The 72,089-nt window shown below is 39.4% G+C and overlaps 3 protein-coding genes across 3 annotated transcripts; 1 reads left to right on the forward strand and 2 right to left on the reverse strand.

Moving 5' to 3' along the window:
- Positions 1-9,138: 9,138 nt before the first annotated feature.
- Positions 9,139-35,258, reverse strand: LOC145765590 (sodium/myo-inositol cotransporter-like). Its single transcript, XM_082577425.1, has 16 exons — positions 35,125-35,258; positions 34,602-34,673; positions 34,033-34,197; positions 32,322-32,426; positions 27,494-27,599; positions 26,301-26,381; positions 22,887-23,041; positions 22,608-22,691; positions 21,692-21,827; positions 20,507-20,614; positions 18,830-18,980; positions 15,927-16,095; positions 14,640-14,855; positions 14,321-14,412; positions 13,641-13,699; positions 9,139-13,534 (listed from the first exon to the last, which is right to left on the reverse strand). The coding sequence occupies exons 1-16, from the start codon at positions 35,215-35,217 to the stop codon at positions 13,335-13,337; spliced, it is 1,992 nt and encodes a 663-aa protein (XP_082433551.1). The 5' UTR covers positions 35,218-35,258; the 3' UTR covers positions 9,139-13,334.
- A 7,569-nt stretch (positions 35,259-42,827) lies between these two features.
- LOC145787170 (protein GVQW3-like) lies at positions 42,828-43,359 on the forward strand. The gene is made up of 2 exons (XM_082598900.1): positions 42,828-43,215; positions 43,280-43,359. The coding sequence occupies exons 1-2, from the start codon at positions 42,828-42,830 to the stop codon at positions 43,357-43,359; spliced, it is 468 nt and encodes a 155-aa protein (XP_082455026.1).
- Positions 43,360-46,380: 3,021 nt separating this feature from the next.
- LOC145765261 (signal recognition particle receptor subunit beta-like) lies at positions 46,381-50,418 on the reverse strand. The gene is made up of 8 exons (XM_082577057.1): positions 50,286-50,418; positions 49,332-49,426; positions 48,669-48,746; positions 48,226-48,311; positions 48,011-48,147; positions 47,724-47,778; positions 47,054-47,174; positions 46,381-46,875 (listed from the first exon to the last, which is right to left on the reverse strand). Exons 1-8 carry the CDS (start codon positions 50,416-50,418, stop codon positions 46,783-46,785), a joined length of 798 nt encoding a protein of 265 aa, XP_082433183.1. The 3' UTR covers positions 46,381-46,782.
- Between the last annotated feature and the right edge of the window lie 21,671 nt (positions 50,419-72,089).

The following is a 72,089-nucleotide window of genomic DNA, read 5'->3' on the forward strand; positions in this document are numbered from 1 at the left end:
ACAAAACTTAACTTTAAAAAGTCTGTAGAATTATTCGGTTAGGGGGGGGGGGCTGTTTTCCATGCAGCCCCAACAGATTCAAAAATTGCTGTTATGTATTCTGTAAAATACCAAAAGAGGTGGAGCCAGGGTTGCCAGATTGATAAAACAAAAAAGGCCAAATGCATCCCCAAAAAAGGCCAAATTATAGAAAAAAAGGCCAAACCTGAGGTTCTGTTCTCTTTGTTGAAATCAGTGGTGTTTTTGCACTTATTTTCAACAACAAATTAGAAAATATGTACCCAGTTTCTATTGTTCTACATGTTATCTGTTAAAGAAGAATATTGCTTAGTAAAATTCCTGAAAAAATGCAATCCATAAAATACAAACAGATAGTTGTGGAAACAATTACAATACAACTGAAATATGTATATAACCAGAGATATACGCCGCAAATTCTACGCTGCATACTTGCGGCGTATACTTTTTGTTTGCGCTAGCGCTTACGGCCACATTTTTTTGGATAGTTTGCGCTTGAGGCTACGCCGTAAAGTTTTTGCGGTTTTTGGGCGCATAGCATCAACGCATACTTTTTAATGTCTTTTTTTCGCTACAACACGCCAATACCTTCCAGCGCTGCAGTTGAAAGAATGTTTTCAATGGGCAAAGACGTATTGGAACCAAAACACAGCAAAATGTCAGATGAACACTTTCAGATGCTTGTGTTTCTATGTGGAAATTCAAAATAAAACTTGTTTGTTTCGAGTGGTTTATACCGTGTGAATGTTTGGCACCTAGCAAACAAAATGAGTTTACGCTAGTGTATGCGTTCAACCGAACACCGCCAACTTTTTTTACAAGTTACGTTGACGCATACAGCGTATGATTTTTCGAATGTTTGCGTTTACGCTGACGGCGTCAATATTTTTTGTATACGCGTACATCACTGTATATAACATTAAGCTAAGCATCATCCTGTTGCACTTATGTCCAACATCCTTCCACAATGAACACTCCTTATTCTAGGAATGCTAACGCCTCTGCCATTTCATTAGGCTACTGCTAGTTTTACCATAAACGATATCAGATGTGAAACGCCTTATCATTATGGCACTGGCATCAAAGTTTGTGCAACATGTTCCATTTAGCAGCATGTCCGTTCGTATTCGCAAAATCGCTTCCAAAAGCTCAGTCTGCATTTTGTTTCGTGGTTTTGTTTTCACTGCAGTAAGTAATGAAAAAATCCTCTCTAGGCCTACTACTGCACTACTGACAGGGATGCAGAGACATGTTAAAGCATAGCTAGCAAGGTCTTTGAAATGGGCATGATGTAAAACGCTACACCAAAACTTTTCACTGTTGCTAGGAATAACCAAAAGAACTATAAAAGCCAAAAATAAAAAGGCCAAACAAATGCCAATCGGGAAACTAAAAAAGGCCAAAAAAAGGCCAAGCGGCCAAACAAAAATTGTCCGGCCAAACACTTTTCAAAAAGGCCAAATTTCTGAAATTTGGCCGTAAAAAGGCCAATCTGGCAACCCTGGGTGGAGCTTCAAGGATATTTTTTAGCCAATCAGAGCACTTGAAATCCAAAATCTGGGGCTGCAAAGAATGTTGTCCCAAAGCCATGTTTCCAAACAAATTTTTAAATATTTTAATTTTCAATCCGCAATCCATAAGTGAAAAAAGTAATCGGGTCGGACAAACACAGAGGAAAGCATATCTTCCCTTTTTTCTCTTTCTTTCAGGGGGGGCTGCAGCCCTGCAGCCCCATGGCACGAGCCGCCACTGGTAAACTGTCAATCAAGCTATTGAATATCAGCAAATATCTTGCATTTCATAACTGGCTGTGACAAAAGGCTTATTGTGAACTTCACAATTATCCGATACCAACATAATCGGGATTAAAATTTGGGGCAAGAAAAAAAAGTAAAAGTCAAGAAATCTCAGGTTTTTAGCGTCACTGCTTCTATGTGAAATTGCTGAATTAGCAGAGGGCGAAACCATAAGGTCTACGCCAGTAACAGATACGGTTAAAAGAAATACCCATCTATCAATTTATAGCTAGGATACCCTACTACAGGGGTCACCAACTGGTGGCCCGCGGGCCGCATGCGGCCCGCGGAAGGTATCAGCGTAGAAGTAGCCTATAACCAAAAATACTTTTTTTGAGGACTTAAAGAGCATGAAGGCAAAAAGTAGTTTCCGGGAAGCATATTTTCGGTATGCATACGATTCCACCGACTGACCAATCAGATTGTAGATTGCGAGAAAACGTCATTTTCACGAATGAAAATTTCGAAATCGAAACTCCGATCAAGGTTGACGGATAAACATTTGCATTCTATATTGAGAATGTCTGTCACAAATTTCAGTGTAAACATCGATGCTCATTGCAAAAACATTCAGCAACAAAAATCTAGACAAAATTGTCTGTGAGCATAGGGTTGCTTATTTTAAGTTTCTAAATGTCATGTAGCCTATAGGGCCTAAACACTAGTGTGCGTTTCACCGTTATTGTGTTTCACGGGAAGTGTTCCTTTTATGCAAGTTTTTGTTGGCAAAATAGGTTGGTGTGCCAACTCAATTTATAATAAATTGGCAAAATATTATATGGGCTGTAAATTTAAAGACTTTTCTGGTTGTACAGTATTATGAAAACATTTAGCTTATTACTGCAAAATGTTGTTAATCAACATTTCTTGCCATGCTGATAAGCACCGCAATTGACAGTTGTCTATAATAATCAGAGAAAGACTTTTTTATAGACTCTCACAAAAAGGATGAAAAGCCAAGTCATAGCTTTTTTTAAAGGGAACACTGTTCATGAGTTACGATAGAAACATTTTTTCGGTAATTTCTACAAGCGTTTGTTTTATGGTGCCTGGGTGACTTTCTTCCTGTTATTGGTGCCTATTTTTCGCTGATATGTTTGCAAGTCACTATTGTTGCCTGTATTGCGATGTGTCAAACATTTCTTTGTTTAGTAAAACTGTTACAGTAGAATTCGCCTATAACGTTCCCTTTGTCGCGCAGTGTCCCAAAGTGTTCTTGGTTGGCTGGTCAATACATCAATCAGCCAACCAAGAACACTTTGGGACACTGCGCGACAAAGGGAACACTAGAAAAATTTACGAACTGAGCATCTAGTTCATCAAAGGCCGCAATAATCGGCTATGATACTGTTGATGATAACGGCTTCGTTTATAACGTCAATTCGCCTGTTACGTCACATTTCGCTCGGTCCCGGAAGCGAAATTTTTTTTCCACGAGATTTCTGTCTCATTGATTCTAGTCACTCTAAAAGTAAGATTTTCCGAAAGTGTTTTGAGAGATTGGTTAATTGATTCGGATTGCGAAATAACTATTTGCCAATGAAATTCTGCAATGATAATAAAATATAAGCTTTCCCTAACCCTACTTTTTTGAAAAGCTCTTGTGCACAGCAAAAAATTAATTTAAAGAAAAAAAAAGTTTGATTTCGACGGGCGTCGAACCCTCGTTCTCACGATCGCTAGGCAGATAACGAAATCACTGAACCAACCGTGCCAACGAGAAATGGTTGCATTCACACGATTTTAATACAAACTTTTACCAAAATATGTAAATGAGACAGAAATCTCGTGAAAAAAAATTTTTCGCGTCCCGGCAGAATTCCTATCTTTTACATACATTGTAGTTCGGCTACAACAGCATCGCCTATAACGTCAATTCGCATGTAACAGCACCCTTTATTGGTCCCCAGACCCCAGACGTCTTTTGTTCGTTTGTGTCGTCACTTTAAGCCATCCCCTTCAGTCCTTCACCACGAACGGTCAGCCTTTTAATCCAGTTAGCGCTGCTGCTTGCAAAATGTCTTCCCTTTATTTCGCTACGTCGTTCTCAGCAGGGACTTTAACTGAATTAACTTTTTTCTCGCGTGAAAAACTATCACATGTAAAAAGCAGCTTTACAGCTGACCTTTAAACAACTCAAAGCAACAGTTGTACAATGTACGTGCAGTACTGTATAAACTAATTAATTTTTCTTTTCCGCGTGAAAAACTATCACGTGTAAAAAGCAGCTCTACAGCTGTGTCAAATCCGTGTCAAAACCGAAACAGCTCAAGATCAATGCCGTTTTTGCTAATAAACAATGAACTTTTCTACTACTGTATGTAACGAGCTGCATTGCGCAAATTTCCTGTACCTTTCACTTTAGGTTATTTTTTTTAAACAATTTCTTTGTTTACTGTATTTTCTGCGTGCCTTTTGTCAGTTTGGTGGTACACAGTAACCCTGATTGGATTATAGTTCGTCTATAAATGTAATACAATATTGAATACAAGATAAAAATGCGTGGTAAACATTCAATGCGAAGGTTGGGCCTGGACTTCAGCCGCCAGCTTTGTGATCCTGGGCTTTGTGGTACTGAGGGCGATTCTTGTGTCGCTTTTAACATGCAGGCGATTGCGCTTCTTTGTCTTTATTGCTAAGAGACAGTTGAAAATCCTTGTTTACAGCAATGCGTGGTTGAAAAAGATGTCAGGATATTTAATGCACATGTTGCTAATTAATGTTGGTGCGTCCTGGAGTCTGCGAAACCAGAAGGGTTCCTACCTTTCTCCCTTGAAATCAACTTTCAACACTTTGTTCATTCGGAGAGTGATAAATTCTTCTTTGGTCGAAAAGTCGTCATCATCCACCTGGCTGTTATCACATGTGAAGGGCTTAGTGCTCCATTGGAGACTAGCGGTGTTCAAATTCGGAAAGTAGTTGTCCATCTTCTTGGCTAGCTGGCCTAAGTGGTCAGCTATGTCCTCCTTCAACGCCGCTCAAAACTCAAGTCCATTGACTTCGAGGTACATGTCAAGCGTCTGAAACTGCGCCACTGTGCCTCTTCCAACTAGCTTGTTCCACAATTTAACTTTTACGATAAATGCTGCTACAACTACTTTGGTGTCGATCACACTTATATTCTCTTATATTCTTGCTTTGAATTAAAAGATTGCCTTTGTTCAATTCACCAAATAAGCTTGTATCAGCCAGATAGCACAGCTGGGAAATCCACTGTTGGTTAGAGAAGTATTCAGCCAAGTCGGACTTCTTTTCTATCAGAAAAACATGGACAGCCTCACGAAGTTCGACCAGGCGGGTTATCACTTTGCCACGAGACAGCCATCGTACTTCTGTGTGGTACAGTAATGCTTCGTATCTTTCTCCAATCTTCTTGCACAGTTTCTTGAAAAAACGGTTGTTCAATTCCTTCGCTTTTATAAAGATCACTACCTTCACTTGCTTTGCTGTTTTTAAATCGGGTCTCGTTACCCCCCGAAAACAGGCAAATTACCCCCCGGAGGTAATTTACCCCCAGGTTGGGAACCACTGGTCTATAACGTCAATTCGGCTATAACGTCAGTTTTGCAAATCCCCTAGAGGTGCCGTTATAGGCGGTTTCTACTGTAATTGCAAGATATTTTTTGTGAAGCGAAATGACAACGCCACTCTTGCTTGACGATAAATATTCAAATGAAACCGCTCGCCTCGTTATAAGTGCACAAAACAAGTGTCCTCGTTTATTAGGCATTGTTAAAGAAGTCAAAAGTGTTCTTAAAGGAGCTTGGCCTGGCAGTAGCGTTGTTCGACTAATTTTGTTGCTGCGGTATTCTAAGATAAATACACTAGAACGGCCGAGGTGTCGAAATCGACACTTTTAGTTCACTATTTTGGGCCTTAATTGTTATCGCAACGTTTTCAAACTTTCAGTAGCTTCCCAATTATGCTTACAGTTTATAGTTCAGTATTATTTTTCTAAAAAATCTTTTTATGTTATCTACAATGTGCGGATATACCTCCAACGGCCGAGGTGTCGAAATCGACACCTCCTGCAAATTTAATAAGATTTGTAAAGTATAAAAGATTTTCTGTGTGAAAAAACTAATTCAGTAGTTTTCTCAGCCTACTTATAGCGTTTCTCATGGTAATTGTCCAACGCTCGGCTTGATGTGTGTTATCTCTCGCCTTGATTTTAGGTCGTCCTACTGAGTTTACAAATACCTTACACAAATCTATCAGTGATTTGCAACAAATAAGTTTATTCATATTCGAGAGCCACTGGAAGGACTTGTTGCTAATTGCATCAACAATTACACTCCGGATTGGAGCATGCCAATCGATGAACAGCTATTTCCAATGGAAAACAAATGTCCTTTTATCGAGTTCATGCCAAAGAAACCAGACAAGTTTGGTATGAAAGTCTGGGTGTTAGCCGAGGTTCATCCCAAATAGGCTACGTATGCAATACCGTAACGTACTTATCGTACCTCAGAGCTATTGAAAGAAAGCAACGAAATGAAAGGCTTCTCCCCGAGGATGTAGTGATCAAGATCACCACCAATTTACACAGACAAAGCGGGTACAACGTCACAACAGTTAACTTCTTTATTAGGGTGAATCTTGCTGGTTTACTACAGGAAAGAAATCAAACCATTGTTGGAACTGTTCAAGCTAACAGTAAAGGAATGACAGAGGAGATGACCAAGGGTGGAGGAGAAAAATTTTCCAGTAAATTCTTCTACAATTCAACGCACAGCTGCATGCTTGTAAACTATCAGTGCAAAAAAATGTCCTTTCCACTATGCACGACAGCCCCAGTGTCGATGCAACAGAGAAAAAGAAACCTTTGTGATCCTTTTTTATAGCGAGAAGAAAGTTGCAGAGCAGTTGATGTGTTTGACCAAATGGCAAGAAAACACACCACACATGCAGCAAGCAAAATATGGTCTCTTGCGGTTTGGAAAAATATGCTATTGCAGCTTTGAACTCTTGGATTATTTTTAGAAAACGTTTCGGCAGCAACATCAGCCGACGTGATTTTATCCTCCAGATTGAGAGCTTGAGAACTGCTCATGTGCTGAAACGAAAGCCGACACTGTAGAGAGAAGAAGAGCAGAGACGACCATCTAGAAAACGTAGAAAATGTGCTGGACATTATTGCAAAAACAATACAGTTAGACCTACCATTTACCTCCACCGTAGAAAAGTGGGAAGTGTGATAATGGTGACTGGAAAGTCACAGAGTGCAAAGGCTGCACTGCGTAAAGTGTTTGTTGGTTTGTTTGATTTTTTTTCTCCTGAATAAGAAAACTCTGTGCTATTTTTATGATAAATATGTCTTCGCTCTGTTAAATTTTTAGATCATCGTACAGAGTCAAGATACAGATACAGGCAAGCTTCGAACTGATCAAAACCTGATAGCCTACGTCATTAATTTTCGTCTAAAACCAAAAAATGAACTGCGTAAATAGGTGACAAAAGTAATAAGTGCTTCAGATAATTTTATCACTGTAAAATAAAACGAACTCTTTCTGTTAATTTTGCGGAAAAATAAAGTTTTTGTGAAAGTGTCGATTTCGACACCAGCGGCTGTTGGAGGTATACTTTTTTTTTTCGGCCGTTCTAGTGTTAACAACATGTAACGCTGGATAGGCTACTGGGTACGAAATACTTCTTTTCTAGCATAAAAGTCTCCCTACCTAAAATTTTATTAGTGCGGCCCGCCACAGCTCTCCTTAGTGCCAAAGTAGCCCGCATGCAAAAAAGGTTGGTGACCCCTGCCTTAATAGATCACCATACAGTTTGAAGTCCCTACCTCTAGCCATTTTCTAGTTTTTAGGGCTGCAATGGAGACAATCGGTTGATTTTATGTACAAATTCAAAATGGTATAACCCCTTAATGGATTGCCCCAGCCTAACAAAGTAAATAGTTTTGGATAGCTTGTTTCCTCCTTTTTGCAGCAAGATGGTTTGTTGGGGTTTGTGGGTGAAATTTTGTGTGTAGATTTTTATTTATGACAAGAACGAAAAATGCGATTTTGTGTTGTTTTTTTTTTTCTTTCAGCCTTTAAAGTTTTTGCAAAATGCTGTGCAGTGCTGGATTAATGCTACTGTAGACGTAGAGGTGGTTTTTCGCGCCGTAGGCGCAAAAATTTTTTTGCACGCGGGCCCCCCATCAGCTAAATCCGGCCCTGCCTACAATATGGAACTATCAAATGGAGATGCGGCGATGCGCACCCACAAAATACTTCATTTGGAACCAAATTATGCAAAATAAGGTATAAATAAAATCGTTACAGAAGCAATTGAAATGAAAACGAAATTACTGCTTTAATGTAGATTCTACTCATAGGCTAAACTAGAAATAAGCTAAGCCAATTTATGTTTAAATTTTGTAATAACTACCAGAGAACTTCAATGATCTTTTCACACGTATCATCCATACATTCTTATAACACTAGACGCTAAAGTTCCAAATAGCTTTAAAGCAAATACTCAATTATTTCAAAAGTTTACAATGCATGGGAATCAAGGTATGGGACAATTTACCACCAAATAAGTTAGGTATAAAAAACACATGGAAAAAGGATAGGCTACTGTTCTGCAAAAAAATACTTCTTCAATTAGCAAGAGCTGCAGAAGCGACAACCACTAGGCCACGATTTTGTTTTTTCATATCTTTATCCTGCATTGCGGGAAAGCAGACTTGAGCGCCATGCATCGGTGTACGCCTTCCGACGTACACCTGACGGCAATGTCTGTTTCCGGTTATCTACTTTACTTATGACTTAAATTTGGTACTACCCATTACTCGAAATCGATCACTGGGTAGAGGCAATTATCGTAAAGTTTCTTGCCCAGAGAAACAACAGCAAGTGCGGGTGACTGGAGTCGAACATGCAGGCTCTCGACTGCGACTTGCATTTCTTGCGCAGGCTATTCTTTTTTTCTTCATCTTGTTAATTTGCCATTTTAAAAACGCAACACTTGCTTTCGTATGTCTGTTTGAATGAAAGAGTGCAGTCTCGATAACCTCCTACACCTTCATAGGGCTACGGCCTTTCGCACCCTTTCACTGGATGCTGCACACACACTATGCTTTTTATTATATTTAGGCTACGGTACGTTTTGTTTCGCACCCAAACAAAAATAAATCACCCGCGTCCACATGCTCAACACCGACCGTGAGCATGCAGCTGTGTCTTAGCAAGACACTTCAAGAGATGCTTGAAGGGGCATGAAGGTTGCTTTCTTGTCCACTTAGTAAAAACCACTTAAATAAATCTTTAATCACTAGTTATCAGTCTGGATTTTAAAATAAAACATCGTAACCTAAAAGTTGTAACTTATTAATTTTATTGAGCAAAAAATAAGCTTATTACATCGGGAGCTTTCCCCGCGTTTTGGTTAAATTTTGGACAGATTGAAGCAACAGCATTGACATCACTACTGCAAAATTACAAGTCAAAAAACGCAAATAAATTACAAAGATTTTCACATTTAATTCTATTGTTCCTTCTCTGCAACTACAATCAAACCCACCTATAAAAAGTATGAGAGAAAGATCACTGTTCTGTGGTTGTGCAATGTTACTTTTATGAATTTCGACGACAACCAAGGCTATTCAGACAGCAAATCAGACGTTTTTTCACATTAATTCAACCTTTGTAGACGTTAAATCAATGAAAAAAACCACTGATTTGCTGTCTAGGTATAGTAAAAAAAAGTGAAAAAATTTAGGAAGCAAGAATTTTCATCTTTATATGGTTTCAACGCCTGAAGACGTCTGGCCGCTGCCAAATGACCTTGTTGGCATGAATTACGTGACCAAAACGGTAGCAAGAAGAGTTGGGAAACAGTGAAAAAATGCTCGTTCAACCGCCGACATCCACGTTCACAGTTGTGTGAAGTCGTTGAACTTTGAAAACTGATAAAACTTTACAAAACATAAGCACACGGAACCGTGACGCATTCGTTCATTGTTTTTCTGTCAAGAACTTTGCAAGTGGTTTTCGGTGCAACCTGGTGATGGAATTTGACAAATAAATGTTTCTGCATTGACCTTCTTGATGGTGTGGAAAGAATGTAGGCTAAGACGAAGTTTTGAATAGAAGTTAAAGGAAAATACTTCATCGATGACGTGTCAAGTCACAGTAAGCAAACTTCCCGTCATTGTCATTTATCAGATTAAACAAAACCAGACTGATCTATGAAAGTTGACATTAATTGGGCAAGGAAAAAACAAAACAAAAAACATTTGCACCAAAACAACGCTTTTAAATGTTTAGTGAACGAAAAAACAGTTTCCAGATAACTTTGGACACCAAGAAGCACATGGCGGATACGATTTGCATAAATTAATCAACAACCTGAACTGGAAATATATTGCGGAATAAATATTTGATAAAGGCGGCGATGAGGCAATAGGTGACGTCACAGAATTGCAGCTGACACTCTCAAGTGTAACATAACGTCACGACAAACTAAGGAATTTTGCAAACCAGCGTGTTGTGACGTCAAAGCCAAGCTTTGCACATACAAGACATATGACGTCACCACGTGTCCGAACGAAATGGCATATTAATGATGTCATAATGATGAAATGCAGCACTTGATACAACACCGTTGCGGCCACTATGATGACGCCACTAAGCCGTGAAAAACTATTACACGGGGTTTACATGGTTGCTGTGAGCTGGACAACATCGTGTAAGCCATAAGTAACGCGCATATGAAATTGAGACTCTGAACTTTTGAACTAGAGGCGTGTTGTCACTTGTTCTTCGAGGCCAACTACTCGACTGAAAGAAATTCGTTGGATCAAAAATGCCATGCATTTCAATCATCAAACTAAAAATGCTTTGGAGGGATACAGTTTAATTTGGTGACTCTGTTCCGGTTTCTTGAAAAGTTGGGAGACCACACATACGAAAAAATTGACGTTGCAAAGATAAGTTAAAAATACCGTCAAATACATAGAAGTAAAAAGGTAAATTGAATCACTATTATCAAACTGTAATCTTGTATCAGGAGATGCGTTTCAAAAGTCACCACTAAGTTTAAGACACAAACTGGGTTTTACCTGAACGACTTAAGAAAATACAAAAAAGTTTGGTAGTCGCTTCAAAATGACAAATACGAAATAGCGATGACGTAACGAAATAACAGTGTCACGAGACCATTCACATCTCATATTTCGCAACATGCGATTACATTCAACATCTCAGACAGCAAACTCTGAAGACGTTGAATCAATGATGACTGATTTTGCTGGGATGCCTAACATTGGAGGTTTTCGGATTATGAAACTGGTATGCCACCCAGAGGCAACGATAAAAGAGATTTTGTAAAATTGAATGTTAAGTTAACAGATGGCCGAAGAAACAGGGCTGTGGAGTCGGGCAAAAAATATACGACACCGAGGTTTTTACCTGGCCGATTCCGGCTTCAGTGTTGCTAGAATTTAAAAAAAATTTTGAACTTTTTTAAAATTTAATTTCACTTAAGTTGTGATCGAAATTGAAGCGGCATCTCTCACGAAAACTGACAAGAACAAACACTTGTATTTTCCAGAAAAGTGTTAGAGCGCAAAACGGTGATTGAAACAATATTTAAAAAAAAAATTGCAAACAAAATATTGATTGTTCATTTTTTTTGTATCAAGCTGGAGTCAGCCTTTTTTAACGACACCGACAAAGCCAACATCTCCACAGCCTTGCAAGAAAGTACGTTTTATAGACCATGGCTATTAAATTAAAAGTATAGCCACCTGATATTTTGCTAGTACGTAATCAATCTAATTTTAACCTAAAAACCTTACAAAATACACAGTTTCCTGTGAAACAATGACAAGCGACCTGCAATTGATGATGTTAAGTTGCGTAAATTTGCGATAGAGCTGATGTGTGGTAATTGTGATCAAATATTGGCAGAAGTTTAGCGGCATTATGTAAGGCAAATAATGATGACACAAAAAATGATTAAATACAAATGCGATATCTGCACAACAGTTGTGCGTTTCAAATGGGTCGTCAAGATTGAGCAGCGCTCTGCAGAAGATTGAATTAAAATTGAATTTGCAACGAAAAACTGCTTCAAAAGAAAGGCTGACTTTTCATTCAAACAAAACATGTAAAATAGTGGCTTTGGTACTAATGAACTTTACTTCCCTCAGTGCCCTTTCCTTTTCGCAATATACTACTGTACATTCTCGATAGTGGTGATCAATCGAAAGCCCCTTAGCCGCGGAGTCGAATCAGGACCACCCGATTAAGAAACGTTTCATTCACTGTTCACTTCACCAACTACCCAAGACTATTTCGGATGAAGATTATACGAATTGTAAAGTATTGTTAAGTTGAAGACACTTTGCTTATACGAAAACGAATTGGCGATTTTAAGAAGAACTAAGAAAGCGATGGTGAGGGCAATGTGCGGGGTAAAGCTGACGAACCCAAGAAATACCAAGGAACTTATGAACTTGCTTGGGTCGAATGAGAATGTTGATAAATTGGCAAAGGCAAATGGAGTGAGGTGGTGTGGGCATGTTTTGAAAATGAAAATGGTGTTTTGTGAAGAGCGCTGGAGTTGCGAGTGGATGGTCGTAGAAAACAAGAAAGACCCAAGAAAACGTGGAAAAGGCAAGTTCAGGAGGAAAGCAGCAAGGCCGGCTTGACAAGAGGACGCTTTGAGGTTTAGACAGATCGATGTGGAGGCATGGTATGAAGGCGATTGCGGCACGTGGAGCTGGATCCGGCCACCCTCGGTAAAGCGGACATCAACGGATTAAAACTGGCTTACTACTACTGGGCGTTAAAACTATCCACCAGGGAAGCCAAACAGCGGAGTCGACATCACCCAACACACTGAAACGTTACGATAAATTAACAGTTTAAAATTTAGTTTTATGTTAATTTCAAACTCTATAAAAGAATTGACAAAAAAGCATAGAGTCTGCAAAGGAACCGTTCAACAGTCACATGCAATAAATAGTAGAAAAACATAGCAATATACAAGTCTTGTTTCTCGGCAGCCGATTGTGGCAAGAATTGACAGCGATAGACAACGTGTTGCGCCCATGAGGCTGGGCTCGTCAGTATCGTACCACTAATTCTGTCGCAGAATATCAGCCACCGCCTTTACCACTCAGTTTAACTCTTATCAAATTGCTCGCAATATCGTAGGTTATGTGGAGGAAATCATCTATTCTCACTGGCAGGCGGCTATGTACTTGTACAGCACTAAAAGTAGGTACAAGAAGGCAAGGAGCATAAGCGGTAAAGACGATCACACACAAAGCGCGCGCATGTCAGCTTGCAATAACACGACGCAATATTGTTAAAATCTAATATAATCAAAATAAAATGCCGGTAGTAGCACAAATCGGAGCGTTTATTTTGAAGAAATCAAAGATAAAGTTCGAAAAAATCTCCCTGCGCATATCAATGCAAGTAAAGGTCTGTATACCTCTGTGTGTGATAAAGCCTGTGTGTACTAAACATCAGAGTCAAAATGGGTAGGTGACAAAGCAGCACGGAACTTTTAAACCGACCAGAAGATGTAAAGCGTAGCTCCGCAAGCGATGATCACCACCAAGCCAACCGACAAAGCGATGCGATCTCTTCTGCTCTGTTTGAGAGTTGGAAACGTAATTTCATCGTCCGGCGTCGCCTCCTCGTCGCTGAATCCGCACACAAAGTAGACAGCGCGTCGACCCAACGCTCGCAAGCCACACTTTCTTTCTGTGATGTCATGATGAATACGGACATTCAGAAGTAGGTTATGTGCAAATGCGCAAACACACAAACGTGATAGCTACACACAAAACAAGCACATGGTAACACGTACCTTCATCCCCGATGATCTGGACTTCGTTGCTGCCAAATTCTACTGAGCCGTTTTTGTTGCTATTGAAAACAAATGAAGGCGTTCTTAGAGATGGCGCTTTTTTCTTAAAGATTTATCAGGGGTGGTTAAATTACAAACATTAATCGATTAATGGAAGAGGTTAAGGAAAAAGCTTTGACAAAGCCACAAGACAACGTTGTTCTTTAGCTAGTATTACGCCGGTCAAGAAAACCTCCTTGAATGATTTTAGAATATCACCAATTCACCATTGAACGGTGCCACCGGCAGGTGAAGGAAGCTCTCGCATTCACTCATCATAATCCATCGTCGGTTTGTTCCCCACTAGTGGGGGTGGCCGATTGTTTCCGCGCAGCAATTGTTTTTATCCCTTTTCTACATTTCACCCTGTCCCTTGCATCTTCCTCCTTCAGTCACTGGCTCGCATAAATATTTGTAAACAAAACCTAAGTAACTATGATGCAACAAAGTTATATGAGAAACCCAGACGGCTCTGTGATTAGTCTCAGTCGTCCCCTAACCAGTTGAAGCCTAACTGCAGAGAAGTCAGCTAATATAGTCACTAAGTCAGTACCAAAAAAGTCCTCTATTTCATGTGAAGACAACAAAATACGGAAGCACGCCACATCAAAAACTAAACCAAGATTCAAATCTATACGCACCTGCCCGAAGTTTGATTGGATATTTCTATAAGTTCCGCCTTTTCCACACGAGGAGGAAGTTTTTTCCGAGTCCAGAACGTCAATCTTTGGACCTGAAAAGTCAATGTAAAAATATCAATTTTGTTCTTCATGGCCATTGGTTCCGCCTTTTAGCAAAGTTTTATAAACAAAGCACTGAAGTCGAAAGCATCAAAGATAAATTGATGTAAATTCACCCCATAAAGTCCATTGGAGACAGAAGCTTTCGTAAACAAAAAAGGTATCTATGCCTGTAAAAGCATCAAAACAAAAAAACTTTGAAAACAAGTTTACAACTTACATGGACGTCATCTAGCTCAGCGGTGAAGTAGCTTACGACGGCGGCTACAATAAGCGTCACAAAGAAGAGCATGGCAGCGTAGTACATGTAGTGGAAGTCCTTCAGGAAGGAAGGCCGGTTATCCTCTTCCCCACAAATTGGCTTCGAGTAGAAGAATATGGTGAAGAGACGAGCGAGCCCCAGGGCACTTCCACACAATCCTCCAAAAAATGCTCCCTAAAAAACGGTTATTGCAAATGAAGTGAGGACTTGATTGATAGATATTAATCCTCGGATTGAGAAAGTCTCCCGTGAAGCATATTTTTTAGCATTTTTGGCATACTTGTACAATTTGGTTTGAACTATTGACACACGTCAGGTCATCGGGTTCACAGCAAAGTCGGATCAATCACATAGTTTCAAGTTCAATTACATCACCAAAATTTATATTAACATTGTCTTGAAATTTTCAAATTACAATTATAATTTCTTCCTTGTTTCAATTACTTCCAAATGTAATTAATTACACGCTTTATCGGCTTTAATTACAAAAATTAAATGATTCAATGTATATGTTTATCGATGGTTTTTATAGATTGATAATATTTTTTGGTTTCGACAAAGACAGTAATAGGATTGCATTTGATAAAGATTAGGTTGCGAAAATTGTCTGAGGCAGTAAGCTCCTTTTCAGGATATAAAAGTTACCAGCTGCAGTATTGAAAAAAGCCTTTATACTGAGGCTGATGTTAGACCTTTGAAATATAAATATGATTAGGACAAAAATTTGTTGCAAATGCGATTACAGTATAATTACACAACAACAAAAAGTCTTAATTACATATACATAAAAATGTGTAATTAATTGCATTCAATTACGATTACAATTGCAAGTAATCTAACTCTGGTTGAAAGCAAAACTTTTCCGCTAGTTATTGAAGTTTATAGAATTGTATTTTTACAGATATACGGCAGCTCTTTTATCACTGTTAGAAATTTCCGCTCATATTGTTGCCAATAAACTGTTGTAAAAATTGAGAAAAAACATTAATCTTCAGTGTAAGATGCCTTTCTTGGACCTGGAAGTTTCGTACAATTCCTTGTACAAACTAAAATAAACTTTACTTGCAGTAATTTCAATTACATTTTACTCGCACTAAAGATGAAAACAGTTTAGTCTTCGAAACGTTTGCTAAGCATGGGTTCAGTATCTACATTTTGGGCTCTTTTTTATTAGACTGACCAGGCGTTCCAACCATTTTGCTCCTTCTATATTACAGAAAAACACATTAATTTACATTCACTTACCTTTTCGGTACACCTAGGCCACAAGATGCCTATCATAAAAATGGCAGCTATTGGCGGAGAGATGTAGTTGGTGACTTCTTGTATGTAGAAGAATAGCTGACCTCCTTGAAACTGAAGAATAATTGGAACCCAGATGATGCTGATGGCAACAAGGATGACAATGAAGACTCTAGGATCAAATTAACATGACGAATTAGCTTCAAAATATAATAATAATTAAATTTACAGTATATATGAAGACAAGTAAATGGACCGTATTTTCAGTTAGTAGATGCGGGCTCCGTTTCGGATTGGGTAAAAGATGAATTCCACGCCAACTCTAAAAACGATTCTTAAAGTTGCCGATTTTCTGAGTAAGTGATTACCATCCAGTATTTGTAGACCCACATGTCAGTCTGTCGCGATTGTCGTGCAACACTTTGCGCACCGTTTGGTTTGGCTGTAATTGTGTAACATTGACCGGACGCCTCGAAGACACACAGTGAAAGATTTTGCATGATTGCGTAGGACTCAGTTCAATACAACGTAGTGAATGTCGTTCGTTCCGAATCAAATTCATCGGTCAATCAAACAATATATATCACCAAAAACAAATCAACAGAGAATAAAATAATTGCACAACAGCTTTTGTTACTTGTCTGAATATTGAGAAATAAAACAAAGTAACTTCAGTGGGTTTAACATGATGTATTACATACACAAATATAACATAATTAAAAATAAACTCTAACGTTTTTGACACGTACGTGTGTCCTCATCAGGAATTACATATCTGCAATATACATAAGATGAAAATTGTAAGGTAAATTAGACTTTGCATTATAACTGTAACTGTATACTAACGACACTCCAGACTGAAAAGCACAAACTGAACGAGTGACACAGGAATGAATGACTAACTGAACGAATGACACTTGATTACAAGTAAATTATACGGTGGAAAACAGATCACATGAGGTGTAAACTACAGGCATTTGACAAACAATTAGAACACACACAAGAGGAACGATGAGCCACAGGCGAATAACTGCCGGTTGAGAGACGGATTATTACGTTTGATTCTTAAGGCTTCCATGATCTTAGTCTGAAATTCAGATCTGCCTCGAGAGCTGATTTTAAATTGGTCGATCGAGACATTGTCAGTGCACGTTTCACAAGAGGCGACGTGCTCTTTAATTGCAATTTGGTTGTTAAGTGCTCCCCAGCCCTTGTCAACAAAAGTCTGGTTGACATACCAATGTATGTCTGGTGACCAATGTATGTCTGTCTGAATATTGTTGGCAATTTTCGTTTCACACACTCCTGATAAATAGCTTGAACAATGTCGCAATCTATTTCTGAAATGAAGTGACAAACTCGATCCAAACTTATTGTGACGAGCTCGACTTCTGGAAGCAAATTCATCTACAGCGAGATAGAGAGAGATTCCACGTAGTCTCGATGTGTATTCAAGCTAGCCATATCATTTAATCTGTTGCTGTGCTTATGTGTACTGCAAATACATTTTTCAACGTACGCAACACAAAATAATATTTCTCTGCTTCGCATGCAAATCTGGAAAAAATAATGAAAGTTTTTATTGCAGAATACAACTTGGTGCCAAGTCTGCTAAAGCGCAATTTCTTCGCTGATTTCAGCAATATAGGACGGTTCAGCTTCAGTCGGCTAATCCGAACAAACAGTAACTGACGTTTACGCATAACTTCTGTACTGTAAAACACCAATCTCTATCGTGGTCGTATGAGCCCCAAGGCAAGGGTATCCTGATACCACCCAAACACTGGAAGGCCACGAGAGAGGAGCCAGTCTTTAGTTTGGTCATCCAAGACACGCATGCCTTCTACTCCGTTAGGTAAGTTGAAGATGGTACACTCGTGCTGCGGTCTATTCCTCAGCACTACATTCGCAAGAAAAAGAGGCCTTTACTGCATGGTTGAGAAGAAAAGTCTCACCGCCATATGAAGACGGTTGAAGCTCACCTAAAGTGCGTAGAGCAGAGTTTATGAGCATATGGATTCACGCGACTCTACTCGCTTAGAAATCCAGGTATCCTTCATTGTCTTGAGACGTGGCCGAGTGCTTAAGAACAGGATGGTGGACACCGTAGTACAATCTCGACGGAGGTTCGATTCCCATTCAAGTCGTAAGTTCGATTTCCGCTCAAAACAACATGGATGTGCATTATGCACCACAACTGATGATTCATGATGATATATCATAAATGATTCAAACAAGGGCGAAACGCGAGTATGTGTCTTCCATTTTTGTTCGCTCGGGGACTTGATGACTCTACGAATCCCCACATCTATATAAATGCTTATGTAAATTGTATTTATTGTGTGTTACTGTGAAGCATGAAAAAGCATTTGACCATAGTGCATAGTCGCAAGTCATAGTTGCTAAAAATGTTAGACCACATATTGCCAAAAATCGTAACAGACATTCCAGACAACCTCGTGGCTTAACGTTAAATAGATGAGCTAAAATTGCCACAGCACGAACCGACTCGCCACGTTTGCTGACATTTGGCGAAGCCGACTTTTTGGACAAAGGTAGCCTGCGCATTCGCAAAAACAGTGCATAACCGGAAGTTTTTTGAAAAAGTTGATGCTTTTTAAAATAGTAACAAAAAATCGAGGAGGCCCAGATATATCTCGCCCCTCTGTTTCAGACTAGAGGGGGCGCCGCCCCACTGCCCTCTGCATAATCGAAGTCTATGCTTACGACTAGAACCAAACTAACAATGTTTTATGTTTATAAACACTAAATGCAATCGTCCTGATACCAAGCGTCGCGTATGCTGCAAGGAGAAACGCGATCGTACTTTTATCAGGAAACTGCTTTTCATTTATAATTGCTGTTCCACCCATGGCGTCAAACAAGCCATATGGCGTAACAATTACCGTCCGACAACCATCAGTTCCTTCCTGGATGCGGATTTCCTCAGTTTTTTCCAGATATCGAGCGTGAATACAGTGCTGGCGCTGTTGAAGATTGAATCGAGATCACTCATGAGTGCAGCTATCATGACAGCCATCATCAGTCCACGAGCCCCTGGCAGTAAATGTAACAAAATTTAACAACACAATTGGCCAGGAAAAAGATGAGTCAATATAAAATATAACCTTAGACCAGGGCTACTCAACTGGCGGACCGCGGTCCGAATCCGGACCTTCTGGGTGTTGAAGGTTGACCTCGGGCTTCTGGAAGAATAACCTTATTGCCACATTTTAGGGCCTCTTTAAACAGATTTCCATTAAGGAAAAACAATTTTTTGTGATTATCTAAGGAGCTGGAGACTTCGCCCCCAGACACCCCAACGCTTTGCCGTATTCTCTGATGTGCGATCTACACAGCTACACTACAAAGAAACACAATACATTTTTTCCTTTTTTATTTCTTTGTTTGTGTCAGACAAAAGTCCAAGTCGTGTTACATACTACCTGAAAAGTGTTTCGGTGCTCGTAGGTTACTGGTTGTTTAATTTTCGTGGTTGCATATGAAATATTCACCGGACCGCAAAAATATTCAACTTGTCAAAATGGACCTTTGCAAACATTAGTTGAGTAGCCCTGCCTTAGACTTAGAGCAGAGCTTTAAAAACATCTGCTGCAAAACAAAGCTGTCAAATTACTCATTGCCTAATTAATTGGTGTGCTTACAAGCATGCAAAGCAAAGTGTTTAAAGTTGCATACCCATTGCCCATCGTGAAAAATTGACGATACTTTGTTAGACTTTTCAGTCTCACAGCACAGTGCAATCTCCGAATAATATCAGCCCACTTAATACAACATGAGCTTTGAAACCCTTTCATTCAATAATATAAAACGTAGTAACGTTGAGGCAAAAACCCATCTTTTTTTTTCACTTTAAGCTGATTTGTCGGGTGGAGAGTTAAATGAAATTAAACCTTCCTCCCAACTACAATTTCATTATCACTGATATCAGGTTCAGTTCAATAGCCACAGATACTAACAACTAATACCAGACCAACATTAATCAACCGTTTATGGTTCGCAAGAGAACGTTACCGCCGATAAACTTGGTATTGTTTCATAAAAACGGTGTTTACCAGATATGAAAAACATGAGAATCGTGTGCAACTACTTGACTCCTACAGTAGTGGAAAAATACATTAACAGTCTACATGGCGGCGGCATTCAGTCGATGCATCAACTCGAATTGCGCAAAATAATCTCATCCTTCGAAGAGATGGTTTCACAGAACTACTTGTCACCTCGTCAAGAAACAGGCTGGCAAAATCAGTCTTCGTGACATTGAATCAATGTTTGCAGGAGTTAATATACCTGTGATGAATGTAAAAACTCGTCTGCATAACTGATTTCTAAGAGCTCTGGTACGACGCTCGAAAGGGCATTCGTTCGACACTGTTCAAAAGCATGCGGCTGTGTCTTTGGCAGGACACTTTGAGACATACCTAAAGGACAAAGGTAGACACGAAGATTGGCTTCCTTGCCTTCCGTCTACTTAATCTAAATCTTCAACCACGGAGCAAAAGCCTGCATACGACAAAAACAATAGATTGTAGAAGCTGAGAAATGCTTCTATCATCACCAACCTGAAGGCATGATGCCGAGAACCAGCTTCGGATAGGCGAGGTTGGTGCAGCCTGCCTCGCTGCCACAAACTTGCTTGCAGTGGTCCCCCGGCACACAAACCAGTTCGTCTAAAATCGTCAAGACGTGAAACTTGTGGTGTACGTTCACAAAATATGTAGATTGTTGTCGTAGTGAGACAAACACACACTTGATAAACGTGCACAACGTTGCTGCGAAGCGGAAGATTGGTAACATTTCCTAATGGTTTTGAAACTTACTTTGGTGCAACGCGTTATGACAAAAATTTTCAACGTGTACGACGTATTAGAAATAACAAATCAACAAGACACATACTGACAAAGTTAGGTTACATGATACAACAAACAGCAAATGCATACAAATTTAAAATGCAATGACAATATTGATGTTTCTATTGCTTGTCGTCCGACCAAAGCCAAGTAGCATCCGATGTAGCTAAGAAAACTACACTAAAGTATATATCATATATGCATGTTTGTTTGTGCTAAAAAATGACGAGCAGCTGTTTCAGCGATACTGCAACAAGAGCGACGCTGAGCCGTGCATTTAAGTGCAGCAGATGTCCTCTTAGTCGTCATTCTTAGTCGATTTCCGATATATGGCACTTCACCGAACCTTACCAAGTAGCACGGATTATAATACCTTACCACACACAACCAACTGGCTTAAAATTCTGGACCATTTTCAGTCGTAGAAATGAGCTTAGTCCAAGAAGGTTCAAGTTTAATTTTGTACAGCTGACACGGGGAGCCATTTGCCTCGGCCCACACTCATAATAAATTAGACATGGGCAACGTAACAATGATGTAAGCAAAGTTTCTTCAGTTTCACAAGAATTCGATTGAAAAATTACAACCCTGCAATAACTTTGTGATAAAGTAAAATAGGATATGCGTAGCACAACAGATAACTGAAATCTTTTTTTCAATAAAGTCTCATACGATATCTCAGCAAATCAAAGCGATGCACTGCTGCGACTCAACGCGCAGCTTGAAAACGATTGGAGCTAGGGTTGTTTGTTATTGATTGACTTAGAAAACTGTGAAGGTATTGCGAAATTCGGTCATACAAGCCACAATGAATCAAATCGATGCTCAAAAATGAGGATAAACAACAATCGATGAGAAAATCGTCCTGTTCGCGTCGAGGTTTCACTGCTAACTTACCAGTAAATAAGATTCTTGAAATCATACCGGGCATGACCATGATGTATATGGGAAGGATCTTAATCATCCCCGCCAGCAAAGTGCCCCCCTGAGCGTGCGACAGTGACTTGGCCGCCAACGCCCGCTGGACGATGACCTGCAACAAACAAGAGTATTAAGCGCATTGCGGTCAATCTTTTCAAGCCCATCTCGTTTGTAAAGTTGAAACCAACCGTTTACAAAGCTTTTTTATACTTGAATATTAATTTCACTATTTTGAGGGAACACGTTTTGAAGTCGTTATTTTGAAACCAACTGTTGTAACACAAATTACTTAGATCTGGCAGAGAAATAGCTTTATTGGACTTTTAAGTAAAATAAAAAGTAAATTCTATCCCAAGTGATGTAGAATTTGTAACCACTTAGTATTATTTGTAGGCCAGACCAATCCATGGCGACAATACACTACTCGGCAACTACTCTGCGAAGTAGTAACTGGGTAAAGTCAAGAGTCGTCTGCGTTCCGCGGGTCACTGCAATTTGTGGTTGGTTGAGGGTTTGAATTTTCCGTTTGCAATGATGTGTTCCCAGCTAGTAATGTTACCATTTTTACATCGTTTTAACGTCTAGTGACGTTGAAACGGCGTAAAAACGGCAGCTTTTGCTGGCGGGTTGTTGCCCACACACTGATCATTCATTAGATGCCACCGTCCTCCCTGTTGTTAAGTTTTCGTGTTGTACTTACGTCAGCAAAGCTAACTGGGCTAACAAAGCTAAGTGAATGATATGGGTTGTCAAAAGGATAACCGGTAGGCATCTAACACGATAGTAGCAGCACGTACATGAACAATTGAAAATGCCACAACTATTGAATACTAGACTACTCGCTGCAAGTTTTGACTGTAATCAAAATATTAAGGAGAAAAAAATTGCTTACCTGGTCTGTACACCAGTACCATATCGACGAGGGGGTCTGGCCTAACAGGAACCCCAACCAAGGCATTTCCTCATCTCTGACGTCCTGGGAAATATTACATTTGCATTTGAGCAACTATTATGGCTGATTTTATCAAAAAAATAATAACACCGAATTCCATTCTATAAAAATATTTAAAAATTTTAATTTTATATTTTCAGTCCATCATATCATCATTGTATAACCACAATTCATACATGTAACAGCAAGGTGAAAAGTATAAAATTTCCATTAATGCACCTTTAGCATGATAAAAGACTCAGGACTTGGGCTTGGAATACAGGGGTTAGATTGATTGATTGTGATGTTATAGCTGGTGTATGCTAGAGTGAGGTTGGGCGAAGTAGCCATGTACTTATCCTTCATCTCATAGTAACCTCCCACCTGAATGAAACCTGCAACGTAATCTGCTGTGAGCGACAAAGTTGTCATTCTCAGGTAGCAAAACCATAGAATTTTGCTGACTGGGTTAGCTTTACATTGATTTGAGATTATATCTATTCAATCGGGTAAATCTTTTCGGTTAACAAGAATAATAAACATGGCATTAAGGGTACAACCTGCGCGTGCCAGACACCGGTGGGATTGTATTGGTGAATTATTTTCTATGCAGTCTGCCAACCACTGAGCAAAGCTCAAAGACATGATCAACTCGTTCGTTTCAAACACGAGCATATACTGTATAACCGGTTATCCATGTTAATTCCCTATTATTGCAATGCAGTTACAATTCACGTCAAAGGAAGGTAAGTACATTGAATCGACGAGTCAGAAGTGCAATTGCTATGAATATGAACCCAGATAGCAAAATCCGTCATGGATGTTGCTGTCTGGGAGGTAGGTAAACAGATTGAAATACTTGGCACTCATTTAATGTCTGGAGATTTTGTGATTAGATACGTAAAGCATAAACAATACCGGTACTTCGATTGAACGATCTTTAATACACTCTGACCGATGTAACCAGGGTGAAAAAAATTGTTCTAACGTTTGACCTAACATCTTATTACTGCAATCGTTTCAAAGGTAATTGAAGAAGTGCGATTAGGTGTTTATCAGCTGTAAAAACATAACAAACATATCCCAAAACTAAGAAAATGAGAGAGCTGCTTTCCTTTACCAAGTCCCCAGATATTAAACCCGTCATTTTTACACAATGTTACACATGAGGGATTTTGCTGTCTGGGAATCTACACCCAGTCTGTGACACACCGTGGGAAGGTGAAGCACTGCTTTTAACAAGGGTTTTTTTATCCCGTTTTCAGCTACAATGGGATTGTTGGCTCGCAAAAGTGATTTCCAATCCGCTATCACTGTTGAGTTTCAGCAATATTTCAACGCAAAAAGAACGGGATTATTGCATGGAATGTAGACTGATAACATCACAGCTCAATGTCACAGTATTAATCAAACAGGAGATACAGTTTTGATAAAATAACCTTTTTACAAACTGGTTCTCGGAACGCTAAGTGCCTATGTTTTAGTATGACCAGAGCATTTATCACACGCCCAGAAACAGTTTCGTAAAACTTTAAAAACTCAATAAAATCAAAAAGCAATCCAACAAATAAATGCCCTTGAAAGCAAATCAAAAAAGCTAAAGTACACAAGCCTGTACAGTGTACAGTTGTAAACAAGCCGCAACCGACAAGCGCATGTTAGCAAGCAAGCAAGTGACAAAGTAAAAAAACTAAAAAACAAGCTATCGCCGTGCGTTGAGGAATGAGGGACGAGGGTGTGCGCATCGCAGTGATATGGCTCGTCATAAAAGCGGCAATAAAAAGATTAAAGTACAAACAAGCATGGCCACCTAAAGACATGGCCTGATTTGTCACTTTGCAGAAATTTCCAGGTTTTTCTAACTTTGGGCAAACGTTCAAATAAATTTTTCTAAAAATTAGACTTTTACGCTTTCTTTATTCTTTTCCCCAGATGACACAATAGGTTTTAACATACTCACATGTTGAAAAACAAAGAAAATTCGATTTCGAAGATTTTAGACAGACTGTTAATTTTCAATAACAGTTTGATTTTGCGTTTTTCAACTTACTTTTTCTCATTTGCTACTGCTTCCCCAAGGCAACAAAAAAGTTTTATGTCATTAGGAAACCGCAAAAAGTAAAAACATCTCAAAAAATGTCAGTCAAGCACTAGCAGTAGCTGTAATCAAAATCTGCAAAATGTGACAAATCAGGCCGAATCTCCAGGTGGCCATGAAACAAGTAAGCGTAAAGGAACCTAACCTCATAAATATAGTACGTGCAAAACAAAACAAACACTTTGAGTACCTGCACAGTATTTCTACACACCCAGAGCGCCAGAGGCTGCTTCAGCTTTCGATCACACATTTTTAGGTAGAACTGTGCCATAAGCAAAAAAAAACTAAAAAAGCTGACATATGTCATAATAAAAAGAGAGGTATGACTTGGGTCAGAACTGCATCGGTACAAGAAAACTTCGAGTAGTCGAATGGGAAAAATAATTTAATTCAAACATAATTATAATTAGGCTACAAACTACAGGGTTTAACATTATTTCTCAATAAAAAATACAAGCTAGGCTTTTTCGGTTTTCATGCAGCTCTCCCAGCGACCTAAATGTGCAGTCCATAGTCCATACGATAAGCTTAATTAAAGCTAGAAATAACTCAACGCTTATGCATTCATCATTGTCAGTCGCCACAACGAATATTGTCTTGCTATCGTTTTGGTTGTCCGCCACGTGTTCTATTTCCTTTACCTTTTGTGAAAATTTTGCGGATTCCGAATTTTGCTCTTTGATACTTGAACATTATTTGATCACAAAAAAATACTGAAATCATACGCAATGGCATTGACGCGATACTGATCACTAACCAATGTGGAGCTTGACAACAAACATTTGATGGAAATTGATTAATCGAAAAGTGTGGCTACCTTGGTTTTGCGTGGTGGTTGGTAAGTGCCAGGCAATGCTAGTAATGCGATCGCTAGAGAACAACCATTAACCTTGATAACGCAACGATACAATGGCAGGTCGCTGTCGTTTGTACTGTTTAACTGTTGCAAAGAATAGAAATTGCTTTTCAAATTTTGTTTAACAACGGTATCCGGTGAAAATTTAAGCTCATAGAAAACAGCTCCGAATTATTGTTATCACGTACAAAAATCGAAGCTGCTATATATTATACAGTAGAGTGAGGCCTACCACAGTCCACTACGCATCGACTGACCTGCCGAAATAAAAGACTGACCTTTTCACGCAAAACAAAGCAAATGAACGCTTAGGGTCAATATTTGAGTCACGAAGGATGAATAATGTAGTGGCAGACTTTTCGAAGTCAAACGGCAGAAGTCAAACTTAATGCCGTAACTGTGGCTATGCATTGTTGCGTCTTCTCTGGCTGCGCCTTTCACAGACAGAGATAGCTGTAAAGACTTTACCAACATAACAACCACAGTGCGAAGGACATTTCAATATCTCAAGTACTTGCCAACTTTTAAAATTACGAGTATTTTAGACCAATGGTTGAATCAGTTGCTTCAGTTGGATTGAAAAACAGACACCAGTCCAGACATAACCTCATTTCTAATGCCATTTAGACGAAGTAAAGGCAGTCATGGCTTGCTTGTACTTCTACTGTATGTCCCAAACCATTTCGCCACAAATACCTACCTTGTATTGTAAGATAAACCGCCCCTCCGACCATGAGCAAAGCTTGGATAGAGTCGGTGTACATCACGACTGTGAGACCCCCTGCAATCAAGATAGCAACACGGCGCTGAAGATAAATTGATTAATGTCCGAACATCAGTCATTGAATTCGAGCAAAAATGAAAGTAATTTGATAGGTGAAGCCTGTTGTTAATTCCGAAATAGTCAATCTATTTACTAACTTTCCCGAAGGAAATCTTGACAGCGGAAAGCAGAGAATCGGCATCCCATCGTCAACTAAAGGGGTAAGATTAAATAGTCTAACCTCTCTGGTTCGATTCTAGCTGATAGGAATGGGGTGACGTTTTCATAAAGCAGCTAGAGGACAAACTCAGGGTAACACACGCATCAGTTCAATAAGACAACTTTAGACATTTCACAGTTGGCAATTCTCAACAATGACCCGCCCATCACCATTTTAGTTTTTTTGATAGTTATCAGTATCACAATATGCCGTAATTTTGTTTGATTTCGAATCCATTCAGCAGTTTTTTTGTCTCGCCATGTTAAATCCATCATAATTCGTTCATGTGTTTTTTGCATTGATTTTAGTTTAAGAATACTGAAAAGTTTGGGTGTTCAACTGTTCATCAGGACAATTATCGTTTCTGGCACTAGTTGCAACGTTCATCTGATGAAATTGAAAGTAAAAGCGACAAGTAAACAAGATGGTTTATTGCTTCACTGACGTTTCGCGCACTATGACAATGTGCATCCTCTGAACGTTGCAACTAGTGCTAGAAACGATTTAGCTTAAGAGTTAACTTTCTTGTAAGGTTCTAAGTTTTCGCGCCATATGTAACTGTTGGTAGAATGCATTGGTCGTTGATTTGTTTTTTGAGAAAAAGGGGTAATTTTAACTTAAATATTGAACTTGCTCTGCGGAAGGCTTGCCGACCAAGTGATATTCTTTTTGCTATTTCATTTTCTTTGCTGAAGTTAGTTGTAATTTTTTGATCAACTCTTTCGATTGTTATTTCAAGTGTAACATTAATACCTGTATCTGCCAATCTATTAAACATGACTTTTGCTTTGTTCATGTTCATTTGAAAACCAACTTTCTTGCCATGTTAAGTTCTTTTAGTAAAAAATGTGAATATCTACAAACGTTGAATCAATGTAAAAAACGACTAATTTGCTGTCTGAGTTGTTACCTGTTACTGTGAGCACGCCAGTGAGGCAGACAAGAAGTGTCACTGACAAGTAGAGTGGCCAGCCCATTGCCTGCTGAATGAAGAGAGCTCCTGAATATAAGTTGACCTAGGAATAAAATTGTTTAGATTTATATGCAGTAGGCTTATGTAATTTAGACATATGTACAATACTACTGCATCTGTCATTGGCGCCGACTTTTCAAAATACCTTGGGGGGCGAGAAAGGTGATGACGTCATAACCATAACGCTGTTTTACTCAATTAAAATAGTCTTTGTTTAAGCTCACTGTTTTGTTTATATTGATACCTAGGTCGCAAACCGAATTTATTAGAACCGCTGCTTGAAACGATTCAAAGTTTTACGCATGCAGTACGCCTAGTCTTAAACATTTTGATATTGTTAGCTCATAATTGGAACAGTTGGAAAACAAGCCGATTCATTTCCTTTTCGTGCGAGTGAAAAACAACGATCAAGAAAGTTAAGTTATCGAAATAAAACGCTTCAAAAAATCATGATCTCAAGCAGAGTGGATAGTGGAAACCCGTTATCAGTTTTAGCTGGTTTTGTTAATTACTTACCTTCAAAGCGTTAACAACGGCAAAGTGTTTTCTCTTCTGTTTTTTATCGAAAGTCTTTAGGCTATAGTCTTTTATCGGATACGGTAGTGCAGTTTTCTCATAATTGTTGATGCTAATAGTGTGAAAATATACACATCAATACCATGCTTAATGAAGCAAAACAAGGATGACAGTTTTGAAAAATGCAATTTTTCTTTAAGCTGTATTCACGTAATTGTTCTTTGTGTCGTAGTTAGAGATGTAAAAAAACGTTTTTTTTTGTTTTAAAAAAAAACGACCTCGTTTTTTTTGTTTTTTATCGTTTTTTTTTTGTTTTTTATTCGTTTTTTTTGTTTTTTTTACCTATTTTGACATTAAATGTCACAATATGCAGCAATTAGGGTAAACTCATTGCTATAGCATCTCTTTCAACAAAGAAACAGTCTCATAACTCGTATAACTTACTTTAAATCAGACTATATGTCTGGTATAGGCCTATTTTTTCATTGCAATTTTGTAGGTCCCAAGTCTCAACACACGAGCCATAAAGATTTCTCACTGTCTCAAATAGTAGTAACAGTGTCCTATGGTTGGCACATCTCAAGTATTGTCTGTACTTTGGTCGAGCCAGTTGTTAAATGCAGTACCACACTCGTGTACAGTTTCGAAGCCACCTGGGATTTTGGTTAATGGGCATGTTAGGACCAGGTGGTCACTGGTCAGTGTCCTGTTTTTCTACCAAAGGCACTTTTGAGCAGCACTCCACACCTTTTCCAGTACAACGTCAAGAGGTTGTTCCAGTTGATGTGCATTTGGTGCAAATTTGATGAAAATCACACAAGCGGTTCTCGAGTTATGAGTGAAGTAACCTTAGCCACTAGGTGGCTTCATAGATAAGGAGCAATAGAAAATGGCAATATCTCAAGAACCGCTTAACATATTTGGATAATTTTTAGCTCTACCCCATGTTTTCTGGGGTGGGCTATCTGTTTATGAACATTAAAACAAGTTTTGGCGACTACTTTTTGAGATAAAAAGAAATTAACCTCTTGTCGTTACGCACCAATAAAACCATGATGCGTAACTTTAAAAAAAAAATTTTTTTTAATCGGGTAGAGGAAAGATTGATGAAAAGTTTGGCAAAAGCAGTGTAGTGCTAAAGCCCCAACTTTTAGCCCAAATCACATTTAAATGAAGTGAAAGATGGAAACATTTTGTTGTTTTTTATTTTCCCTGAAGAGTTTAATAAATACTCCTTTGTGATGTCATAGTCATGTTTGTTTTCCCTTAATCACACCATTGTGCTGTCATAGACATTTATAAAAGAAGTATGGTTGCACTTATCCATCCAAGTTGAACTACTGTAGTTTTCAGGACTTTGAGACTTTAGCACTTTTCTGTTTTTGCCAAACTTTTCATCAATCTTTCCTCTACACAATTAAAAAAAAAAATAAATAAAGTTACGCATCATGGTTTTATTGGTGTGTAACGACAAGAGGTCAATTCTCACTCCTTTTTACTCCAGCGTAGTTCCCAAATAAAATAAGTTTTCATCTTTGAAGTTTGTTTTGTATCTTTATCCTGCATTGCGGTAGCCTAATATGGGTAAAACTTTATACTTGTCAGGAAAAGTATTATGAAGCATTTATTCATTATGTGAACACTGAGCAGTGCTGAAAAACTCCACTTTAAAGGGAATTTTTTTTCATTCAGGGTTGGTAGTTATTAGCAATAGGTAACATGGGTGGTGGGCATTTGAAAGGAACATTAACCTAAACCTTTTCTGACAAATGCACTTACTTTTGACAGCTAAAAATATCAGTGATAAGATCTCTTGCATTATGTCACAAATGATCTGCAGGAAGCATCAATGACAAAGTGTCTAAGACCTTTTACAACACACGAAAAGAATACTTCTGTTTCAACATTTATAAAGCATATAGGCTACATCGTTGTTAAGCTATCAGTTAAAAAACATGTTTAAACAAACTATTGGCAATAGCTTGCATTAGTAAATTACCACAAACAAGGTAATGTGTGTTCTGAATACTGCCATCTTGTTTTTGCCAAAATTTCGTCAACCCATTGAGTGTGTACAAGACTAACCAGTAGGCCTACCGGTATACTACCATCGTAGGCTACCTTCCATAAAGGGCACTTCCATAAAAGGAAAAAGAAATTAACTCATCTACATTATGTCATGTATCAAATTGCATTAATTCAATGTTTGTCAGGTCTACTGCCACAAACATGCCTGAGAATGAAAAAGAAAGTGAAACAACGTAGGCTATAGGGCTATGCAAAAACATATGCTGCTGCCAAGCACACACACTTAGGAATTTCAGCACACCAATAAAAGCAATTTTAGCCTACTAGTTTAATGTTTTTCAAGAGCACTATAATGAAACTAAGCTGCAAATTGTAAAAAATTTGCAAATTTTCCAGAAAAATATGAAAAAAAACAAAAAACGCGTGTTTTTTTTGGCCCAAGTTTTTAAAAAAAAAAAACGGTTTGTTTTTTTTGCATTTACAACTCTAGTCGTAGTTTCAACTCGATAAAGTTTGCTAAAATCGATTTCATGTTTGAAGCAGGCCTTAAAACTCGTGTTTTTTTCCGGCAGCCATCGTGGCCTACCGAGAGCTCCTTCTCGGCGGCCAACTCTGCGTGCTTGGAGGCCAAAATACAAATAACGATAGCACAAGTAAATAGAATTAAACTTGCAACAATGCCAAAATGTTGTTGAAGACTGGGCGACGTCCTGCTATAGAATAGTTGTACTACGCAATAACTGCTTTATCGGGATAGTAATCCGGTATTGCGGGACCATCTAATCATTCTAATGACACTAAATTGTTTCAACTGCATACCGTACCGCATTTCATAAAACCTGACCATTTATACCGTTACAATGTCACCATTGAAGGTGTGAAGTCACTAACACACAGCGGAAACATTTCTAAACTCTGAAGACACGCGTTTTCCCCACGGATGTCAACTAACCTACCCAGACAACAAAATCCGTCATTTTTACATCGATTCTACATTTGCAGTCGTTAAATCAGGGTAAAAATGACGAATTTGTTGTCTGGGTAGTTCTCCTTTTTAACAACGATTCAATGTCCGACAAAATTGAATCGACATAATAACGACAATATTGCCAGCCGATGTAAATTAGAACTTCGGATTAACACTTTGTTAAAATAAACGTCGTCGGGAATTACAAACAAGACTTACAGCGCTGGTGATCGCAGTTGGATATTTTCCATGCAATAGCAAATGTTTCCGCACAATGCAACAGTGGTGATTATGACGCGCTGACCTAATTCTGCATCACTGATACTAGATACTTTCGACAGTTAATCCAAGATCATTCTATTGCAAAATTAAATAATTAGCTAAAAGAAACTGGCGGCCAAATTGGCCGACTGAGGAGGTAGCACTGGCGGTCATTCAAGCACTACTTAGCGGCCATGGCCGCCGGCTGCTTTAAGGCTTGTCGAAGACACAGAAAATCTAACGGCCGTTTGGATAACTCGTGAAATGAGAATAAACATTCAACCTCGCATTCGCTTTTTCGCTACCACGCGTTTTGACTTTGAAATTGCTCCTCACGCGCGAGAAGATGAGCACTGTGTGACTGCGAGCGTGCGTGCCCTGCGCATCTCAGTAGTAATTCAAGTTCCAGAGAAAGCCATGCGATCAGCTGCTGTTTTGCCGGCAAAAGCTGTTTTTCGCTTTCGGCATTCTTTTAAGTCCGTTTAAATGATCTAAATCTCCTTCGCCAAGTATTTTATCTTTGAAACACCACTTTTTGCATTTGGCCATTTTTGTTGCCCCTCAACCATAAATTTACGGGGGGCGCCGCCCCCCGGAAGTCGGCGCGTATGGCCATTGTATTGATTAAAAAATGTTCTGCCAATCTCTTTTTAAAACTATGACTTCAGGTACCTTTCATATATAAAATACAGCCTTACACAGCACGAAGTTGCTGTAATAATTTCGATAAAACTTAACCAAATAAAATATGATTGGGAAAGTTAAATAGTTTCAACTGCTTAAACTTTTCATTACTTTTGCAAACGGGTCACACATGACCACGTGGTTCGAATGACGCCGTGAAGTAATGGAAATCAAACAAGATAAAATCACGTGAAACATCAAACGCTGCTCAATATCCTAAACATCAACGGAAGCTGGTGTACCAAAACCATGTTCTACACTTGAAGAGAATAAGTTCGAACCTTCATAACAACTTGTAAAACTACTTACAGATATCTTTGTCAGACAATACAAGATGAGCGTCAGGATGGCAAGGTACACGCGCAGTCTGCTTCCACCAAATCGCCTACCCAAGTACTCTGGCATGGTGCATATCTAAGTACACTTAATAATCAACAGTAAATATGTACGTACTTGTATTGTGTAATAGGCAGGGTTGCAAGTCGATAATGAAAAAAGTAGGGGATAAATCGATATCGATAGTCAAACAAAAAAGTAGAGAAATATCCGACTTCGATAGCCTCCCAAAACAGTAGAGAATAAAGAATAGGCTAATCGATACTAAACGCAATTAAAAAAAAATAAAAATCAAGTGTCTGATTTTATACTGCCTACCAGTGTTCCCTCTAAGAATTTAGCCAGGGGGACAATCACCTGGCTGGGTTTATTTTCCAACTCCTCTAAATTTGAGTTCTCTGCATGCAGTGCCACAGTGGTTCCCGAGATATCACGGTTCAAAGTGAATCCTTTTACCCACACTATTTAAGTGGTAACATGATATAATGAATATTTTGTATTGAACAGTGTTGCCACAAAAATATTGTGGGTAAAAGTGTTCACTTCAAGATCAAAATATTACATTTACATCAAGACTTCATGATCAAAATATCCTACACGATATTTAGTGCAGAGCAACAAGCTTTGCAGTAAAAAACAAACAATTCACATCCTAGGCCAAAGAATGAATCAACGATTTTCAATCTTAGTATCTTCCTGCTCAATCATGCATAACTTCAAACAAAATGCTTATCCTTTTAACTCCGCTGATCGGTATTGTTCAATTATTATCGTTTTTCTCGCATAAGCGTCAAAATATGGTATGATATCTTTGTCCATCGTATGTTATTAAATATTAAGTAGAATTAAAGGCTTGAAAAAAGTTGTAAAACGATCGACTAAAGAATATCAATTCAGTAAAAAAAAAGTAAAGAAAAACCATAAACAATATTGGCGGAAAAAAGAAAAGACTTGGACGTAATCGATACGGAAAAAGTAGAGAATAGCACGATTTGGAACCGATACTTGCAACCCTGGTAGTAGGCTACTCTAGAAATAACATGCAGCACTTGCAAATAGTGCTCAATGCTGCAGCAAGCAGAGCCAAAATATTTACAGCAAAAACTGACAAGTACAAGATCTGTGCTAGTGCGCCGGTATCTAAGGTTTCATGTTACAGAAGATCAACGCACCAAAACCTAGTGGGGGAAGCTCTGCAGTAGATAACAATCAAGTGGAAAACTAACAAATAAAACGAACTCGGTAACAATTCTAATTTCTCGTGTTTTTTTATTTTTGCAATTGTTCTTTTAGAAAAGGATGTTTGTAAGCAATCAGTAAAACATTTAAACACTGAGAGTTTGTAATTTTGCAGCCCAGAATAAACGCAACATCTAAAAGTAATTAAGTTGACCTGTATCGAGATACTCAACTGCAGACTCTTTAATTAGTATTTACTCAAATTATATGATTCACACAATTGCGTTGAAACTAATTCAATATATAACAACCTTATTAGTAGCCTTCCAGTTTTACTTTAATTTTTACAGTTTCTTTATGATATAACATTGAAAACCAACCTTACTTGAAAAAGATATAAAGTGTTTGAAAATAGTGAAAAAAAGAAAGAAAATACAATAAGTAAAAAACAAACTGTTTTAACATGTCTCTACATGCCTCAAATGACTACATCAATTGTACTCACCCCTGATGCTATGTACACTGGAATGAAAACCCATCCAAGCAATTGCAGAAGCATTAAAGCATTGAGCTCCCATGCTCCAACTCCAATCCCCCCAGATGCCCCCGACCCAGCAAGTCCCACAAAGTGTTCACTTCCAATATTGCTCACAAACAAAGAAGCACCAACCTGTAACAAATTTCTATTTCAAGTGACTAAAAATGTTGAATATCAGCCATTTGTTAACTGTTTCTGAACTGATAGCGACTGACATTTAAAAAACAATGTATTATAGGCCACGGCCCACAATGCTCAATTGCTCATGCATGGAAGGATGGTTAAAGATTAAATTATATATAGGCTATTTCTTACAATGAAAACAGTACAATGAAGACATTTTGGCTGAACTAAATATCGGTTTTACTTTATTAAAAGACAAATAGAATGTGAAAGCAAACTGACTTCATTAAATCAACCTTAACCATATTCACTTCAACTACGGTTGCCTAATGCCTATGGAATAAAGACTTTGATGCTTCTTTTTATGCAAAAATCATCATTGTGAAAATCAACTTCACTCATAGTTTTCTTACCATAAACCAAGGCATACTGCGTCCAGCTAAAAAGTATCCTTGAACAGTGTCCCGCTTGGATGCACAACTTGCCTATAAAGAAACATGGGAAGAAATTCACCCATCATTTTTAGTTTGATAGATCATAAAGCTTCAGAGTAACATAAAGCAAAAGCTGTTGTTGGTAAATCTTGAGCAGAAATGAAAGTATTTCTTTAACACGACTTTAAAGTGCGAATCGTAAACATTTTGCTAAACCATAAACAGTTTTTTTACACTCAGCACACTTCAAGAATATTAGTCATTAGTTGCAAGTTATTATTGGCACTCTATGTAGTTTGTTCAGGTCCATGGCATTTATCCCACCACTGTCCAATGTCATCATGTAAGAAAGCAGCTACCATGATGTTATTTTGCAATACAACAACTGAACAAACTCATCGTCTTGGTGAAATAATTGACATCAACTGTATGACATAATAGAGTTATCAGGAGTATGTGAAACATGAGATGCAACACAAGATTACTTAAAAAACAAACTTACATATATACCAACAACCATGATCAAGAAAAAATATATAAGAACAACACACAAGTCAGCAACACCCAACGACTGTTTGAAACTGAGTGTCTCCATGTCTTCAATAGTATTTCTTTCTGCAATGACTTTTAAGTATATATAGCGAATTTGCCAACTATGCAAATAATTAAATTGCAATTTTTCTAAAAACAAATGACGTGAAGTGTAATCTTGATTATTGGGCTATTGGCACTATAATTTTTTAAGTTGTGGCCTATAAAAATACCAGAAATGAAATTTCAACTCATCAATGACAATTTATTGATTATTATACATTTGCTATGTTGTAATTTGTTGACAATGTGTTCATGAAAACATTATTTTTGGGCTATGCTCGTGAAAAAAAATGAAAGGTATATACGGTATACAAGCAAGAAGTGCTTTTATGGTTCAGTTATTTTTTAAATATTGCAATGCAGCATCTGCAGTTCTGTATGATTTAAACTACCACTGTCTGCTCTTAGACACTGCCGTTGCCTTGGTGCATGAGCAGTAGGACAACAATCAGTAAATTTATGGTTTTTAGTTCAAATCTAATTTGAGAACTCTATGTCATAATCCAAATTAACATGCAAACTAGCAACTACTCAGTACAATCCAGCTCTCATTGAGGCACAGGTAAACCATACGGTACGGTACCTCTTATCTCATACTGAGAGGCCTACAAAAGGGCCAAACAGAGCCTGCAAAAAATATATTTGGCCACTATGAAATAACATACCCTGAAGCAAAGTTTATGGCATTTTTTATATTTGTAAATGTAAAACGAAAAACACTGACAGAGGAGTGCTTTTTTTGATCAAAACAGCAAAACAAATGCCAATGCGCAAAAATACAGGTGGAACTATTGTTAATTAACATTTTCTTAAGATGTCTTAAGGCGAGATTGGGAGGACGGAAGCCTTCTGTGGAGCAAAAGCCACTTGATTCAGATTTTCAGTATGAATAGCAATAGCAACCACGAAAGCGTAACCTATCGTTCATTTTATCTGTTCAAGAGCATCAAATGAGAGGTGTCAGAAAAGTCACCACAAGGATAACTGGCTTGTGGCAACCAAGCGTTCATGGCAAAGTCACTTTTACATCTTTCAATGTCAGCTTGACCGATCATTGCAAAATAGATTTCGATGGTTTGGCTCAGGGTGTGCGCTTGAGCAATGCATTTCAGGACTACTCTGTTGTCTAAAGGTGGTTTGCTGCTCTCCATTCAGCGACAGCTAGTGAATGGAATAATTTCCCAGCAATAACACTTCAACAATCGAAAAACTTCATTCTGTCAATGTCGGTATGGTAACCGGCTCTGCGTTAAGAGCCTCTACAAGAGGCGGCGACGATGTCGTCTCCTCATACATTGGGATGACCTATCATTTACACCGCCAAAAAAGCTCCATATGCAGTGAGCTGTTGGATTTCGGGTCAAGCATCAACGCCAGTGTCATCCCCGGTGAGTGATTATGAATAACGTTGCTTAATAGACTTCATATGCGGCGGGCTGATTGCGTTTCAGCTTGAGCGTCAATGCCCATATCGTTGTCAGTGAGTGATTACACTGGTCTACAAATTTCAACTTTTTTTTTCAGGTTTGGGTTTTGACAACTGATTTTGGCTAACTTTGGGGCGCTGAATCCGAAAATGAACTCAGATTTTCTCTATCACATCAAGTTTTCTTTCTATCGTTGCCATTATTAATGAAATTGACCAATTTTTACCCTTTTTAGTGCGGTAAAATGTCAAATATAATTATTTTCTGACAGCTATAAACTTTCAAACATAGAGATATTTTTACACTAAATTCATAAATTGGTTCAGATTTCCTTTAAAATAAAAAAAATTCCTGTTATGATAATAATCGTAATAGCACATAGTGGAGATTGGTAGCGTTGAGTTTTTCCATGCTGGCTTGAACTCCCTGTCTTGGCTTCTCAGGCGTTATCTGTGGGTCAGCTGCTATCTCTGTGCAGCAGGGTTACCAGATGTAAATTTGGCAAGGAGCCAACTGCACGTTCAAAAAGGGCCAAAAAAGAGCCAACTTTTTAAACAAAGGGCCAATTTCGTTTATTGCAACAATATAGAAGGGCTTCTTCTAGAAATGGGATTACCACAGTATGATGCAGACGAATGGAGACTTTTCATTGATAGCTCCAAACGAAGTTTAAAGTGTGTTCTACTTCACAATGGTAACGTGTACGGTTCTATTCCGATAGGACATTCGGTGACAATGAAAGAAGAGTATCAGAACATCAAAACCGTTCTAGAAAAGTTAAAGTACCATGAGCATGGTTGGCTCAACTGTGTAGATTTAAAAATGGTGAACTTTTTGCTGGGGCAACAAAGTGGCTACACCAAATACCCATGCTTCCTATACTACTGGGACAGCAGGGCCAAGGATCAGCACTGGAACAAAGGAGAGTGGCCTCCAAGGCTCACCTTGACACCTGGAGACAAAAATATCATACGTGATCAGTTAGTTGATATCAAAAAGATCCTCTTGCCTCCTCTTCACATCAAATTTGGTCTCATGAAACAATATGTAAAAGCTTTGGATCATGAAGGAGAGTGTTTTAAGTATATATGTTATGCTTTTCCTGGTCTCAGTGAAGAGAAAAAAAGAGCTGGGATTTTCAATGGACCACAAATCAGGCAATTGTTAAAGGATGAAAATTTTGTAAAATCAATGTTGCCATTCGAGGCTAGAGCTTGGAATGCTTTCGGTGCTGTTGTGAGAATTTTTTTGGGAAACAGAAAGCAGAAAATTATAAAGATCTTTTAAGGGAGCTACTGCTTAGTTTTGAAGATTTGGGATGCAGGATGAGCATCAAAGTTCACTATTTGAAAAGCCATGCGGATGAGTTTCCAGAAAACCTTGAGAAAGTTAGTGAAGAACAGGGTGAACGTTTCCACCAGGATATTAAAATTATGCAGGAACGTTATCAAGGTCGGTGGGATTGTCATGATGGCCGACTATTGTTGTAGTTTTAAAAGAGAAATTCCAGATGCTGCTCATAAAAGAAAGTCCCTCAAAAGAGCCTTTTTAAGCTTATAAGTGAAGAGTTCATATTTATGAAAGCTCTTTTTTTGACTGTTTCTGAACTCGCCCTGCCCAAGTGCCTTTGAGTCAATCTTTATTTTGGCACTTTGCTATTTCTGTGTGTGTCTTCAGAATTTCTGCACTCCATTGGAATGTCTATGTGCATATTGTGTGAACTGTAGGCTATAATTCAGAAAATACCTTGTCACTGTCCTATCGACATGTTCGTCAGCATAATGTAGCGTTTGATGTTATTATGGTTGCTCTTTTGCATGCCTATTTTTTATTCCAAGGCATGAAATTTTAATAAAGACAACGCAAATTTGTGTGAATATAATATAGAATGCTTGTTTGTTAATTAAAGCTAGATTATTGCAGGTAAAACAGTGTTTATTGCATCAGAATTCCTTGTTTTGACAACAGAGGGGGGGCAAAAATTGATTTTTTTTTTAAATTAGGGATATTTCATATCTCAAAAACGTGATGTGATAGAGAAAATCTGAGTTCATTTTCGGATTCAGCACCCCAAAATTAGCTAAAATGGGTTGTCAAAATCCAAACCTGAAATTTTGTGTAGACCAGTGTTATGAATAACGCTGCCGAAAAGAAATGATAATCGCTGAGAATACGCTTTTTTGCTGAAGCGTAGGCCACACAAGCAGAATTGCGAAAATAGGCTATTACATGTTCAGTATGTATTGTGGTGTTTGTTAAGTTATTCTTTCAGTTTGGTACAACTTGCGGGATTACAGTATTTGATGAACAAACAAAAACAATCAATTTGGTAGGCTACCGTACCATTTTTAAAAGTCTCTGATTTCATTTAATTATTTTCTAAAAATAAAAATTAATTTCTAGGCTAATTGTTTTTTTTTCAAATACGTTCGTTAAAAAAAGGAAAAGGAGGCAAAAATTTTGTTTCGACTTGATAAAGTTTGTTTTGAACAACCCTAATTTTTACCTACATTTAAAAGGACAAAAAAAGTTGAACATCTGGCAACATTGCTTTCAAGAGACGACATCGGGGAGGGGGGATGTGTTCAGGGGACGAGATCGGTGGCATCCCTCTACAAATATGTGAATGCACTAGGATTCCCCTATTAAGGCTTTGTCAGTCCAAGGATAAAGATTTAAAATCAAATCATCATTTGAAAAAGTTTTATTACCGTATTGATTTAGGCTGAAAGTACTTTCAAAATGCACAATTTTAAAGTATAAGTAGGCTTACAGTATGTACGGTATTTATTTCAAATTTTCTGGGGTAGGCCTCCAGTGGGTGCTCTGCCTTGGGGGCTCATTGGCTCACATACGGTACGATACTGTGCAAAAATACCGTACTTATTTGTCCCTTCCCCTTGAAACATTGTGCTGGCTACACCCCTGGTCATGTCTAAAGCAACCTTTGAAAAAGTTTTACTATGGTAAAATGTCACTATAGCCAAATTCTACCCTTTAAAAACAGGACTATACAACAGACGCCACTCAAGCCGAATTCTACTGTAACAATCTTAATCCAATACGATTGATTAAAACAGGCTATCGCAATGTTGGTACGTAGGCTAGGTATGATTTGAGGATGACGCACAGCTGTCTGCGAATCCTGGTACAAATGACAATTTGGACACAAGAGTTGATCACAAAAATGTTAGCGTTTTTAAGGCTTCGACTGCGATTCTTCTAGAATCTTGTTATTTTTTTCTTAAAAACAAGATTTGTTTTGTTTCTGCCGCTGTGAGGTAAGCGGGTTTCCCCACTGAAAGTAGATTTAATGAAAATTAAAGTAAATTCAGTTCAGTTCAGTTCAGTTGTTTTTATTTCTGACCATCATATCAAAACAATACACGTCAACATAGCAAAGGTCGAGAAAAGGGTAGAAGCGACAAAACGCGAACGTTAAAACGTGCTTGAGACCGAAGTAAGTTATTGATTTGAAAGAAATTTGGCACGGTCGCAACACCTTCAGAAAAATTTAAGATATAAAGGGGAAATAAAAAAAAGAAAATGTTACAAAAAAAAAACAAACAAAACAAGCAGCCCAGCATAAAAGGTAGCTGATAAGTGATACTTGCTGGAGATCAGTCTTTAAAAAGTTTCTCACAGGCAAAAAAAAAACTCAGAAGTAAGATGAAGCTTTAAGTAACAGTCAAACTTGTTTAGAATATGCTACTCGACATTCGTAGAATAGTTGACTCAAGATTCAACGATCAAGTCCAACTCAAAATCAAGCGGTTTTGATAAAATACTTCACTTCTCGGTGAAAACAGAGTGGAACAGTTCTAAAACAGCGAAATCAAACCATCAAGGACAAACTATTATGAAACAATAATATGCAAAGTTACGATATCTAAGTTGAGATGCCCATTACCCAATACTGGGCCTAATTTGTTTCAAGCGAAATTTGAATGTTGCAGCCAGGGATGATTGCAGCCTGGCCTATACGTAAGTTAGATTTCAAACATAGGTACCGGTAGGCCTACATAAGTTATATAAAGTGTAGGATATAACGCTATAGGCCTATAGCTAGGGATTGTAGATCGTCCGTAATGTACCGTCCCTACTATAGCCTACTAATCAGAAAAAAACCCGAAAAAACGGCAAATAAAACTAGCCTACCAAGCTATACTATCAAAAGCGAAAAGCTTAGCTTACTAGACTAAACGCACAAAATATAACTTAGGTCTCGGCTACGTCTGCACAAGGACCAGACTATTCGCTATATTTTCTCTCATCCTCCACTAATTGTTTTCTTCCAAATTATAGCCTATTGACTAGGCTACTCACAGCGTTGACAGGGGGATCCAGGGGTATACCAACTTCTAGACCCGAGATGATTTTTGGGGCCCGGAATCTTTCCTAGAGACTCAAAAAAGTGAGAAACCAGCGCGTATTGTTGGAATATAATGCGTTTTTCTTCAGTGTCTGGTCTAGCGTTTTTCTTCATTTTGGTCTGGTCTAGCGATTTCCTTGGTAGACTACTGGGCCCAAAATATCCTCTGAACAGCCTGTTCACAGCCAAGGCCCAACATATTTAGGCTTATACATGCTTTACAATATGCAGATTAATAATAACACGACAATGCCCTCAAATAGATTTGACCAAACTCAGTGGCGTAGCTAGGGAATGTGCCACCCGGGGCGGATTCAGAATTTGCTGCCCCTTATCAAGAAAAAGCATGCGAAAATGAAATTTTTTTAATTGACTTAAAGTGGAATTATTGTATGTTTTGAACCAGTAGCGTAGCCAGTAATTTTGAAAGGGGAGGTTTTAAGGGCCGGCGGGCGAAGCCCGACGGCGTCCTCACCAAAGACGACACCCAGCTGCGGGGGGTCTGGGGGGCCTCCCCCAGAAAATTTTGAAAAATTACTTTGGATTTGGTGCATTCTGAGAGCATTTTCAACAAAAATGTAGGTAGGCTATAAATCCCCTAGTAGGCTATAAATATTCCTGTAAAATGGTGCTGTCCGGTGGCATAGCAAAAGGATAAGATCATGTTTTCTTGGGAATTTTTCGGTAACTTAATAATATAAAGCTAAATCTCTATGTTTTCTTGTTGCTGATTCCTGGCTGAGATATTTGAATGTTTGGTATTAGTAAAACTCGCTCTTTTAATGGAGTTTCGTTTAAAATTAGGCAAACTTTGTTTTAGAGACTGAAAGCATCATTCTCAATATCGTGACGTCACATGCGTGCCAAAGGGCGGTTGTAACCCCCCAAACCCCTCCTCCCCCTTGGCTACGCCACTGTTTTGAACGTTGCCATTCTGTTTGCTTTTATTTTCCGTGTAGGCCTACTTTTGCATTGTCAACAAAAAAACCAAAACGTCCTGTCTGAAAGTGCCGCCCCCCAGACGTCCTGTCTGAAAGTGCCGCCCGGGGCGGTCCGCCCCCCCCTAGCTACGCCACTGACCAAACTGCTCATAAATTATAATGACCCTCTTTCTGTCAACGCTTTATACGCATTCCCTTGTTTAGATATCCCTGCGTCTGCACTGCAAATTTGCCCGATGGAAAATCGCTAGCCTACGCTGGTGGCCAGGCTTGCGTTAATGATCGCGAGTAGCCTATCTGCAGCTTTTATTGGGCTAACATTGATGGGAGGTCTATAATGTAACTTGGCTACTTGCTGATTCGTGATGTTTATAGGGGACCGTAACCTTTCCAGGAACTTGCAAAACTAACCTGTATTCTTTAGATGGTCATTTATAGACAACTCTTGCTTCTTGGCGGAGCACCACCTCTTTTCTCCATGATTTTTTTTCAATTTTGTAAGGTGTCTTAATTTTGAGAAATTTTATTGGTAGGCTACCTGGACAATATTATCCTTTCAAAGACACTGACAGCATCTAACCAGTTGCATAAGCTCTAGTCTGCCTAGGCTCCGCTATAGGCTATACGAGGTCCGGCTAAAAAGAAACGAGACTGACGCCACAGATTGCGTAATACAAAAGTCTCACTCGAATCAATGCTTTCACAGAGCTTCATAGGCTAACATCTGTTGAGTGTTCGACAGATGTGTTGTCACAATGACGTTGTTGCGTTTGATTTTAGGGGGAGTTAAGTGAAGGTGGTAAAGTATCTGTTAACAATTTCCATTAAACTTTATTATTGAATCAAGTGATTTTGTTTTCAATTTTGCAAAATGACAACTGAACAAAGAATCAACATCAAATTTTGTGTTAAACTTGGAAAAACAGCAACAGAGACTTTGAAGATGCTGCATGAGGCTTATGGTGATTCTTGCATGTCAAGAGCAAGAGTGTTTGAATGGCACAAGCGATTTGTGGAGGGCAGGGAGGATGTGGATAATGATCCCAAATCAGGAAGGCCTTCCACTTCCAAGACAGATGCAAACATCGAAAAGGTTCGTCAGTTGGTTCGCAGTGACCGCCGGCTCACTATTCGAATTATGGCTGGCGAACTTGGACTTGACAAAGAAACAGTCCGAAGCATTTTGGTAGAAAAGTTGGGCATGCGAAAAGTGTGTGCTAAAATGGTTCCACGGCTCTTGACACAAGAGCAGAAAGCTCGTCGTCTGAATGTGTGTCAAGACATCCTTGAACAAATTGATGCAGATGAAAAAATATTAAAAAGGGTCATCACAGGAAACGAATCGTGAATTTTTCAATACGATCTTGAGACAAAAAGACAGAGCCGGCAATGGAAAACTGTGAATTCACCAATCAGCACACATCAAATCCATAGAAAAACGGGAATTTGAAGAATGCTTCAGGGCATGGTCAAGAAGAATGACAAAGTGCGTGGAAGCCGATGGCGAATATTTTGAAGGTGACCGTTAGAGGTCACATTAGAGTTGTTACTTCGTATTCAAAGTGAACTTCACTTGCTATGGGTTTTAATAAACTTTAAAATTCACCAGTCTCGTTTCTTTTTAGCCGGACCTCGTACATGTTCTAGGCCAGGGGTCCGCAAATATTTTTTGGTGCGACCCAAAAAGCAATCGTTCGAAATCTTCGCGACCCAAACGTTTCGGAATGCGCAAAACACTTTGCAAATTAATATCAAATCCAATACGGTCGTCCCCGCTTATTAAGGCCACATCGGGACCGGACGATTTTGGCTTATTAAGCGGGGCCCCCGCTGCGGGGGACAATTTTCTACCACTTCTATAGGCTACCTTCAGTAATTCCAGAATGGACCAAATTGGGCTTAATAAGCGGGTGGACCTATTAACCGTGTGCTTCGTCGTCGTCGTGCAAGCCTCTTGAGAGGGTCTACTCTATCCTTTAACCGCCCCAGATTCAAGATGTTCCCGGACGCAAGTTTCGAAAAGGTACCATTAAAAAATCCCCTTCGTAACTTTGTTTGGTAATCGCGGAAGAAAAAAGAGCATAGCAGTGGTGGGAATTAAACCCACGTCAATGCAATGACTAGTGACTACCACCGCCCTAACCCTCCACGTCAAATTAGCCAGTTGCAAGCCGACGAGTTACTTTAGCTATTATTTGCCTTTTTCCTTTGTTGCTCAAAGGGGATTTTTTAATGGTAGCCTACCTTTTAGAAAGTTGCTTCCCGGACTACACTGCTGGAAGGCTACTAGAGAGCAGCCAGTCTTTAGTTTCATCATCCATGATACACAGACCTTCCACTCCGTTAGGTGGTTTGAAGATGGTACAATCATTGATGATGTGGTCTGCGGTCTGTTCCTCGGCACCACAATCACAAGAGGAGGCAGAGGCCGATTCCTCATTGATGGTGCATATGGTTGAGCGGAAAAGCCGACGCCCGTACGAAGACGGTTGAGGCGCACTCATGCTTGTCTTTATAGTGTCAGGCCGATTGGGCATGTGTCGGCGTCGGGGATGAACGAATGGAGTCTGGTGGTACTTGACTTCCATTCAGAATTCCATTTATAGTCCGCCAAAGTAGCGTCAGAGACGAAGTTCATCTGCTTCGTTGATCAGAAGTTGAGCGACTGGATGTCTTGATTTCAGTCGACGGGGTGCTCGTTTGAGGTAGCAGAGATCTTGTGGGTAAGAAGATGGTTAGGCTCTAGTGCCCGTCGGCCAAGAAACAGAGTGGCTTCTTCTCGACGAAGCTCCGCAGGTTGGATGCCAGCGAGAATGGCAAAATTGTCCAATGGTGTGGGACGCAGGCATCCTGTAACTGTGTGCAGGGCACTGTTTACGGCAGTGAGCACTGCGGCACCAAACAGGTGCACAGTAGGCCTACTCTGCTGAAGAGTCGACAAGGGCTAAGGCTGCGATGCGCAAAGTGTCGCCCCCCAGCTGGAGCCTGCCAGGCACTTGAGTAGTGCAGCGCGGGATGTCATTTTCTTGCGCAGTGACACCAAATGGTGGCGGTATGTGTACGATCTGTCTAGTGCCACCCCAAGATATTTTGGTTCGGGGCAGAAGTTTTCACTTATAGCTCACGATCAGCTTCCGATTGTGTAAGTGGAAACCTGCCGCCAATGTTTTGGTTTCGCTGAGTTTCAGTCGCCAGTTTTAGAGATAAGCTGAGAGAGTTTTCATGCCCTGCCTCAAGGTGTCTTCCAGGCTATATAACCGTGGGCTTAACTACTGTAGGCTACTGCAATCGAAAGTATAGATTTTCTTGTAGCCTACCAAATTGTACGAAACTCAGGACATCAAAGACTATACGATTGTATTTATTTTTGCCATACAAGTTATATTTATGGTAATCTTAAGCCGTTTTGCGACCCACTGCGGATGGTCTCGCGACCCACTATTTGCGGACCCCTGTTCTAAGCTACTAGTCTGCCTAGCCAAAATTCCTAAGTCTGAAAACATTCCCACAACTAGCCAAACCGGTCAAATGAAAAAATATCTAGCCTACTGCAGTGCAATTTACAGTAGAACTCGGTTAATCCGGATCTTCGCCTTTAATCCGGATAAAACTGGAAGGAGCCTACAAATGATTTGTAATCTTTTTCTGAAACAGCTTTGGATTATTCGGATTATTTAATCCGGATAATCCAATTATTTAATTCGGATCTTCGCTTATTCCGGACAAAAGTTACGCTTTCTCTGTCGCTTTATCCGGATTTGCCCAATTTTTTGTAAGTTTTTCATAGAAACTCGTCTTCGGTAACTGTTTTCAAAAGTTTTAAGTGACTACAGATTATTCCGACACGCATGTCTGAAGATGTAACTTTTGCCAGTGTGTTCTTGCGTTAGACGCAGAGTCTACAAATAACAGTAGAACTCGGTTAATCCGGATTCGGTTAATACGGATCTTCGCCTAATCCGGATGAAGCTGGAAGTACAAATGAGTCAGGTTTGATAGAACCGTCATCGGTTAATCCGGATCTTCGCCTAATCCGGATGGAATCGCCAGTCAAATCGAATCCGGATTAACCGAGTTCTACTGTTACATTCATTTTACATGCATACTGCATTTCAAAAGAACTCTATCACTGGGTCGCTAATGTGGTGATCGCGCTTCTCGGAATTGGCAAATGACCACACTGAGGCGTTCAATTTCGGTGATTTTTACCGATACCCTTCTATCTAGGCAACGTCAGGCTTGATAGAACCGTCATCGGTTAATCCGGACCTACGCCTAATCCGGATGGAATCGCCGGTCAAATCGAATCCGGATTAACCGAGTTCTACTGTAATTACAAAGTAGGATACGTCTTTCTTTTCGCTGGCGCACTTTGATGAATGCTGTCAAGTGCCAAAATAAGGTGCGGGCTTGAAGGTCGGGCGACTTCGGCGTTGGTTTAATTCGTCGCAAGATATTTTGACGTATCGCCCCTTTTCTAGTAAAGTAAATTTGAGTAAATCATGGGCTACGACAGCACGGTGTATTTAGTACAATTTTCCCCGACAACACAGATTGTTTTTGCGATCACCAAAACCATTCCGTGTGCAAAAGCTTACCCTCAAAATCAAAGGAACATTTGTTCAGGTAGACACTTTTCACAAACTCAACGCAAAACATTGCACTCAAACACCAAATTACTTCCAAGTAGCCCACAGCATCAAAACAAGTTTTTCGACAGCAGTTCAATACAGGTAATTCCAAGCACTGCACAATTTTGATACCCACTTTCTCTTCAAATGTATGAGAATTTGCAAACTAGGCCTATATGATTTCGTGAAATGCTATCAAGACATCAAATTTGATAACCAAGATGTCACTTCGCCAAGGTCCGTTTCACCATTTTCAGCAGACTTGGTGCAACATTCGACAAACTCCACCTGAAATAAAATGAAATCAGAGCAACCGGACTGGAACAAACTAACTTTGTGAACCAAGACTTCACTACTGTTGTCAAGTCGCTATTATTTCCTGCCTGAATATGACGTTGGCGGAATAAAAATACAATCGATTGATAAAGAAACTAAATCTCAACATACTATTCTTTAACTTCTTCACCTTAAGTTTTGTCAATTGGTCAAATTGGAATTCCTTCCCTTTCGAGCCCAAGTAAGCAGCGTTGTCTCCTCCACCAGAGGTGCTAGTGAGCGCAGCAGACTGGGTCTTACGGACAGTGTTCCTAAAAGAATATTGAAAAATTTGTATAGCAATAATCAGTCCAAGTGAAGTAAAAAGGCAAAAAAACGTTGATCATCGTAAACTTTTGCAAAAAATATAGTCAAACGCATAAGGAACGTTCAAATATTACGTAACGCTTTTTTTCCGAATTTTTGACCCCCCCTCCCCCATGTAACGCCAACGTAACGCTTTTTTCAATTCCCCCCGTCCCCCATGTAACGCTTTTCCACTACGAATTCAGCACAAAAAACTACCATTTCGTACTCGAAAGCGTTACGTAACGTTTTGCTTGAACCCCTTTCCCCCCGATGTGACGCTAACGTAACGCTTTGCATAACCCCCCCCCCTCCCCCTCGAAGGCGTTACGTAATATTTGAACGTTCCCATAGGAAACAAAGATTTCAATTTGATGAAAATTTGATCAATAGTATGATAATCGTAAAACATAAATAAATTATGTTAGTTATTAAATATGGATTTTTAGTATATAAGCAAAAGATCTAGTAAACCACATGCAGATTACAAAAACATGTACTGTAGTTCCACTTACAGTTCTTTTTCCAAACTGGCTTGGATCGCTTTCTTTGACTTTGAGAGCAGAAGATCTGTTTGAAAGTAAAAAGGAGTCATTTTGTGAAACTACAAACGATTCTGTGATAATTTACCAAGCAAATATCAGTTGAAAATAAAAAAAAAGATCGATTTTGGTGTTAATGCGGGCTTGGAGGTCGAAACTCTGGTCGGACATTTGTAAAAAAAAGAACATTAACTTGCCACTGGGCTGAATTCGGTCTAAACTTTTACAGTATTTCAAGCGTAAACGTAATAGAACTTCACCCTGCTTGTTGCAAGCTATGCACACTGAGGGAGACGACTTCAAAATTGACACATCAGTGAATATACGAAACAAGAACTCCGCAACGTCTTGAATATTCTTCTGGAATGTTTCGCTGTCAATCACGAATATTATGGCCCTAAAAAGATGAAGCAAGTTGATATTGTTTTATCGTCTACAATCGTTCAAAATGGCCTAGCAAAATCAGTAATTTTACCTTATGTTTGCTTTAAACTTCTCAAGGTATTGATAACGAATCGCTTCATGACCAGGCATGTCCAACAACTTGAAGCTAGCTTTTCCCTGAACAAAAGAAATGCCACTAAGATGTAATTCAGATAGTGATACCATAATTGAACAAGCAACTTAACTGAAGATCTAGTGCTACATGATAAATAAGATAACAATATTCAGTGACCTTTGTGCATTTGCAGTTTGTGTATTATTTCGTTGTTTTGTTTTGGATATGGACAACTTGTCTGACACAAATAAAGTAATAATAATTACAACAATAATTCGACGCCCTTGACATGATGTTACAAAACTTGAAAATTTCTTAAGCAAATTGGATTTGATAAGATCATCCAATCTAAAACAACTACAGTATATTTATGAACATAAAACCATATATTTGAAACTTAAGTTAATTAATTTTCACACCTTTTTTCCTTCTACTTCATAGTTTGCTTCGTTTTGTTTAAGAGAAGTCAATGTTTCCCTCACCTCACCACATACCAGCTAGAAAATATATATATAACCGGAACTTTTAAAATAACTTCTTAGACAAGCTTTTATCAGCTAATTTTAGACATACGAACTAATGTAACAATGAACCAATAACCTATTTTATTGGTAAAACAACATTAGAAGAAAAACTTTATTATCTTTTCGTGGGTCATGTAAAATTTAAATAAATGATAACACACATACGGTGCTTTTAAGTACAATATCGTGCACTATCGCAAAGCACCTTATAGTCTTACATCATCACATGCTGATACTGACTTGTAAAGTTAATTTATCTTATAAGCCTCATGATTGGAAATGAGACAACCTCAATAACAACAAGAAACTACAGTCACAATAATTTAATGTGTTCTGAATATCCATTTAAAAAACCCTAGAAAGGTTTTGTGGTACTTCATTGTGGTTATATGCAGTGCGCCTACGGAATCAATCAGTTGATAAAAAACTATCATCTGGCAACAGTAAGATAGGTCAGAGCAATGTGGATTGTTTATAACCAAACCTATCCATGTAAAGATCAAAATGCACTTCGAAAAACAAGTGAAAATGCCTAGAAAACATCGCAGACCTACATACCTGAGTAAATAGATTAGTCTTTCCAGCACCGGATATACCAAGCAATAAGATTCCAGTCTTTTTAGATGCTCTGTCACTTATTAGCCTCCATAAAACTATATAAAAGTGAGTATTGATTTAATAAAATGACATAACAAATCATGAAACTTTAAATGCAAATCGTCTTTATACAAATATATAACAAACAAAAGTGTGAAGCAGAAAGAATTAAAAAAAAGAGTTGTTACTCTCCTAAAAAAAGCCTGTTTCACCTTTATTGGACTACTCAAAATCTTTTTACTCAAATAGTATTATATAAAAATAACTTAAAATGAATATAACTATAAATTCTATAAATATTAATAAATTTAATTTGAATAAGAATCTTCTGAAGATCCCAAAAAGGGTGAAATAAACAGTGAAGGCTTTAAGAAAAAAGCATCTATATTAGCTTAGTTTAACCAAACTTTTATGTAGAATCATGATATTTGATTGCGCTTGAGCAACGCATGTTAAAGACTGCTCTCCATTCAGCAGCATATAATAAATGGAATAATTCTCTAGCTACAAGACTTTAGCCATCGGAAACTTCACTGTGTCAATCTCGGTGACCGGGCCTATGTCAGTGATTCAAAGCCTCTACAAGTATACAAAACTTCCAGGATTACAAAACGCACAAAGAAGCTTTCCCAATCAGAGTATAAAGATTTAATCAATCAATATTTGAATGATTACCAGAGCAGCAGAAGTTAGAATTATTGAAAATAAACATGAAACAAAGTAGTCAACTTCACGAAATGTATATACTGTACAAACAGTAAAAAGCTCAGCGGACAATTCTTGAAGCAGCATTGCAAACTCATTAATTACAATTAAAATAACTCGTTCACTTGTTTCTTTAGCAAGGAATTTTATTGCTCAAGTTAAATGTAGCAAGTGCAATGTTGTTTATATACAATATTCCCTAGTGCGTACCTGTTGTTAAGAGTATGGCAAAGATGGCTATCACAGCACCCCAAACATTAGTATTCACCGTATCAAACAGTTCCTTATAATATTCTATGGACGATGACATTTCTATATCTATTTCACAACAAGATTTGGCCATAAACTGCATGGAAAATATTTTATGTACAGTTTTTTCATTATGTAAGATGATGTTACCTAGATACAACTAGACTAATGATATAGTAGAACTCGCCTTTAGCGATGCCCTGAAAGGATTTTCCAAAAAAGCGTCGCGGTAGCAAAATGTCACCATGGCCGAGTTCTACCTGTAGTTTAAAAACAGGACTTAGCCACAGATGCTACCACATCGAAATGTCAATACAGCTGAATTCGGGTGCAACCTAGTTCGTACCCTGAACACTTCGGACCCTCAGTTCGTACCCTGAAAAGATCGAGAAAAAATTAAAAAAGCCAAAGTCGCTGATCGCAGTTTAATAGCACAAAGCCGAAGTCGCTGATCGGAGTTTCCACAAACAAACTCGAGGGTTAGGGTTAACGGAAAACGCGGTTAGCGGAAACTGCGGAAAAAATATTTGCAGAAACTGCGATCAGCGAGAGTTAGAGAGCATAGATTACTCGATGGTTAGAATTAGGGTTAGGGTAAGCCGAAACTGCAGTTAGCAAAAACTGCGAAAAAATGTTTGCGGAAACTGCGATCAGCGAGGGTTAGGGATAGAGCATAGATTGCTCTATAGTTAGGGTTAGGGTAAAGGTTAGCGGAAACTGCGGAAAAATGTTTGGCGGAAACTTCAATCAGCGAGGGTTACAGTTAGAGCATAGATTACTTTATGGTTAGAGTTAGGGTAAAGGTTAGCGCAAACTGCGGTTAGCGAAAACTACGGATAAATGTTTGCGGAAACTGCGATCAGCGTGAGTTAGGGTTAGAGCATAGATTAGTCTATGGTTAGAGTTAGGGTTAGCGGAAACTTCACTAATGTTTGGCGGAAACTTCGTTCAGCGAGGGTTACAGTTAGAGCATAGATTACTTTATGGTTAGAGTTAGGGTAAAGGTTAGCGCAAACTGCGGTTAGCGGAAACTACGGATAAATGTTTGCAGAAACTGCGATCAGCGTGGGTTAGGGTAGAGCATAGATTAGTCTATGGTTAAGGTTAGCGGAAACTGCGATCAGCGACTTCCGCTTTTTTTAATTTTTTCTCTCGATCTTTTCAGGGTACGAACTGAGGGTCCGAACTGTTCAGGGTACGAACTAGGTTGCATCCGCTGAATTCTACTATAGTACGGTGAAAACATAGTAACGTAGCCATAAAATGTCAATTATTTTTAATTCCATTGCAGGCCTCGAAATTCGTTTTTGTTGACGGCGGACAAACGTGTCCGGTCTGAGCAGCTATCTCGGCGAACAAATTAAGTCTCACGGCGGACACACCAGTTTTAGCGTCAATCGTCATGCTTAATCACTTTGTCTTGATAATTCTTCGCCATTTGAAAGCTATAGCTACGGTTTAGAAGGCTTTTTAAAACTTCAGCAAAGTCACTGACTCTGAAAAGCTTTCATCAGAACAAAGAACAAAGAATGCTCTTGAAGAGTCAAAGCGCCGCGTAGCTGCTTAATACGCCGCATAACTGATTAACTTCCACCGAAAGAGGTCGTGTGGCTTCTTGCGTCACAATGCTCTGGGCACGAGTCGGAGAACTTCTACACTAACGCTACTATTTTCTTCTGTGCAAAGTTTCACTAGGCTTTTCTCTTTAGGTTTATTTTTGCGTGTCATGTGAGCGAAAGTGAATTTTTCCTGGGCTCTTACTGAAATACCAAAACAAAACAAATTTTGCGGCATCTTGCTGTAATAGCCTACTCGTATAATCTAGTTTTGTAACAAACCTTTCCTTATCAATATTACTCTGAGATCAAAGCCAGACATTGTGACGTGAGACTTGAATTAAGTTGCCCGTGATTAGTGTAAAAGTAGCGGTACTCCCATCGATTCTTAGCGAACAATTCACCTTTGTTACGCTGATTCAATGTCACCAATGGTTGAAGCAATGTAAAAATCGAAAGTTTTCTTGCTTGAATGGAAGTTAAGAGATACAGTATTCACATTTTCTAGATGTGCGCTACAATGCGCGGAAATTATATATTCGCAACAATTGTTTGTGCTATGCAATGACGATTTGTATCGCTATTTCTCGGCGGACAAATATGACCGATCTAGATGGTACTTCCCGCGGACATGACATGCTGTGACGGCGGACATGACCGCCGTGTCCGCCGTGAATTTCGAGGCCTGCATTGGCTAATCTTTTTTTTTATTGAAGTAGTATACCTATCTCTGCACCTGTGTGTATGAATGTCTAATCACATTTATGGTTATGAGCAAATAGCTGATTGCTCGTCTTTCGCTACCATCATGCTTGTCTCACAATCTACCTACTGTTACACAATGTCTTGAAAATTCTATTCACTCTTTTTGTTTGTGATATGGTGCTATCAAGACATACATAAATTGAGTTCATATCTTACTTGAGTCTGGAGTTATTATGTTTTTTTTTTTACATTTTTGTACAAGAGCTGGTACAGAAGTCTCGGCCCAGGGCAAAAATACCATGGTCAATACCAGTGACGTGCGGTGGCTTAAACCGTTGGGAAAGCAACTTGGAAATATGCTGCAGCAAGGTAGTAGGCACTTGCCGAAGGCAACACTTCCAGCGGGGGGTCTGGGGGGCTTCCCCTAGAAATTTTTGAAAAACACTTCCAATTTGGTGCGCTCTGAAAGCATTTCCAAAACAAATCAAAACTAAAAATCTGTCAAATTGTGCTTCGCCTATGTCGTGATCATACATCCATTTAATGTTTAGAAGTCATGAACAATCTTAATTTTAACGTTGCAGGACCAAAATCCAGTGTTAGACATGGAATAATAGTTGTCTAAATATTTAATTCGTCATGAATGTTCATTCTCAGATATTCAGTTAGGCCTACACTACAAAAACTAACACTTGGACCTAAACATTACAACCGCAAGCAATTTGTACAAAAAGCTGGATAAGTTTGCCTCCTGCGAATGATATAGAAGCTTAATGAACTAAATATTGCATCCGCACCTGAACAATCATTGGCGAAGTAACGTTATATCAACGCTGTAAAAAGGGCAAAGGCATGACTATGAAAGCTAGTAGGCTAAAGTACATGGCGAGGAGACATCAAAAAACAGCAACAATCTTTTCGCCTTTATGATGCTGTGCTGTGTACCGTGACGAGAGACCATTCTGTGCATATGACGAGTTAGTCTAGCGAATGTATGCATTGACGTCATTGGGAAAGCAACTCTAACCATAACACATCTGATTGGCTAAGCAGCTGGTGACGTTTTGCAAAACGAGTGAGGATTGGATAAAACGAAGGCGTTTTTTGACGTTTTTGAACCTGGGGAAAGCAACTGTGAAAGTTGCTTCCCTGGAGCCTCGGTGGTTGTTTCTGACAGGAGCGTTTGCATTAATTGGCATTTATAGGCAAGACATGCGGTTTGGTGAGGACTTAGACTACTCACAAGCGTTACGAGTAATTCTAGTCACGAATACAGTAATTTTCAACTTAAAATAGACGTGATAAAAATAATAAGAAGTTAAACCTAAAATTCAGTCATTATATTTTGCATAGTTTTCGCTCAGGTAAGCACTGCTTTCCCTCACCGATTGTCACTGGTCAATACATATTGGAATTGACCAAAAAGATAGCGTGCAACTGCTTTACCTTTGTTATTACTATGTGTGGCAATACGGAATATGTGGCAAGAGAGTGATGAGAAATTCAATGCAATGCAAGGAATGTGGAAAGTGGGTACATGCAAGATGTGCTAATGTCAAGAGAGCCGCAACAAGATTGGCGAAGTGTTTTGTTTGTGAGAAATGCAGTAAAGGAAGGAATGAAGTGGAAGGCCATGATGATGAGTTCTGCCATGGCATCGAAACAGTGACAGACTTCTGTTATCTGGGTGATCGGATAAATGGAAGTGGTGGATGTGAAGCAGCGGTGACAACAAGGGCAAGATTGGGCTGGGCAAAGTTCAGGGAATGTGGGGAAATGTTGCATGGCAGAAAATTTTCACTAAGGAATTAAGGATGAAAGGAAAAGTATATCGGAGCTGTGTGCGGTCTGCAATGTTATATGGTAGCGAGACATGGGTATTGAGAGAGAGTGAACTGGCAATCCTGAGAAGAACGGAAAGGTCAATGGTGAGAGCAATGTGTGGGGTGAAAACGAGAAGGGAAAAAAGGACTGAAGAATTGTTGGATATGCTAGAGATGAGAGAGACCATAGACCAACTGGCAAAGGCAAATGGAGTAAGATGGCAGGGGTCGATCTTAACTTTTTTTTTCACTAGCCCACCGGACTAGTTGCTCTCCGTTTTCACTAGCCCGCACGATTTTTCACTAGTCCGACCGGTTCACTGACTTTTCACTTGTCTGATGACGTATTAACAATAGCGATAACTACCCAGCTAACACTCAGCGTTAGACACTTTGTAGTAACGTTGAATCAGCATTTGATCACGATATATTATACAGACGAAATCGGTTAATAGTATACTGCTTAAACATATCAATCGTTTATTTGAATCGGATAAAAGCACCAGGATTTGCTTCTAGTTTGCATACTTCATTCATTTAATCGTATAATTGTGCCTGTTAGCGAAAAGAGAATGTCTCTTTTTTGCTTCGCATAATTGTCTTCAATGTTCAAAGGCGAAATGAAGCAGAGGGAGACACACATGCGATCAAAACAAAGACAAGTGTCTGTAATCCCAGGCCATAAGCTAATAGACATCGCACTACAAAAAAAAAACAATTTTCGCACAGCTGGGCTTCATTAAAACAGAAGAGCACACAAAAGGAATAATCACACTTCCCAATAAAGAAGTTTAAATGCTTTTGATGTCATCCGTGGGCGACTGGCTTTCCAAGAAATGGACACGGACAAATTATTTCGGCTTGAGAGGGAAGTGTTGGAAAGCATGTCCAAAAGTTTAAACCAGAAAACGTTGGAGAATTTTTTTTTAAATTGCTGAAAACAAGCAGCCTACTGTTGTGAAATGCAGTGTGTAATTTCATTTGTGCAGTTTCGTTCAGTTGAAGAACATTGCAAATTAATTATTTTACCAGACAGCGCAAAAGACTTGAAAAAAAAACTTTGCGATTTCAAAACAAACAATGAGTGTAAGCCGTGTTTTTCTACCATACCACTATTTTCGTAGGCCACGTTCCATACTCAAAACTACACAGTTGGTACGGAGCTAAAAATAGCACGATTGAATCAAAAACATCAACGTCAAAGTTCGCGTTGTGACATCACAGGTATCGGTGAGATTAAAAGAAGTCCGATTGCCACAGTTTGCAGAAAAATGCTTTGATCGTAAATGCTCTCCCAGTCAGCAAAGCTGGTCTTTTTTACATTGTTTCAACGTCTGCAGATGATAAATCAATGTAAAAGGGACCAGTTTTGCTGGTTGGAAAATACAGCATAGTGCTATGTACGGTAACACAGAACTAGTAAACTCTTTAAAGTTTAACCAGAACTGTAAACAGTTGTAGGAAGTATCAGTTGTAATGTGGCGACCGCCGACCTGGCGTGCTCATTACTACCACGTGTCGTGTCTAGCGAAAATGCGAGAAAAAAGTAGTCACGTGCTCAGTTGACCTACTTTGCAGCCTTCTTCGTGCAATTTCGCCTCTGGCAAGCAAATTTCTGCAGTATTTCAGAGTGAGAGTGACGTCGCCAATCGCCATTTTGTAAACCAACACTTTTCACCAGCGAATATTTTCACTAGCCAATCGGACTAGTACTGCAACATTTCTACTAGTCCGCGCAAATTTTCACTAGCCATTGGCTAGCGGACTACCGCTAAGATCGAACCCTGGATGGTATGGACATGTGATAAGGAGGGAGGAAGGAAGTTTTCTTAGAAAGGCACTAGATCTAAAGGTGGATGGGAAGAGGAAACGCGGTCGTCCAAGAAGAACATGGAAACAACAAGTGAAGGATGAGTTTAAAAAAGTCGGACTGAAGGAGGAAGATGCAAGGGACAGGGTGAAATGGAGAAAAGGGATTAAGACAATTGCTGCGCGGAAACAATCGGCCACCCCCACTAGTGGGGAACAAACCGACGATGGATTATGATGATGATGATTACTGTTCACACATTTCACCCCTTATGTCTTGGTCGATTCCAATCTTTGACTATATTTATGCTATAGAATTTATGGCCAAGGCGGAGACTTTTACACCAGCTCCCTTGTATGGTAAGTACCGTACCCTATTGTTTCCATTTTGATGGTCTCGGAATTTGTTACCGTACAGTCTGGTCATATAGGCTATAAAAATCAAACAGGCTGGGTCTATACAATTTTTTCCAGATTCTGTACTGAACCTGTGGGCCTGTCAGCACATAGAAACTACCAAAGTAGGCTTACCTGTATATAAAGTTATTCGTTATCGTTACTGTGTAAATAACAGCCTCAACCAGTCTATAGTCTCAACTCATTGGGCATTGGCTAAATGTTGTGTTGTCACTTCACGCTTCATGGGCTCGCAGTCTTTTGCTAAATTTAGTGTTGCCAATAAAAATAAGTAAATAAATCTAATTATTTGCAAAAGGGAAACACAAAATGGTTCAACAGTCAAGAATTCAATTCAATTTATTTTTCTTTGTGAAAAAACAACAGCAATGATAAAGTTACCAATAGTTTACGGGAACAATACCAACAAAAGGAAACGGTGGTAAAACCACAGAAGTTTAAAACGTGCATGCGATGTAAATTTAAAAGATATGTCGATGAAAGTAAATTTAAGCACGGCCACCAAACCAAACAGTTTAAAACAGATGAATTAGTTGAAAGAATCAGTTGGCTCCACATATCTGAAGCAACTCTGGAGGGGTGACAGTTGATGAAGCCATTCGGGTACGACTGAATCTTACAACCAATACAAAAAAAAGAAAAATCAAAAACACGAGCATTTAAGAATAAACGTACGCTGAACTTATTATACAAAAAACTATGTACAGTGTTTCGTTTGGGAACGTTCAAATATTACGTAACGCTTTTTTCCGAATTTTTGATCCCCCCCTCTCCCATGTAACGCCAACGTAACGCTTTTTTCAATCCCCCCCTCCCCCATGTAACGCTTTTCCACTACGAATTCAGCACAAAAAACTATCATTCCGTACTCGAAAGCGTTACGTAACGTTTTGCTTGATCCCCCTCCCCCCCGATGTGACGTTAACGTAACGCTTTGCATAAACCCTCCCTCCCCCTCGAAGGCGTTACGTAATATTTGAACGTTCCCTTTTTAAATAAAATAAAGTGAAGTGTTCGCGGCAACAACAGTGGTATAGTTTTAAAATAGGAATCTATACACACGCCGTCACCACTTACAGTCACTACACAAAAAACTGACATCTCGCGTCACCTTATTAAAACGCTTGGCAAGCACAACGTGGGGTGCAGGCGCTGAAAAAGAGAGAGGTGTTTTTTTATTTGTTCTTTCAACACGAGAAAAATCGAGTAGTTACACAATAGTGGCTTACAAATTTTTTTAGATGTTTGCCACAAGCAGAGATGGGCGTGATCTTGATCTTGAAGATCACAAGTGATCTTGAAGACCAAGATCGTGATCTTGATGTTGATCTTGAAGATCACTTTTTTTTTGGTGATTTTGATCTTGATCTAAGATCACTTTTTTTTGTGTGATCTTGATCTTGAAGAACAATAATATCAAGATCACTTTAAAATTGAATTTTACTTCCTAAATAGAGGCATTTTTTTAGAACTCGTACTGTACAAAGCAGTTAGTGGCAACTACTAACATTAAGCTACTGTTAATATGATATGTGTCCAACAAAAGACGATTTAAAGCAGTGGTTCCCAACCTTTTTTGGTGTCGGGGCCGAATTTCAAACTTCAGAGTAGGCTACGTATGGAGCCGCATGAAAATACTCAAGTAATTAACGTGTGCTTTAGCGGATAGCCTATGTGTGCTTTAAGCGTGCTTTGTGCTAATTGGTATTGGTTGCAAATGATTGGGCTTGTCTTTGTGTTGATTTGCCTGTTTTGGGCTTGTTGCTTAGATTCACTTTCTTGTTTTCAAAAAAACAACCTGACATCACTGTGTAAGATGTAAAATGAAAACTTTACTGACAATGCAACCTCTACGACACAACGACAATATAGTTTGTAAACAATTTTGACTTCGCAAACAATTTTGACAAGTCATAAAATAATCGCCCTAGTTATTATAAATAGATTTTTTTATATTTTTTGTAGGATTTTCAGGGGTCAACGAGAGCCGCAAGAAGGCTAGCTTGGAGCCGCATGCGGCTCTAAGAGCCGCGGTTGGGAATCACTGATTTAAAGTCTCCGTCTAATCTGGTCAGTGTTGCCATTTCAAAATTGAAAAAGTTTTCTGTGTTGATCGTAATAAAGAAGTCAACTACCGTGTACTTTATGTTGACGTATAATAAAAAATGATTTAACTTTGTTCACAATTTCCATGTGTGAATTAAAAAAAAATGTTTTCTTTCTTTGACCCAATTTTAGATGTTTCAAAACTCTAGAATGGCGGCGTTAAAAAATCTGGACTCTAGGACGCCGACTTTGGTCATGTAAAGTGGTTTATTGCAGCTAATCAACCAGATCAAGACTTGTTTAGCCAGTTTAGGGTCTGAGTATAGAGCGGTTTGTCTGACCGCAGGCCTCTGAACTTTTTTGATAGCAGACAACAGCATCAAGGTTGCCAGATAGGTAAATGGTGCAATAAACATTGACATAATACAGTGAAAGTTAAAACTGCTTAGTAACACGAATAAAAACTCCCACATGAACCAGACAAAAATTTGGTAAAAAATGATGCAGTTCAAAGTTTATTTTTATTTATTAATTATAAATAAAACGTATAAATATAATTGCAAATTTTGCGACATTTTCAGAACTACTGTAATTAACCTCGGCCTTGGGTGTGACGTTGCGATTCTACGCAAACTACATCAACAATTGATAGGCCTAATAGCAACAGTCACTAACTTATCACAATTCTTAGGCCAGCGATCGAGTAGTTAAAAGTAAAAGTTAGCAATACCAACTATATACCTTTACCCAGGTTGCTTATAGTAATTATTTTTTGCAACATCACTGATCAAAAACTTCATTTTTTTTTCAAGTACACAAAAAGTGATCTTGAAAGTGATCTTGATCTTCAAGATCACGATCTTGATCTTCAAGATCACATAGTTTGGTGATCTTGATCTTGATCTTCAAGATCACCTATTTTTGGTGATCTTGATCTTCAAGATCACCAATACTGGTGATCTTGCCCATCTCTGGCCACAAGTAGGCTATGCTGTTGAACATGAAATTACTTTCAATTCTAAAAAGAAATTTGGCATGCTATTCTCCCTCAATTTATCTTTCACATGCTTCTCTGCTACATCTAGGTAAATCTGAATTGTGTTCACAGACTCTGTAAAATATCTGGGTGTAGGCTATTTATCGAGAGTTCTCTCTCAGATGAAAATGATATTTCAAGGCAGGTAGGCTACGGTACGTTCTCAGTAGGCCTATGTGCTGCAAACAATGCAAAATCTTATTTTGCTAAATACCGTACTCACCTGCTGTAAAAAAACATTGTAGGCCTATTTCGCTCTTATTGCATGTCGTTTTACGCATCCCAGTTGTGGAACAATTAGGCTAAGTTTAGATCTTCCAGTATAAAACGATTACGTGTTGCTTAGTGCTTACAATGATTTTTTCAGAATATTGCACAATTTGCCTCGTTATGTCCGTGCCCGCGAAAACATCAAGTACCGGTAATGAATAACAACGTTTGATGCTTTATTGAGGAAAAACATGTTTTCGTTTATCAACCGTTGCATACACTCCTCAAATCGCTTTATATCAGACGTGATGCCATCTGATTGTTTTTATCGTTCTGAATAGCCTATACCGTACTTTCAACTCTTTCAACGCTCATTGTATGTAGCCTAAATTTGTAACCGTAGATATTCAGTGAGCTGTTGAACTGACGACATCCAAAGTGGCTCTCTGTGACCTTTGTGCATTTGCAGTTTGTGTATTATTTTGTTGTTTTGTTTTGGATATGAACAGCTTTGTCGGACAGCTTTTGTCTACAAATACTAAATAAATAGAACACATATAATATAGGCTATAATAGAGAAAGGACTTGCAGCACCCAATAGCCTTGCGGTTTTCTAGTCGAGGTGCTGACACCTTGCGCACTGCAACCTTGGCTCTGGTTCACTTCACTGCTGAATACTGCGCATTGTGAACTGTGACTGGATTCCTGCGCCAAACTCTAACAGAGTAGGAGTTGAGTGCTCTACCAACCAAGCTTTGCAGGCATCCGATCTGCTGAGATTTGCAGAAAGGGAGCCGTTACACACCTGGCTTGCCTGGTGTTACAGACGGTTGTTCGCCTGGTCAAACGTCATGTAGAAACCGTTCGGGTCTACTGAATATTACGTCATGGAAATTCCTAAAACATGAGCCAAGATTGCACCATCGTCCGTAAGACTCGTGTCAATCCTGTTCAGACCGGTTTAAACCTGTTTGGACATGTTGTTGCGTCGCGCTACTGCTGGCGTGCCTTTGAGTTATCACAAATTTTTCTGATTCATTCTTGAAGTTGTTTGTTGGAAGTCGGTCGCACATTTAACTGGTTTATTTGGTGCTTGCTAGCTGGACAAACTCTCCGTCTTTTATCCAAGTAATTTGTATTGTAGTGACAGTTTTTAGGTGTACGGCGTTGCACCATTTCGATAGCCACGGGCTAATTTTACTGGAATACACTTTGAATAGACGTTTCGAAGGTGTGTTTATTTTTCGGTCATTACGTACAGACAAACGGATCCGGGAACTTTATGTTACAATTTTCCCACGAAGAATTATGGTTTACCGCTGTGACCATAAAAAATAAAAGACGAGTTCTTGTCAGTTGGTAGGTCAAGAAGAAATTAAAGCAAGAAAAATAAACGACGATTATTGTTAGCTGGTGGGCCAAGAAGCACTTGAAGGCATAAAAATAAACGACGTGTTTGTTGTCAGCTAGTGCAGAAGAACTGATTAGAAGTACAAGAAATAATAAAAGAAGATTTGTTGGTTGGTAGTCTACACTCTTACAGAAGCAAAGAAAAGTAAAGACATTTCTTCTCAGTTTGGTACTGAAGAAAAATAACTTTGACATTCATTGGCAAGAAAGAAGATTAAAAGACAATCCATCTGTGCTTGTAGATTCAAGTGGAAGAATCCAAGCAAGTTTTGTGGACTTTAGGACTTCATACCCGTACAGCTACGGTATCGTGCATTTAAATTCTTTTTTGTATTTTTACGGTCTTGGCAGTTAAGTTTTTTATAACTACTGTAGCCTAATAATTTTGTGTGTTTGTGTAACTTCATTTTTTTAATTGTTAATTTAGCCCCAACATTTAATATGTCTACACTCGGTGGCGACAAGGACTCGACCGCCGTAGACTCGACTGAGTTTAAGCCTGATGATGTTCTTTGCGGTCGGGCAGGCCATTCTGGGGAGGGACCCATTAACGATGAGGCTAAGTCAGTTCGAGAGGCCCGGCATCTTAGACGGGATATTTTGACTCAAATTGGGAAACTTTCTGTAGCCCTAGGTTCTTTGAGTGATAAGCAGGAACTGTTAATTTTTAGATCTAAGTTATCTACTTTAGAAGAGGAATTACGGCATTTCCATGCTCTTTTGAGTAAAATCTTTAACTCTGCAATCTTGGCAGAACTTCGTGATAGGGTAGACCCCGAATTTAACTCGTTAAAAAATAACTTTGAACAAAAAGAAAGTGAGTTCTCAGATATGTTGGATGCTGACATACATCCTGAGGATAGCGCCTCAAATGTAAGCACTAAGATGTCTAGGACTTCGTCTCGGATAGTGGCACAAATTAACCTGCAGCTAAGACGAGAGGAGCTCCAGATACAAGCTGAGGCCGAAGCGAGAGCTGCTGAGGCTGCCGCGAGAGCTGAGGCCATTCGAGCTGAGGCTGCCGCGAGAGCTGAGGCCGAAGCGAGAGCTGCTGAGGCTGCCGCGAGAGCTGAGGCCATTCGAGCTGAGGCTGCCGCGAGAGCTGAGGCCGAAGCGAGAGCAGCTGAGGCCGCCGCGAGAGCCGAAGCGAGAGCTGCTGAGTTCGCACTCAAAGACGCTCAGTTGAGGGCTGAACAACGTAAAGAGGTAGTTTTAGCTGAATATCGATCAGAGGTGGGCTCTCGGCGTAGCTCTAAGAAGGGCTCTTCTAGGCATTCCAGAAATGAACATCAATCGCAGTTTAATTTACATAAACTTTTCCAAACACCCGTTCAACCTGTGAGTGGACCAGGGCAATCCACACGTTTTCCAGCTGTTTCAGGAGGTCTCGGGGCCGCGGCTAAGGGTCTTCCGAAGGCTGTAGAGCCAAGGTCTGCGAATTACAACCAAACTCCTCCCCCAGAGCGTACAGGTCACGGGGCCGCCATTAGCAGTAATGCTTTGCCCCCTTCACAGTTCTCTGCGCCGCTAGGTTTTGATCGCCCAGCTACACGTAATTTGGGTGGTTGTGAGAGGCGTATTGCGTCTCCTGATTTTAACGTGTGTGAGGATCGTGGTCGGGCTGTGCATGTGACTGAGCCCACTCAGCCCCTTAAGGGATATAGCTTGTCTTCTCCCGCTAAATCGAGTTCTCAACAGCAGGATTGCTTTTTTGAATACCAAAATAGTAGGACGTTTTTCGATAAGGCGGCCCTGATTGGTTACGATGGTAATAATATGCCATTTATCTTCTTTAAAAATCGTGTTACGGCCTTAATGGCAGCTTCGCCCTTTAAGGGGACTCGTTTGACTTTGTTACAAGCAGCTTGTGTTAGGACAGCTGCGCAAACGATTGCTAATTTGGTTTCTGACACCCCTGGCTTGTCAGAGGAAGACAGGATAGAAATGTCGTTAGCTCGCTTGTCCCAGCGTTTTGGGGTTCGTGGAGGTCTTTTTGCAGAACCGGAAATTAGAAAGTATCGCTATGGTAGCAAATTGACTTCGACCTCTTCCAGTGATCTGAAAGAGTTTAAAGATGAATTGTCGCAGTGTTTGCTTTATGCGCAAGCTTATGGTCAGCGTGATAAATTAGAAGGACGTTTTGTTTTGGATTTGGCTAAGCGACTCCCGTTTGACGCTAAGCAGCGTTATCTTGACTTTTTAGGTGATCAGTATGGTGGCACTGATGAGCCTACTTTTCAGAGTTTGTTTGAATTTGTAGTACGGGAGGAAACGCGTAAGTCGACTGATTTTAGCATTATGCTAATGGGCGATTCTGGTGAGTCGCAGCAATTTAAAAAGTTTGGCAAAGGAAAATTGCCTTCATGTCCGGTTAGGCAGACGTCCGTAAAACCCCATGATGATGTGATGTCAGGGAGTTCGCAGTACTCGACTGTTGTTGGCGCACCGCGCGGTGGTGAAGCCAGACGTAAAAACCTACCGGCATGCATTTGTTGTTCGTCACGTGGTCAAGTTGAATATCATTTTTTGTCTAATTGTAAAGAATTTTTGCGCTTGACACCTAAAGATCGGAGAGATGTCATTGTGAAAGCTGGCAAATGCTTGAATTGTTTGCGCCAGCATATGGTTAGGGATTGCGTTCATGCAAATAACTGTCGTAAGTGTGTGCCTAACAACGATAGGAAACACTATTTTCTTCTGCATGATTTTTATGTGACGTCACGTGATTCTCTGGATTCGGTTGGGAAAGATGGTGCTCGTGCCAGAGTTCCTGTGCGTAATGTTAAGATTGGAAATGTTAAAGCAGCCCTTAACCGCGTTACTGCTGCTCGTGTTTTGAATCCAATGACCGGCAAATCGAAGTTGGTGTATTGTCAGCATGATCCTGGTTCGCAGTTGACGTTTGTTTCGAGTGATTTGGTGTGTGAACTTGATCTTAAACCGTACGATAAAGCGTCGTTTAAAATGGATACCCTGGCTGGTCAGAAAGCTACTTGTGCTGACCTTGTCAAACTCAACATCCAGTCGTTAGAGACAGATGAACTGTTTTGTGATATAACTTCGGTGGTTAACCCAGCTTGGGCTGACGATGTTAAAACTTTACCGCATAAACAAGATTTAAATGGTTTCCGTCATTTTTATGACGTGAATATGTTTCATTTGAATGATTGTAGTACTGTAGATGTACTGATTGGCAACGACAACGCTTATTTGATGTGTGCAAAAAAAGAGCGTGTTGGTGAAAATCGTAGTGAACCGCATGCTTTGCTCACTCCTCTCGGTTGGTTGGCTTGTGGTGGTAAGTCACCCTTAGATGAAAGCGTTGCTAAAGTGTGCAGAGTGCAGACGTCTTCAGAGTCGGATGTAATCTCTGGCTTTCAGCGTAAAATTGAGTCTCGTGATATGGAAATAGCAGACCTGAATAAAGTCATTCAGGATTTGACCTTACAAAATGAAACCTGTGAATTGTCTCGCAATGATAATTTGGCTAGAGAACTTGTCGAACCGAATATTGAGTTGAAAGATGGTCGATTTGAGATACCTGTTCCGTTGAAGGAAGATATTGATCTACCTAACAATTTTGTGTTGGCGTCAGATAGAGCTGCTGCTTTAAGAAAGAAAGCTTTAAAACAAGCTGAACTTTGTGATTTCCTTACTGACACCATGAAAGATCTTAAATCAAATGGCTATATTGAGCGTACTGGTGAAGCAGGAAATGTCAAGGGATTTGAATGGTATTTACCATACTTTGTTACGTCACAATTAAAAAAGCGCATTGTTTACGATGGCAAGTCTGAATTTCGAGGAACTTGTGTTAATGATGTAATGTTTTCGGGTCCTGACTTGTTAAACCCTCTGGTAGATGTCTTGGCTAGATTTCGGCTTGGTAGATTTGGTCTCATGGCTGATGTGACTAAATGCTTCTTTCAAATAAAGTTACCTGAGTCGCAAAGGGATTTGTTTCGTATATTGTGGTTTGAAGATGATGACCTTGAAAATGGTAGGATGGTACCATTTCGTTTTTGTGTACACCCTTGGGGAATAAAGAGTAGCCCGTATATCGCTTGCTTGGCTATAAAGAAAATGATCGAGCAGAATCCCAGCAGTGCTGGTGAATTGACTCTCTGCAATATTGCAAATAATATGTACATGGATGATTTTATATTTTCGGCTGATAGCTTAGAGGAAGCTCAGCAAATCACTCATGAATCAATTGCTTTGTTTGATAGCCGTGGGTTTAAACTTGGTAAGTGGAGTGCTAACAAGGAGGCTATGATTGTCTTGTCAAATTTGGATAATGAGATGCTTTCACCTTTGATTCGTGACATTGACTTTCAGACTGAAAATATGACTTTGCCATCAGCGAAGACATTGGGTTGTGTGTGGCAAACCGAGTCTGACGAGATGCGTATCGCATGTTCCTTAAAGCCCTTAGCTAAACACACGCGCCGAAGTATGCTCAGTCAGCTTGGACAAAATTTTGATCCGCTAGGCTTTGGAGCGCCATTTTTTCTAAAAGCACGCCTTATACTTCAGCAATTGGCGATAGACAAGTTTGATTGGGACACCGAGGTCCCTGATAGCTTTGTCAAAGAGTGGGAGTCGTGGCTTCGCTCTTTGGACCTGCTTAAGGATTTTTCGTTACCGAGATGGTATTTTGCAAACTCTGGTGTGTGCAGTCCGGATGATATTGTTTCATATCAATTGCATGGGTTTAGTGATGCTTCGAATCAAGCTTTCTCTTCTGTTGTTTACTTACGTAGACTGGTTAACGGAGTTCCGAGTGTGTCTTTCGTTCTGGGTAAATCTACCATTGTTGTAAAAAATCAGTTTTCTTGGCCGATAGCTAGGAAAGAGCTTGTTGCCGCTTTGAATACAGCAAGACTCGTGAAGCAGGCCTACGAGGCATTGAAGATGCCCGACTGCCTTAAGTATTTTTGGTGTGATTCTCGTACTGTGTTGCAGTGGGTTAAAAACCCTGATTTACGTTTGAATAAGTTTATTACGCGTCGAGTTGAGCATATTTTATTGTTGTCTGGAGCCCAGGATTGGCGTTTTTGCCCTACCGATATGAACCCAGCTGATGTTGGCACAAGGCCAAATCTTATTACAAAGAAAGAATTTCGAGAGTTGTGGTTAAATGGTTCTAGTCTTCTCTACCAGTGTGAGGAAATTCCATCTGTAGAAAATGCCACTCCAGTACCTGTCCATAGCCTATATCTTCGTGACGAAGAGGAGTCGCTTGACGTTGGACAGGGTGGTCTTCACAGATTGATCGAGGCCGCACCTTCTTTGTATGTTATGAAAAAGAGAATCGCTTATTTGGTTGCCTTTGTAGAATTTTTGTGCTGTAAAACGAGAAAGCGTAGCTTTGTGAAGCCAAAACTGGATGCATCTTATCTTAACAGTGCTTCAGAGTTGGCTGTGAAGTTTGTTCAGAAGAGCGTGTATGGCGATGTGGTACATTTAATGACCAAACGATCGCCGGATGCCCTTGAGGAAGTGATAAAGCGAGGTAGTGTTGGCGCTTCGCAACGTGAGAAGGAACGCTTGAAGGAATTGCGTTCACTTAAAAAGTACAGACCTTGTGTAGATGACGCTGGTGTAATCCGCATTGAAGGGCGCTTAAGTAATTCTCCCGAGATCTCTCTTGAAGCAAAGCATCCGATTGTTTTGCCTTCGAAGCACCCCTTCACTAGGCTTGTTGTACTGTCGCATCATAATGGAAATGCGCACTGTGGAGTACAGCACACTTTGTTGTCTACGCGACAGAAGTTTTGGATCGCTAATGGTAATGCCTCCGTGAAAAGGTATCTTAATGACTGTGGTGTATGCGCGATTGAGAAAGCTCGACCTATAAGGCAGCTCATGTCTGATTTACCTTTGTCTCGCACAACTGCGCATAGGAAACCCTTTTTTGATTGCGGCTTAGACTATCTTGGACCTTTAACTTTTGTTGAAGGTAGAAGTCACAAAAAAGCTTGGGGACTCTTGTTCACATGTATGGCATCTCGCGCTATTCATGTTGAGCTGGTTACGTCATTGTCGCTGAGTGATTTTTTACTTACCTTTACGAGGTTTACAGATTTACGTGGGCAGGTTAATGCTATCTATTCCGACAATGGAAGTACCTTTCAGGCAGCATCTAAGAAGTTACCCGAGTTGATAGAATCAGCTGAATTTCACAACGCCCTGAGACAGAGAGAGATAAACTGGGAATTTATACCTCCGTATGCTCCGGCGCAAGGTGGCGCCTGGGAGGCAATGGTTAAACAATTTAAAATTGCATTTTTTCACATTTTGGACTCTTCAATTCGTAAGCCCAATTTTATTGAACTGCTTACGTACACAGGCAGTGCCGTTCGGATCGTGAACGAACGCCCTTTAGTACCTTTGAGTGACGACCCTAGGGATTTTACTGTCATCACCCCTGCCTCACTTTTGACCCCATACTTAGACCCATACTGTGCTGTTGGGCAACCACATGATCGTGACCAATTAAGAAGGGATTATCGGTTCAATTTGTCACTTTCTCAGCAGTTTTGGAGTAAATGGATCGATTTTTACTTGCCAGGTCTTCAGGGCCGGAAAAAATGGCTAAAAATGGCCGAGAATTTGGAGCCTGGTCAACTTGTAGTGGTAGGTTCTCTCCAGGACATTGGTAAACGTGGGAAGTATCAACTTGGGAGGGTGCATGAGGTAGTTCCACAAATTAGGAAAGGGAAGCCTGTGGTTCGTAGAGCTAAAGTTGCCGTCTGCAACTATGATGAGAGTACGGGGAAAGTGAAAGTAGACTATGTGTTGAGGGATATTTCGTGCCTCGCCCCCGTAAAGAACACCTAAGTGTTAGGGTTTGAGCCTGGTTTTGTCTGCGGTGGCCGACACTTGTCTGAGCCCAGAACAGTCGGTTATTATCGCAATCATTGGTTATAGCATCATTTTTTGCGTGTACCTACTACCTATGGTACCAATTTCATGTATCGTCGTGTTTATTCTTATTGCTGTTCATTCTTTGCATGCCCTTTGTATTTGCGTATTAACTTAAACGTGAGTGATTCAAACAATTTGTGTATCATGTGTTTTTATTCATTGGCTCACAATTGTCGTCAATTCTTTTTTAGTTATGCCATGTCAGACTGTCATAACTAGGGGTCGCTATGTTACAGACGGTTGTTCGCCTGGTCAAACGTCATGTAGAAACCGTTCGGGTCTACTGAATATTACGTCATGGAAATTCCTAAAACATGAGCCAAGATTGCACCATCGTCCGTAAGACTCGTGTCAATCCTGTTCAGACCGGTTTAAACCTGTTTGGACATGTTGTTGCGTCGCGCTACTGCTGGCGTGCCTTTGAGTTATCACAAATTTTTCTGATTCATTCTTGAAGTTGTTTGTTGGAAGTCGGTCGCACATTTAACTGGTTTATTTGGTGCTTGCTAGCTGGACAAACTCTCCGTCTTTTATCCAAGTAATTTGTATTGTAGTGACAGTTTTTAGGTGTACGGCGTTGCACCATTTCGATAGCCACGGGCTAATTTTACTGGAATACACTTTGAATAGACGTTTCGAAGGTGTGTTTATTTTTCGGTCATTACGTACAGACAAACGGATCCGGGAACTTTATGTTACAATTTTCCCACAAAGAATTATGGTTTACCGCTGTGACCACCTGGCAGAAGATCTCAACCACCTGCTCCACTTAAAACTCAGCGTCCCAACTCAGGAACACTCCCGTCGGCTAAAGTCAAGACAACTCTTTGTATCAGCTGTAGCTGAATTATTACAACCATTCAGCGATCATAGCATACCACGTGCAGCAAATTATATGGAAGACACTTGAAATGCAGCATAGTGTGCCGCCTACACCAAACTCCATGGTTTTATACCTCATCCAGTAAAGTAGCCTACCACGCAACCCTGGTATGAACCTGCCCCGCTGACTTAGGTTAAGCTAAACACAATCCGAACAGGAATCGGCCGCTATTCCATTGCAATATGTAGGCTACAAGTGGGGTTTTACTCTCTCTTCGGCCTGCAAATGCGGCGTGGAGGAACAAACTGCTGACCATGTCATTCTTAAATGTTCCATTTGCAAGGCACCAAATTGAGTACATAGTAGGTAGCAGCACTGGACGAGGCTACACTCCTTGGCTTCAATCACCTGCCCTGAAACGGGATAATCCTGTCTCATACGAAAGAAGAAGAAGAGAATGACCATTTGATCATAATTTGCTGCTGACTGCTGCTCCCAACAACACAAACTTTGAAAGTTTACTTTTATTTCAGGCTTGTGCAATATAGGTTACTTGCGCAGTGACATGCGCTAAATTTTTTTGGAAAAAGGGCATAGGCTAACAATAAATTGATATTATTTTTCGAAAAATTAATTCCATTTTACGGTCTGTAAATCTGTGATCTTGGCCTGAAACCTAATAAAAAAAACTGAGTAAAAAACTCAAGAAAAAAAAATTTTGGTGACAGTTCAGTTCAGCTTGTTTTTATTTCTGATCATCACAACGAAAAAACAATATGGCCTATGAAATGTTGAAGACAAGAATGTTCAATATTAATTTAATCGAAGTTCCATTTTTTGCTTGAAAAACTCTTAAACTTTTTTTATTTGGTATAGAATGTAGGCTATGTAGCTACTGTACACTATGAATCAGGCATGGAGGAACCACTTTAAAAGTAGGCCTAGGTGGGCTTAAAGGCGCAGCAGTCAAAGTCAATCCAACCTCTAGGGAGCTTCACCCTCCAGACCCCCATGACATTGTTGCATTCCTAATGCTTAAAATCGTTTATACATTGTGTTCTCATTATTGCCTTTCGTACCCACAAGCACAAATTTTCTATTTTTGGGCCCGATTAATCCTTTGAAGGCCGGGGGGGCTGTCAATTCAACTTTTTTGTATTAACAGTTGTATCTCTAAAACCATTGAGGCTGCGACTACGAGATTTCTTGACGTTTCCTGATTTTTATTCACCTCTATTGAGCTGAAATTTTGAGCGAATAAAGGTTATAAATTGAGAGATATAAGCCATTTCTCAACACATCCTCTGAAATATTTCATATTCTATTTACTGCAGACAGTGCACACCGTTTCGACTTTCCGGTCTCCTCAGGATCTTTTTGTTTCGCGCAACGCTCAGAGTTCAAGATGGATACCACTACATCTTGCAGGTTTACAATTTTCAATATGAAATGATTTGTTCCCTGATCCTCAGGATCTTTTTATTTTTTTTTATTTATTTATTTTTTTTTTCAGGATTGCTGCTTCACCAATCACACTGGTAGGTATACTGGTATGGCCATGGAGATATATAGGTCTATGTGGCATTTTCCTATTGGTGGTACGTAAGCATCAAAAATACTAGGCCTACTACTGCCAACCTTGCCAAAGTGCTCAAACTATGTTATTTTGCATTATTATATTATTTTGCATGAAAAATATAGAATCAAATTGAGATTATGTAAAAAAAAATTTAATCACAACATTGCAATGCATCTTCTTCATCACTCTACCAAAAAATAATGTGTAAACTTACGCAATTGCAAAATAATCCAGAAGTCATAAGTCACCTCAACATTTCAACGTTTTATGAGCAGTTCTAAAATTCACATAGTTTTAATTTTCGGATATGCTCAGCGTGAATAATTTTGCAAAGTGAATCCCAAATTTTGAAACCGTGCCTTAAAAAATAACAGAGATATCACTCCTAAAGCATAAGAAGAATCGACAGCCCCCCAAACTGATCAAGACTCCAGGAGCCCAACCTTCTAAGGGTTAAATATAGCAATGTAAGCCTACACACAAATAAAAAGGCAACAATACACACACAAGGCTGATTACTCACTAGCACAGCGAGCAGCAGTAACGCTTCGCTAACCAGAACGGTGTAGCTTCCACGCTAGCCATAAAGACCTCCAATTAAACGTTTAAGTTATTTTGGCAGCCGATTGTAGCATCGAATAGACAGCGATAGACACGTGTTTCGCCCATGAGGCTGGGCTCATCAGTATCGCACCGTGTCTATCGCTGTCTATTCGATGCTACAATCGGCTGCCAAAATAACTTAAACGTTTAATTGGAGGTCTTTATGGCTAGCGTGGAAGCTACACCGTTCTGGTTAGCGAAGCGTTACTGCTGCTCGCTGTGCTAGTGAGTAATCAGCCTTGTGCTGATAGCCGGGAAGAACGCCTTTCTTCACATAACCCACCCCAGGCACCTGCTGGTTTTGTTGGCTCTTTCTTTCCACAAAGATAAGAGTTAAACTGACTGGTAAAGCGGCGGTCGATTACTCAAGTGGCAAGAATACGGTGCGATACTGATGAGCCCAGCCTCATGGGCGAAACACGTGTCTATCGCTGTCTATTCGATGCTACAATCGGCTGCCAAAATAACTTAAATACACACACAATTATAATACCACCTGGGAATAATAATCTGCAGCTTTATAGAGTAGGCTACGTGCATATGTAATGATATCATTGTTTTTACCATAGAGACCGTAGACAATAAGTATATAGATAGATTGATAGATTGTGCTCCACCAATCACTCTCAACCACACCCACACGTGCTGCCCATCAATAGTGGGCTCAACAGAAACTTTGAAAATTGGATTTTATCATTGAGCTATCAAGGATAATAATCAAACTAGTTGTTCCGGACAATATCTGTACAAATCAAACGTCACATAAAACCGTTCAGGTCTACTAAATCTTGGCGTCTGACATAATGGACTATTGCTAG

This window comes from Aplidium turbinatum, chromosome 2 (assembly GCF_918807975.1).
Source record: "Aplidium turbinatum chromosome 2, kaAplTurb1.1, whole genome shotgun sequence".
In the NCBI taxonomy this organism is placed as follows: Eukaryota; Metazoa; Chordata; class Ascidiacea; order Aplousobranchia; family Polyclinidae; genus Aplidium; species Aplidium turbinatum.

Excerpts from the sequence above, each read along its gene's own strand:
- LOC145765590 (XM_082577425.1), bottom strand. The coding sequence starts at position 35,217 with ATGGAGACACTCAGTTTCAAACAGTCGTTGGGTGTTGCTGACTTGTGT. Across the intron at positions 22,692-22,886 it reads AGTCTTTTATCATGCTAAAG|GACGTCAGAGATGAGGAAAT; the intron begins GTGCATTAATGG and ends AATATTTCCCAG. Across the intron at positions 20,615-21,691 it reads TTCAAGAATCTTATTTACTG|ACGAACTGGTTTGTGTGCCG; the intron begins GTAAGTTAGCAG and ends TGACGATTTTAG.
- LOC145787170 (XM_082598900.1), top strand. The coding sequence starts at position 42,828 with ATGACAACTGAACAAAGAATCAACATCAAATTTTGTGTTAAACTTGGA. Across the intron at positions 43,216-43,279 it reads GACACAAGAGCAGAAAGCTC|GGTCATCACAGGAAACGAAT; the intron begins GTCGTCTGAATG and ends AATATTAAAAAG.
- LOC145765261 (XM_082577057.1), bottom strand. The coding sequence starts at position 50,418 with ATGGCCAAATCTTGTTGTGAAATAGATATAGAAATGTCATCGTCCATA. Across the intron at positions 49,427-50,285 it reads TGCCATACTCTTAACAACAG|TTTTATGGAGGCTAATAAGT; the intron begins GTACGCACTAGG and ends ACTTTTATATAG. Across the intron at positions 47,175-47,723 it reads GCCAGTTTGGAAAAAGAACT|GAACACTGTCCGTAAGACCC; the intron begins GTAAGTGGAACT and ends ATATTCTTTTAG.